The 72,089-nt window shown below is 45.6% G+C and overlaps 2 protein-coding genes across 3 annotated transcripts; one reads left to right on the top strand and one right to left on the bottom strand.

Moving 5' to 3' along the window:
- Positions 1-46,990: 46,990 nt before the first annotated feature.
- Positions 46,991-48,754, bottom strand: LOC147970324 (uncharacterized). Of its 2 annotated transcripts, XM_087522628.1 has the most exons (2): positions 48,636-48,753; positions 46,991-48,312 (listed from the first exon to the last, which is right to left on the bottom strand). In XM_087522628.1, exons 1-2 carry the CDS (start codon positions 48,743-48,745, stop codon positions 47,067-47,069), a joined length of 1,356 nt encoding a protein of 451 aa, XP_087378754.1. In that variant the 5' UTR covers positions 48,746-48,753; the 3' UTR covers positions 46,991-47,066. The 2 variants fall into 2 exon arrangements, with proteins under 2 accessions (XP_087378754.1, XP_087378755.1); XM_087522629.1 differs by having other exon boundaries at positions 46,991-48,754.
- Positions 48,755-49,366: 612 nt separating this feature from the next.
- Positions 49,367-50,581, top strand: LOC147970323 (uncharacterized). The gene has a single exon (XM_087523399.1). It carries the CDS (start codon positions 49,367-49,369, stop codon positions 50,555-50,557), a length of 1,191 nt encoding a protein of 396 aa, XP_087379525.1. The 3' UTR covers positions 50,558-50,581.
- Positions 50,582-72,089: the final 21,508 nt, after the last annotated feature.

Here is a 72,089-nt window from a genome sequence, read left to right as displayed (position 1 = left end):
AGCGAGCACGGATCCCACCGCCGTCTGCCCGTCTCCCTCTTCCCCTTCACTCTCTACCTTGCGGGTTCCTGGCCGTGGAGATTGGCGGTGTCCTGCTGCTCGCCAGATAGATCCAGAAGAGGTGGGGCTCGACAGCTCAACAGCTATGTACTGCGGTGAGGACGGTGCTCGGCAGTGTCACACTGGTCCGTGGTCGCCGTCATGGGCCTCATCCCTTGCTCGGACGGACGCCAGCAATGGTTGTCGCCCGGAGGCAACCTCGAGCATTCCATCCATCCTCCCACACGTCGCCGTTGTTGGCCTCATCGCTTGCCTGGACGGACGCGAGCAGAGGACACACATTGTCTGCCCGTCGTGCTTCGGCACTCCTGGCGGCAACAAGGATGCGCGGCCGAAAGGCTCATAACAGGTTTGTGTGCGACCGCGACTCCCATGGCCTCCCGGCGCTGCTATGTAATGCCCACCATCCAAACAAGAATTAGCATTGGTCAATATCCATGAATTCCATGCGGCAAATGCATAAACATCCAAACAGCAAAATTCAGGATGTATCTCAATATCAATGTCTGGTGATTTGATATTGAAGCCAATTCTTTCCAAGGCCTTGAATGTCTACATCCAAACGGAGCACAAGAGAGTTTTCTGGTCAAAAAGAACTATAGATACCCATCAATGAATAAAAATTAGTCAAATTTGGCCTATTGAAGACTTTGAGCTTGCATATTGTGAGACTACTTCAATTACTCTATCGGAGAGTATGAGTTTGCGTATTGAGAGACCACTTCAATTACTCGATTTTCTTTGTGAGAAGACTGAGTTTTCTTGTCCATAAGAACTGGAATTACCCATCAATCAATAGAGAATGGTCAAATTTGGCCTATTGGACTATGGGTTGGCATATTGTGAGACTCCTTCAAATACTCTATTTTCTTTGTGTGCGTGTTTTTGATTGAGTACTGATGTGTATCAGAGTGCCAGACATCAAGTGATTTGGCCGTGGGCATATAAACCTGGTACTGCTAGCTGAAGATACCACCCAATAACCATTCCTATTCAAGTAGTAGTATTAGTACCAAAAATAGTATACACAAAATTATTTCAACAACATACGTCTCGTAGGAACTATATTAGACAGACAGGTTGGGCCACCTAGCTTGGCCCGGACAAGATGAGTAAAAGGAAGCAAACGGCTCTAGTGTGTACTCTATAGGGTGAAAACAATTCAGAAAACAAAGATGGTGGTAGTTGGGCCACTCCAGCACTTTGGTGCGGAGAATCTAATGTAGAGGCTTCCTAATTTGCGTCAAAACCCAACCATCTATGATATTGATGTATCCATTACAAACAATCAAGCAAACAGACTGGGAACAAATTAAAAAATGCTATCACAAAGAATCAAAGCAAACCGTGCAGGAAGGAATTCAACAATGCTATCACAAACAATCAAAGCAAACCATGGGGAAAGGAATTCAGCAATGAGACTGAGCATACCTCATCTAGTTGCACATATTTGAGGTGAAGGAGGAAACGCCAACACACCTCATGCTGGCCTGCATATAATAAAACTCTGTGAGGCTCATCGCATAACTAAAGATTTCAATACAATATGATAAAATAATTAAGCTACCCTCCTAATTATACATCTGTATTGTTAATATGAACTTCGAAGTACTAGTCAGATTCAATGCGCCGCGTTAGCTTTGAGGGCAAATAATGTCACAGAAATTGGAAATTTTCGAACATGCTTTAACGGAGAGAAAAGCAAATATTACAACCACAGCTACACCTCCTGTTTATATAAGGTCAGGTTACAGCAGGGCAATAGAAATGTTTAACAGACACAACTATATTTCCAATGATGAACAACAATGGTTCCTGTTTTTATAACAGACACAACAATATGCAATATGTTACAACAACAACACAAAATACAAGACTAATACAGAACTGCACATTTTATTAACACGGAAGCCATAAATACTTAAACATGAGTGATAAGAACGTGCATCACTCCCAAACGAGTTCAGAAATCATGAGATAAAAATATGGGTACTCCCTTCGATCCTATTACTTGTCGCGACAAGTAATATGGATCGGAGGGAGTAGTTTATTTTGCAATGATGGAGAATATTTTTTTTTCGAAACGGCTGATGGAGAATAATAGGCATGCAGAACTAAAACAACTAAGTTTCTATCATGATCTACCACGCGCATTCAGCCATGTAAAAAATCCCCGCAAAAAATACATGTCCAACATATACAACTATGAGCTCTTTGGTTCAAAGAAGATGTTGGTAGGGGAATTTCCTTTGGTGCCACTATTCATCCATTTGGTTCAAATGAATAGAGAGCAGGGGGGAATGGAGGAATTTCTTTGGATACCAGTTTCAAAGAAAAATTGCAGGAACCATCTGGACCTCATTTTTCAAACTCCTACTGCCGAAATCTTGAACAACATACGTCTCGTAGAAACTATATTAGACAGGCATAGGCTGGGCCACCCAGCTTGGCCCGGACAAGATGAGTAAAAGGAAGCAAACAGCTCTAGTGTGTACACTGGGGTGAAAACAATACAGAAAACAAAGATGGTGGTAGTTGGGCCTCTCCATCACTTTGGTCTGGAGAATCTAAGGTAGAGGCTTCCTAATTTGTGTCAAAACCCAACCATCTATGATATTGATGGATCCATTGCAAACAATCAAGCAAACAAAGTGGGAAGGAATTCGACAATGCTATCATAAACAATCAAAGCAAACCGTGCGGAAAGGAATTCAACAATGAGACTGAGCATACCTCATCTAGTTGCACATATTTGAGGTGAAGGAGGAAACACCATCACGCCTCGTGCTAGCTTGCATATAATAACATTCTGTGAGGCTCATCGCATAAATAAAGATTTCAACACAACATGATAAAATAATTAAGCTACCCTCCTATACTTCTATATAGTTAATATGAACTTCAAACTGCTAGTCAGATTCGATGCACCTCATTTGCTTTTGAGGCAAAATAATGTCACAGAAATTGGAAAAATTTAACCATGCTTTAACAGAGAGAAAAAAGCAAATATTCACAGCTAGACCACCTGTTTATATAAGGTCAGGTTATACAAAAGGGCCATAGAGATGTTTAACAGACAACTATATTTCCAATGATGAACGTGGAAGTTGTATAACAGATACAACTATACGCAACATGTAATAACAAGAAAAAATGGTGACTGTCAACTCATGAAACGATGGAAACATACATCTGCTATGCTAATACCTACAGCATATTGCTCCTAACTTTTCTATCTACCAAGTGGTACGGCTACATCTATATAAACAAAAAAATAACTGAAGACACGGCCCTTCTTACACTTTTAGGGTAAAAGTAACACAAAATAAAATACTAACACAGAACTGCACATTTCATTAGCACCGAAGCCATAAATACTTGAACATGAGTGGTAAGAATGTGCATCGCTCCCAAACCAGTTCATAAATCAAGAGATAAAAATATGAGTGGTTTATTTTGCAATGATGGAAAATAATAGGCACGTAGAACTAAAATGACCAAGTTCCTACAACTGTCACACTTACTCTGCAATGTAGAACATCCCCGCAAAAACCATCTGGACCTCATTTTCCAAACTCCTACTACCGAGGTCTTTAATTGCATAATAGCGTCCTAGATTTGACCACATTTTTATTAATAATCCCGAGTTTTGTGAACCAAATATCGTTGACAAAATTCCTATGTTTTCTTATCACACGCATTTCTACCTTATTCTTGTGTCTATTCCTACATATCATCAGAACAAAACATGCCCTTACATTTTAAAGAATTAACACTACAATAAATATTTTTTTTAATGAGGAACATTAGAAGTATGATATTCAAAACTTATTTTCCCATGATGTAGAATCATATCGTAATATATATAAAGCTTGTACAATTATGTCTTAATAAACTTATTATTTTCTCATAATGTAAAATCATAAGACATCTACAGCATAGAGTCAAGTTTCAATTGTACAATATCAACACAGTTATGTACTCCCTCGGTTCATAATTATAAGATGTTTTGGATATTCCAATATAGACTACATACAGACAGAAATGAATGAACAAACACACTAAAATGTGTCTCTATCCATCCTATTTACAAAAAAGTTAGAACATCTTATATTTGTGAAGGGAGGGAGTAGTATATTATACTAGTCGCCGTGATAACATACATGTACAAACATCATCTTGTTCAACGATGTGTAGTTTCTCACTGATGTACAATCATAAAACATCTACAACACATATACCTAAATTTTAATAAATATTATAGTTCTATAATAATAATTGTACAATGCTAACATAGTTATATGGTTAATTTAGCTAGTTACTTGTAACACCCCGGATATGATTTTCCTAATATGTAATCCAACTCTTGCCGTTTCCGGCCTTAAGTTATTTTATTTTCTCGGGTTCGGGTTCTTTGTCTCCATGTGTTGTTATCATTGTCATGCATCTCATATCATGTCATCATGTGCATTGCATTTGCATACGTGTTCATCTCATGCATTCGAGCATTTTCCCTGTTGTCCGTTTTGCATTCCGGCGCTCCGTTCTCCTCTGGTGGTCATTTCTAACTTTCTTTCGTGTGTGGGGATTAAACATTTCCGGATTGGACCGAGACTTGCCAAGCGGCCTTGGTTTACTACCGGTAGACCGCCTGTCAAGTTTCGTACCATTTGGACTTCGTTTGATGCTCCAACGGTTAACCGATGGACCGAAAAGGCCTTGTGTGTGTTGCAGCCCAACACCCCTCCAAGTTGGCCCAAAACCCACTAAAACCTTCTCCATCATCTAGAGCGTTCGATCACGATCGCGTGGCTGAAAACCGCACCTCATTTGGACACTCCTAGCTACCTCTATGCCTATATAAAGTCACCCCCGAAAATCTCCTTCTCCTTCCCCCGTCCAAACCCTAAATCCATCTCCACCCGCCGCCGCCGGACAAAACCCGCCGGGCCGGACATTGTCCGACCCGCGCCGCCACCGCCACGTGTCGGATCCCGATTGGGTCGCGCCGCCACCCCACTTCACCGTTGCCGCCGGCCCGGGAGGCCCAGGAGGGGCCCCCGAGGGCCGTTGTCTCCCGCCGCCGCCCGGGGCCATCTTCCCCGCGGCCGGCCGCCTCACTAGACGTCCCTCCGCCGCCCGCCGCCCTCACCAGTGCGCGCTGCCCCGGCTACCGGTGCCCGCCGCCTCGGCCGCTGTGCCCGCGCCGCCTCGCCTCTCCGGCGCCGCCACCCCGCCGCCTCGGCAAGCTCCGGGGAGCGCCGCCCGCCGCCTCCACCGCCCGCAGCTCCGACCTCGCCCGTCGCCGCCGTCGTCTACAGTAATTTCGGCGGGATCCGCCGCCGCCTCAGGAAGCATGCCGGCCGGATCTGGATCTGAGATTCGTCTCGGGTTGACTTTTTGCCCGAAACCCTAATTATTTGGCTATATTCATCGTATCGTAACTTTGCATCCATAGCTCCGTTTTGGACATATAGCATATCAAAATGTTCGCCTCAAAGAGCACATCATTTCATATCATTGCATTATTTTCATTTGAGTTCATCTTGATGCCCGAAATGTTGTTAGAAGAATGCTATTTGAGATAATTGTCAGATCTGCTGCTCCAATTAGAGATTTGTCATTTTTGTCATGATTAATGTGTGCATGATATGCCCTTGAGCTCTACGTGTGTTTTGTTATATGTTTTGTCATCTATCCAGAGGTGCAAGCCATGTATTTTTGTGATGTGTGTGGTGACTAGCACAAGCTTGCAAAGTGGAGCATTCGTTAATGCTGATTTCAGGGACTTAGCATTTCCACTAAGTCATTGGACTGTTTATCTCATTATGCCATATGTTCATGTTGTTTCCTAGTGATCCGTGCCTCTTTTGAGGATGATCAGTAAGTATGTTTTGCTAATCTTGTAGTGCTCTATCCATCCATATATTTGTTTGCAATTATGGAGCACCCTAGCTTGAGTCAATCGAGCTCTACTTTTGTCATTTCGTGAATCTGGGCAGATTGTCTACTTGTTAGCAATTTTGCCGAGGATGTTGTAGTTGATCCGTGCATGCTATGTTATTGTTCTTGCCATGTCTAGCTTGTATTTTGTGTATTCTTGATGGGTGTATGCTTAGATTGTCATGACTTGCTCTGTAGTTAGTGCATCGAGCTCGTAAACATGCCTACTTGATATCTATTTCAGCATGCTCCAGTTTTCACTAAGTCTGTGATCTGATTATGTTTTTGCCATGTTCACATGCTTGCAAATGTATTTTCTGATCCCTTTTGGCTCAAGGTCACTAAGGGACTTTTGTTAAGCTCTTTGAGTAGCTCCATGCCATGCTTTACTTTGCCATGTTCAGGTCCTGTAGCATATTATTTTCATGCTCCAAAGTGTGCTATCTGATCTGAAATTCCAGACAAGTGTTAATTTCACTAAGTCTGAAATCTGTTTACCAAATGCATTTTTGCCATGCTTGTTTGAACCTGTTAATAGATGAATTGGCCGTAGCTCAGTGCTAGTTTTTTGTTAAGCATCATGAATAGATCCCTTCCATTTATTTTGTTGCCATGTTTGAGTGCTGTAACATGTTCATCTTGTTGCATTTAGATGGCTACTTGCTGTAAATCGCAGACCGGTGTCATATTTGAATTGCTTGCCATTCCCAAACCGTAACTCCGATTCCGGTGTTCTTTATATCGTTTTCAAGCGATTTCATTTCACCTTTACAGTGGCACACTTGGATTTCCATGTTGAGGCCAGGTTCATGCATTCCTTGTCAAATCTTGCATATGTATCGCATATCGCATCCCGCATAGCATACCATCTTTGCATCATGTTGTTTGAATTTCCACGTGGTTGATTGTGTCCTTGTTGCTTGTTTGTCTTGTTTGGGTAGAGCCGGGAGACGAGTTCGCTAATGAGGAGCCCGTTGAGTTTGCTTTCGAGGATCCAGTCAATTCTGACAACTTTCAGGCAAGATGATCATACCCTCGAAATCACTACTATCTTTGCTTTGCTAGATGCTCGCTCTTTTGCTATGCCTATGCTACGATGCCTACCACTTGCTTATCATGCCCCCCAAATTGCCATGTCAAACCTCTAACCCACCATGTCCTAGCAAACCGTTGATTGGCTATGTTACCACTTTGCTCAGCTCCTCTTATAGCGTTGCTAGTTGCAGGTGAAGATTGGAGACCGTTCCTTGTTGGAACTTTATTTACTTGTTGGGATATCATTATATTGCCTTGTTATCTTAATGCATCTATATACTTGGTAAAGGGTGGAAGTCTCGGCCTCTCGCCTAGTGTTTTGTTCCACTCTTGCCGCCCTACTTTCCGTCATACCAGTGTTATGTTCCCGGATTTTGCGTTCCTTACGCGGTTGGGTGATAATGGGAACCACTTGATAGTTCGCCTTGATTAAAGTTTTTCCAGCAATGCCCAACCTTGGTTTTACCATTTGCCACCTAGCCCCTTTTTCCCTTGGGTTTCCGGAGCCCGAGGGTCATCTTATTTTAAACCCCCCCGGGCTAGTGCTCCTCTGAGTGTTGGTCCACCTCGTCAGCCGCCGGTGGCCACCAGGGGCAACTCTGGGCTGGCCTACCGGAAGTTTGGACAATCTGAGTGTGCTCTGAGAACGAGATATGTGCAGCTCCTATCGGGATTTGTCGGCACATTCGGGCGGTGTTGATGGATTTGTTTTAACTTGTCGAAGTGTCTTGTAGAACCGGGATACCGAGTCTGATCGGAATGTCTCGGGAGGAGGTCTATTCCTTCGTTGACCGTGAGAGCTTGTCATGGGCTAAGTTGGGACTCCCCTGCGAGGATTTGAACTTTCGAAAGCCGTGCCCGCGGTTATGGGCAGATGGAAATTTGTTAATGTCCGGTTGTAGACAACTTGAACCTTAACTTAATTAAAATGAATCAATAGTGTGAGTTACCGTGATGGTCTCTTCTCGGCGGAGTCCGGGAAGTGAACACGGTGTTGGAGTAATGCTTGCCGCAGGATGTTCTCTAGTTACTCGTTCGCGCTTTGCCTCCTCTTCTCGCTCTCTTTTGCGAACATGATAGCCACCATATATGCTAGTCGCTTGCTGCAGCTCCACATATTTACCTTGCCTTACCTATAAGCTTAAATAGTCTTGATCGCGAGGGTGCGAGATTGCTGAGTCCCTGTGGCTCACAGATTACTTCCAAACCAGATGCAGGACCTAATGACTCCATTCCAGGTGACGCGCTTGAGCTCAAGTGGGAGTTCAACGAGGACTCACGCCGTTACTACGTGTCTTTCCCTGATGATCAGTAGTGGTGCCCAGTTGGGGTGATTGGGACCGTGTCGCATGTTGGGTTATCTTTTATTTTGGCGCCGTAGTCGGGCCATGAGTGTTTGATTGATGTAATGCTATTTATGTACTTTGATTGACGTGGCGAGTGTAAGCCAACTATGTATTTCCCCTTTTATTATCTATATTACATGGGATGTTGTGAAGATTGCCTAACTTGCGACATTGCTTTCAATGCGGTTGTGCCTCTAAGTCGTGCCTCGACACGTGGGAGCTATAGCCGCATCGAGGGCGTTACAAGTTGGTATCAGAGCCTTCCCCGAGCTTAGGAGCCCCCATTGCTTGATCGTTTTTAGCGGCCGAGTTGAGTCTAGAAAAATGTTTTGAGTCATTTAGGAATTATATATCGGAGAGTTTAGGAATTCTTTTTACTCACCAGTCTCCTCATCGCTCTGGTAAGGCATCCCGACGTAGAGTTTTGACTCTTCTCTTCTCAAATTTCACAAAAAAAAAATTAGGATCACGCGGGTATCTTGGAATCGTTCCGATGGTTTTGTGACGAGAACATTGTTCTTGGTGCCTCCTGTCTTTAGGGGTTGTGGCAGTGTCCCGGGGAGTTGAGCTCCGAGGTGTTGTCGTCACAATTTTATCGTTGCAGTTCTGGAATACCTGAGTTTAGTTCGCCGACATCGAAAATCTCTTTTATGCAGTTCGTTGGTGAGATAACCTTGACGCCACCCAGTACTGGGGCGGGAGTTCAGGAGTATCGCCATAACTTGTATAACGGATGGTTTTCGAAGGTTGAGGTAGATGGTTTCCGAAGTTTTCTCGCTTATGTGTTGAAGGATGGATACAGCTGGATGTAGGATTTGCTAGATTTGGGTGAGATATTATGCTTTCCCTGTATCCCCAACACCTGATTGCATAACCGGAAAGGTTCGGGAGTTTCATAGGTGGGAATTCTTGTAGCTCTAGTTCTTCTTCCACGGATATTTGGTTTGAGACTAGGATTTCTTATCGAGTATTCGTTCTTGATCCGTGCCTTGTTGATTTATTTCTCTACCTAAATTCTAAGTGGCTTCTCAATTTATGGATATGTGACCATTTCAAGTGGAATGCATTCGTTCATTTTGTTTGGATGTGAAGACTATATGTTGCAATTTTCATTCCGTTGGATTCAGCTTCAATATTTGTCTAGCAATGTGCTAACGGATATCACCCTCTTCAGGATGGCTCCCGCTAAGAGCACCAATCAGAATCAGAATCAGGATCCGTCACCACCTCCACCTCCTCCGGAGGCATGGCAAGCTGTGATGGCCGCAACCAATGCAAACACACAGTTGATCATGCAAATTCTTCAAGAGCGCAATCAAGCGAACCAAGGCAACCAAGGCAACAATCAGAATCACTTTGCTACACTCAACCAGTTCCTTGCTAACGGGCCAAAGACTTTCAACAATTGTGTTGAGGCAACTGATGCTGACAATTGGCTCATGGATCTGTGCAAGCATTTCGAGTGCAGTAACGTCAGGCCTGAGGACTTTGTCAAGTTCGCTTCCTTCCAACTCAAAGATCAAGCTGCAGAATGGTTCCAGCAGTACAAGGATTCCAGAGGAGGCCGTGTGATTACCTGGGATGAATTCCGTCAAGACTTCAGAGCTCATCATATTCCTCAGAGCGTGGTTGAGAGCAAGCATGAGGAATTCCGCAACCTGAAGCAAGGCTCTTTGTCTGTCTATGACTACAACAAGTTGTTTCGGAAGCTCGCCCGCTTTGCTAAGCAGGACGTCCCCGACGAGAAGAGCATGATATACCAGTTCAGGGGTGGTCTCAGGGAAGAAATCCAGCTAGCTCTTGTTCTCTTTGAGCCCTTGAGGTACGATGAGTTCTACAACATGGCATTGAAGCAAGAGCCTGCTCAACTGAGGTGTGATGCTTACAAGAAGCGAGTCAGAGATGCTACTCCTTCTTCCTCTACTCAAGTGGCCAAGCAGCAGAAGTATTGGCTTCCTCCTCCTCCGTTTCGTCAGCCGTATCAGCAGAAGAGCAAAGGTGGCAGTGGATCTTCCCACCCACCCAACCCTGGCTTTCAGAATAAGACTTCGTCTCAAGCTCCAAGATCGAGTCCTCCGTATCACCGTCCGCTTTCAGAGGTCACGTGCAACAAGTGCCAACAGAAGGGTCACTATTCCAACAAATGCTTCAAACAGAGGCGTCTCCCTCCTCCTCCTCCTGTGAGATCGGCAAGTACAGCTGTGGTCAAGCATAACCCCAAGCACGCCAAGGTCAACTTGATGAACGCAACTCAGGCAGAGGACTCGTCAGATGTCATCATGGGTAACCTTCCTGTTAACGATGTTCCTGCAAAAGTTCTTTTTGACACTGGTGCATCGCATTGTTTCATCTTGAAACCTTTTGCATCTAAGCATGAGTTGATTTCCCAAGTTATGCATACACCGTTAGCAGTTGTCTCTCCGGGTAGATGTTTGCTCGCTAACCACGAGATCCTGGATATTTCTATCATGTTGGGTGACTTCAAGTTTCTGGCTTCTCCAATGGTTCTTGGTAACTCGGATATTGATCTTATTCTCGGGATGGATTGGCTTTCTAAGCACAAGGCTCAGCTTGATTGTGCAGCCGGGCAGATTCAATTGACTCATTCGTCTGAGGATGTAATTGTCTTTGCCGCTCGTGATGATACCATCCGTCTGTTTTCTCTCAATGAGAAGGGTGAACTCGATGCCATCTCGCAAATTCCATTCGGTTGCGAATATCAAGACGTCTTTCCAGAAGAGCTTCCAGGAATGCCTCCGCACCGGCCAGTTGAATTCGTCATTGATCTTGAGCCCGGCACGGAACCTGTGTGCAAGCATCCTTACAAGCTCGGACCTGAAGAGTTGAAGGAGCTAAAGAAGCAACTCGATGTTCAAGAGAGAATGGGCCTCATCTGACCTAGTTCTTCTCCTTGGGGTTGTGGTGTTCTTTTTGTGAAGAAGAAGGATGGAACGGACCGACTTTGTGTTGACTACCGTCCATTGAACAAGAAGACCATCAAGAACAAATACCCACTTCCCAACATCAACGAGCTGTTCGAACAACTCAAAGGTGCCCAAGTATTCTCCAAGCTTGATCTCCATATGGGTTATCATCAGATTCGAATCCGCGAGCAAGATATTCCCAAGACGGCTTTCAGGACAAGCTTTGGTTCATATGAATACACTGTCATGTCTTTTGGCCTCGTCAATGCTCCTCCGACGTTCTCTCGCATGATGAACTTCATCTTCAACGCCTACACCAATGACTTCGTTTTGGTCTATCTCGACGACATTCTGGTATTTTCGAAGAACAAGGAAGATCATGCCAAGCACTTGCGTTTGGTACTCGATAAGCTCAGGGAACACAAGTTCTACGCCAAGTTCTCCAAGTGCGAATTTTGGCTCAATGAGGTTCTTTATCTTGGTCATATCATCTCTGCCAAGGGTATTGCGGTGAATCCTAAGAAGGTGTCTGCAATTGTGAATTGGGAACCACCTCAGAACGTGAAGCAACTCCGTAGCTTCCTCGGTCTCGCAAGCTACTGTCGAAGATTCGTTGAAAACTTTTCTAAGATTGTGAAGCCTCTCCCAATTCTTCTCCAGAAGCACGTCAAGTACGTTTGGTCTCCGGAGTGTGACATTGCTTTCAACACTTTGAAAGAGAAATTGGTCACTGCTCCAGTTCTGACTCCGCCTGATGAATCCAAACCGTACGAGGTCTTTTGCGATGCCTCTCTCCAAGGTCTCGGTGCAGTGTTGATGCAAGAGAAGAAAGTTGTGGCTTATACTTCTCGCCAGTTGAAGCCCAACGAGAAGAACTACCCCACTCATGACCTCGAGTTGGCGGCAGTTGTGCATGCTCTTTTGACTTGGAGACATCTCTTATTGGGAAGAAAAGTGGACGTTTTCACTGACCACAAGAGTCTCAAGTACATCTTCACTCAGCCTAATCTCAACCTCAGGAAAACTCGATGGGTCGAAATGATTCAAGAGTATAATCCGAGTATCGAGTATACTCCAGGCAAGGCCAATGTGATTGCTGACGCATTGAGCAGAAAGGCTTATTGCAACAGTCTGATTATCAAGCCTTATCAACCCGAGCTTTGTGAAGCTTTCCGCAAACTTAATCTGCAAGTTGTTCCTCAAGGTTTCCTCGCCAACCTTCAAGTCTCTCCTACCTTGGAAGACCAGATTCGCCAAGCCCAACTTCTTGATGCTATGGTGAAAAGGTGAAGATTGGGATTGCCAAGAGTCAACCCAAGTATAAGTGCTACCGCCTTGATGACAAGGATACTCTCTTCTTCGAGGATCGTATTGTTGTGCCCAAAGGTGACCTTCGTAAAGTGATCATGAACGAGGCTCACAATTCTCTCCTCTCCATCCACCCTGGGAGCACGAAGATGTATCAGGACCTCAAACAGGCTTATTGGTGGACTCGAATGAAGCGCGAGATTGCTCAGTTCGTGAATGAGTGTGATGTCTGCAGAAGAGTGAAGGCAGAACACCAAAGGCCAGCTGGTCTCCTCCAACCTCTTGCCATTCCAGAATGGAAGTTTGACCACATTGAGATGGACTTCGTGACTGGGTTCCCAAAGTCCAAACGTGGCAATGATGCTATATTCGTTGTCATCGACAAACTCACTAAAGTGGCTCATTTTCTGCCTATCAAAGAGTCTATCACTGCAGCTCAATTGGCGGAACTCTATACCTCTCGAATTGTCTCTCTGCATGGTATTCCACAAGTGATCTCTTCAGACCGTGGCAGCATCTTTATCTCCAAGTTTTGGGATTCTTTTCAGAAGGCCATGGGCACCAACATCTGCTTCAGCACAGCTTTTCATCCTTAAACTAGCGGTCAAGTCGAGCGTGTCAACCAGATTCTTGAAGATATACTCAGGGCTTGTGTGATCTCCTTCGGCATGAAGTGGGAGGATTGTCTTCCTTATGCTGAATTCTCCTACAACAATAGTTTTCAAGCAAGTTCGGGCAATGCCCCATTTGAAATTCTGTATGGCAGGAAGTGTCGTACCCCTCTCAACTGGTCTGAAATCGGTGAACATCAGCTTTTGGGAAATGACTTAATCACAGAGGCAGAGGAAATATGTAAAGTCATTCGAGATAACCTCAAAGCAGCCCAATCCCGCCAGAAGAGCTACTATGATAGTAAGCACCGTGATTTGGCTTTCGAGATCGGAGATCATGTTTACCTCCGCGTCTCTCCTATGAAAGGTACTCGTCGCTTCGGTATCAAAGGGAAGCTTGCCCCCAGATACATGGGACCTTTCAAGATCGTCAGCAAGAGAGGCGATCTCGCCTATCAACTCGAGATTCCTTCAAACTTTGCAAATGTGCATGACGTGTTCCATGTCTCTCAGCTCCGAAAGTGCTTCAAGACTCCTGACCGCACCGTCAACTTCGAGGACATTGAGCTCCAAGAAGATCTCTCTTATTGTGAGCACCCCGTTGCTATTCTTGAAGAGATCGAACACAAGACTCGCAACAAGTCAATCAAATTCCTCAAAGTCAAGTGGTCACACCATTCCGACCATGAAGCTACTTGGGAACGCGAGGATCACCTCCGTTCTGAATACCCGGCGTTCTTTCAGTCCTAGATCTCGGGACGAGATCCTTTCGTAGTGGTGGAGTGTTGTAACACCCCGGATATGATTTTCCTAATATGTAATCCAACTCTTGTCGTTTCCGGCCTTGAGTTATTTTATTTTCTCGGGTTTGGGTTCTTTGTCTCCGTGTGTTGTTATCGTTGTCATGCATCTCATATCATGTCATCATGTGCATTGCATTTGCATACGTGTTCATCTCATGCATTCGAGCATTTTCCCCGTTGTCCGTTTTGCATTCCGGCGCTCCGTTCTCCTCCGGTGGTCATTTCTACCTTTCTTTCGTGTGTGGGGATTAAACATTTCCGGATTGGACCGAGACTTGCCAAGCGGCCTTGGTTTACTACCGGTAGACCGCCTGTCAAGTTTCGTACCATTTGGATTTCGTTTGATGCTCCAACGGTTAACCGAGGGACCGAAAAGGCCTCGTGTGTTGCAGCCCAACACCCCTCCAAGTTGGCCCAAAACCCACCAAAACCCTCAGCATCATCTAGAGCGTTCGATCACGATCGCGTGGCCGAAAACCGCACCTCATTTGGACACTCCTAGCTCCCTCTATGCCTATATAAAGTCACTCCCGAAAATCTCCTTCTCCTTCCCCCGTCCAAACCCTAGATCCATCTCCACCCGCCGCCGCCGGACAAAACCCGCCGGGCCGGACATTGTCCGACCCGCGCCGCCACCGCCACGTGTCGGATCCCGATTGGGTCGCGCCGCCGCCCCACTTCGCCATTGCCGCCGACCCGGGAGGCCCAGGAGGGGCCCCCGAGGGCCGTTGTCTCCCGCCGCCGCCCGGGGCCATCTTCCCCGCGGCCGGCCGCCTCACCGGACGTCCCTCCGCCGCCCGCCGCCCTCACCGGCGCGCGCCGCTCCGGCTACCGGTGCCCGCCGCCTCGGCCGCCGCGCCCGCGCCGCCTCGCCTCTCCGGCGCCGCCACCCCGCCGCCTCGGCAAGCTCCGGCGAGCGCCGCCCGCCGCCTCCACCGCCCGCAGCTCCGACCTCGCCCGCCGCCACCATCATCTACAGTAATTCCGGCGGGATCCGCTTCCGCCTCGGGAAGCGTGCCGGCCGGATCTGGATCTGAGATTCGTCTCGGGTTGACTTTTTTGCCCGAAACCCTAATTATTTGGCTATGTTCATCGCATCGTAACTTTGCATCCGTAGCTCCGTTTTGGACATATAGCATATCAAAATGTTCGTCTCAGAGAGCACATCATTTCATATAATTGCATCATTTTTCATTTGAGTTCATCTTGATGCCCGAAATGCTGTTAGAAGAATGCTATTTGAGAAAATTGTCAGATCTGCTGCTCCAATTAGAGATTTGTTATTTTTGCCATGATTAATGTGTGCATGATATGCCCTTGAGCTCTACATGTGTTTTGTTATATGTTTTGTCATCTATCCAGAGGTGCATCCCATATATTTTTGTGATGTGTGTGGTGACTAGCACAAGCTTGCAAAGTGGAGCATTCGTTAATGCTGATTTCAGGGACTTAGCATTTCCACTAAGTCATTGGACTGTTTATCTCATTATGCCATATGTTCATGTTGTTTCCTAGTGATCCGTGCCTCTTTTGAGGATGATCAGTAAGTATGTTTTGCTAATCTTGTAGTGCTCTATCCATCCATATCTTTGTTTGCAATTATGGAGCACCCTAGCTTGAGTCAATCGAGCTCTACTTTTGTCATTTCGTGAATCTGGGCAGATTGTCTACTTGTTAGCAATTTTGCCGAGGATGTTGTAGTTGATCCGTGCATGCTATGTTATTGTTCTTGCCATGTCTAGCTTGTATTTTGTGTATTCTTGATGGGTGTATGCTTAGATTGTCATGACTTGCTCTGTAGTTAGTGCATCGAGCTCGTAAACATGCCTACTTGATATCTATTTCAGCATGCTCCAGTTTTCACTAAGTCTGTGATCTGATTATGTTTTTGCCATGTTCACATGCTTGCAAATGTATTTTCTGATTCCTTTTGGCTCAAGGTCACTAAGGGACTTTTGTTAAGCTCTTTGAGTAGCTCCATGCCATGCTTTACTTTGCCATGTTCAGGTCCTGTAGCATATTATTTTCATGCTCCAAAGTGTGCTATCTGATCTGAAATTCTAGACAAGTGTTAATTTCACTAAGTCTGAAATCTGTTTACCAAATGCATTTTTGCCATGCTTGTTTGAACCTGTTAATGGATGAATTGGTCGTAGCTCAGTGCTAGTTTTTTTAAGCATCATGAATGGATCCCTTCCATGTATTTTGTTGCCATGTTTGCGTGCTGTAACATGTTCATCTTGTTGCATTTAGATGGCTACTTGCTGTAAATCGCAGACCGGTGTCATATTTGAATTGCTTGCCATTCCCAAACCGTAACTCCGATTCCGGTGTTCTTATATCGTTTTCAAGCGATTTCATCTCACCTTTCCAGTGGCACACTTGGATTTCCATGTTGAGGCCAGGTTCATGCATTCCTTGTCAAATCTTGCATATGCATCGCATATCGCATCCCGCATAGCATACCATCTTTGCATCATGTTGTTTGAGTTTGCACGTGGTTGATTGTGTCCTTGTTGCTTGTTTGTCTTGTTTGGGTAGAGCCGGGAGACGAGTTCGCTAACGAGGTGCCCATTGAGTTTGCTTTCGAGGATTCAATCAACTCTGACAACTTTGCAGGCAAGATGATCATACCCTCGAAATCACTACTATCTTTGCTTTGCTAGATGCTCGCTCTTTTGCTATGCCTATGCTACGATGCCTACCACTTGCTTATCATGCACCCCAAATTGCCATGTCAAACCTCTAACCCACCATGTCCTAGCAAACCGTTGATTGGCTATGTTACCACTTTGCTCAGCCCCTCTTATAGCGTTGCTAGTTGCAAGTGAAGATTGGAGACCGTTCCTTGTTGGAACTTTATTTACTTGTTGGGATATCATTATATTGCCTTGTTATCTTAATGCATCTATATACTTGGTAAAGGGTGGAAGTCTCGGCCTCTCGCCTAGTGTTTTGTTCCACTCTTGCCGCCCTACTTTCCGTCATACCAGTGTTATGTTCCCGGATTTTGCGTTCCTTACGCGGTTGGGTGATAATGGGAACCACTTGATAGTTCGCCTTGATTAAAGTTTTTCCAGCAATGCCCAACCTTGGTTTTACCATTTGCCACCTAGCCCCTTTTTCCCTTGGGTTTCCGGAGCCCGAGGGTCATCTTATTTTAAACCCCCCCGGGCCAGTGCTCCTCTGAGTGTTGGTCCACCTCGTCAGCCGCCGGTGGCCACCAGGGGCAACTCTGGGCTGGCCTACCGGAAGTTTGGACAATCTGAGTGTGCCCTGAGAACGAGATATGTGCAGCTCCTATCGGGATTTGTCGGCACATTTGGGCGGTGTTGCTGGATTTGTTTTAACTTGTCGAAGTGTCTTGTAGAACCGGGATACCGAGTCTGATCGGAATGTCTCGGGAGGAGGTCTATTCCTTCGTTGACCGTGAGAGCTTGTCATGGGCTAAGTTGGGACTCCCCTGCAAGGATTTGAACTTTCGAAAGCCGTGCCCGCGGTTATGGGCAGATGGAAATTTGTTAATGTCCGGTTGTAGACAACTTGAACCTTAACTTAATTAAAATGAATCAACAGTGTGAGTTACCGTGATGGTCTCTTCTCGGCGGAGTCCGGGAAGTGAACACGGTGTTGGAGTAATGCTTGCCGCAGGATGTTCTCTAGTTACTCGTTCGCGCTTTGCCTCCTCTTCTCGCTCTCTTTTGCGAACAAGATAGCCACCATATATGCTAGTCGCTTGCTGCAGCTCCACATATTTACCTTGCCTTACCTATAAGCTTAAATAGTCTTGATCGCGAGGGTGCGAGATTGCTGAGTCCCTGTGGCTCACAGATTACTTCCAAACCAGATGCAGGACCTGATGACTCCATTCCAGATGACGCGCTTGAGCTCAAGTGGGAGTTCGACGAGGACTCACGCCGTTACTACGTGTCTTTCCCTGATGATCAGTAGTGGTGCCCAGTTGGGGTGATCGGGACCGTGTCGCATGTTGGGTTATCTTCTATTTTTGGCGCCGTAGTCGGGCCATGAGTGTTTGATTGATGTAATGATATTTATGTATTTTGATTGACGTGGCGAGTGTAAGCCAACTATGTATCTCCCCTTTTATTATCTATATTACATAGAATATTGTGAAGATTGCTTAACTTACGACATTGCTTTTAATGCGGTTATGCCTCTAAGTCGTGCCTCGACACGTGGGAGCTATAGCTACATCGAAGATGTTACATTACTTGATTAAGAAATAACATGTGTAGGCTACTATCTTGTTTAAAAATGTATACCGAGGCTTAGTTTGTGGATTGCTGAACTATGATTAGTGTTAACTACTCTGCAATAATCACTGCAGTAAGGAAAAGGATGAGCAGACAATAAAACAGGCAAAAGCTGGAATGTAATAATCCACATCAATGCCAAACACAGCCTAAATTTACAATAATGTGTACTAATCTTTTTCAAAAGTCAATTTCTCTAAGTTTCATTTGTAGAAAATGATAATAAAATATCGACAACCAAAATACCACATGGATCATTGACTAACGTGCTAAAAGGCCCCACAAGAGGTAGGGGGTCTGAGGAAGGATTATACAAGGCAACCCTTACCCCTACACAGTGCAATGCAGGGAGGCCACGTCAAACCCAAGACCTCTTGCACAAGTTGGGGCCCGTCCTTCACATCAATTGCTATATCCATAATATATTTTCGTATTTATTTATTTATTAGTATCATTGAAATTGATATTCCTTTTTCTATAAACTTGTTAAAAAATTAGAAAAAAATATATTTCTATAAATTATATACACCTTTTAAAAAGAAACAGAGTGAGTAAAATTTTGAGTGATAAACATGGAATCACATATCACCATCTGTAAGACTTAATTTGCACTAATCTAAAATCATAGACATGTAGAACAAATACAAAAATAATCAATAAAAGTGAATAATAATTATTATTATTATAAAAACTAGCCACAAAATAACACGGTCACACTTAATTACCTTGGTACCACTAAAAACATTTAAGCCATATAATTTTATCAAACTATACAAAAACCAGTAAGTCTGTTCCTTGTAGTATTTTATCGATTATCATGGCTAGCCTCCAAGCAAAATATCAATCTCCTCAGGCAACCATTGCACCTCACTGGCCTGCTCCAAACCACTACTACCTCGCATGCGGATGTCATCATCCTGCATCAGAGATCTGAAGCTGATTATGGCTTATCTTCAGCCAAGGCTACCGTAGACCATAGCAGATCAAACAGATCTAGGCTTCTGCTACAGCCATCAAACAGTAGCCGCATCATAAGGCTAGGGAGCTCGCCTGGGGTAGGTAGACAAGAAAGCTAGATCCAAATTTCTCAGTGGGAGAACTCGATCGACCCACCGTGCCACCACAGCCACCGGATTATAGCAAAATTACCTCTGGTTAATCACATCGCCGGTAGCATGTATCAGCCACTAGCCAAGGCTCTAGCAGTGGAGACCGGCACGTCTCTCCTTGCAGATCTGAGTCACCCACCGGTACCTTCAGATCTGTCGCGGTCAACGCCATAGAGGGATGCGCCTCCGGTAGATATGCGACAATTATATTGCCGTCCTGGAGTCTATAGAGAACAGTCACCGGCGCAGGGCGGCGACGGACCGCCCCTCCCATCAGTCAGATCAACTCACCAGTTCGTCATCAGACCTCGACAGAGGCCGGCCATGGAAGTCAGCTACCATCGCACCGTCTCTGCATCGGGAAATTCGGAAGGATGACCGGGCCTCCGCGCCTCCAACTCCTTCATTCACAGGAGGCGCAGAAACCGGGAAAACTTGCCCCGAGCACCAGAAGCTCGCCCGAGCGCGTCAAACGCACCGCTGAAGGTATGGCGGCGGCGTCGCGTACGAGGGAAGGAAGGGGCCTGCGGCGGCGACCAGGTGGTGATGCGGCGTCGGACAGGGGATGAGGCAGGCGGCGTATAGGGTTTGAGAGGCGTGCAGAGGAACGAGAGAGATGGGGATTCCGGCTCTGTTCGATGCCAAAACAACTAGTATACTGCCCGTTGCCACGGGCCAACAAATAAATTTACTGAAAACGCCCACCCGCTTATTATACATAATAAAACAACAATAAACATACACGAAACCGCATACAACAACCTAATTGATTAAAATGCCTTCTTTCTTTAATGTCACATCTGCAATACATGGCAGCAATACATGGCAGCATGCCTCCTCAAGTAGCTCTCGCCGGGTCTAGATTGTCTATATTTCTTTACTAATTTATTTGTAAGACAATTGTTCAATCCAAATGTAGGATGTACTCACTCTCTAAAGAAATATAAGACTTTTTATTGATAATATATTACAATATTAAAGTGGCCTCGTACATGTAGAGCCAGGAGTTTACCATACATGCTATGAATTTATATGTGTATCCTTTCTTCTACCTATTATTGAACAGGCGATACAACAAGTCCTCATAGAGCAAGTTATGGTGATAATTATTCTCAACAGAGGAAGTATCTACAAAACATACTGCCTTTTTATGTAAGGCGTCTATTACATAGCACAAGTAGAAATTACAAAGTGATTATAGGCAGCCGAATCACGAACGAAAGGAGGGACATGTCCCATCCAAACATTACTACCCCGGAAAAAAAAGTCTGGGCAACCCCCGCAGGATCATGTTTCTTTTTTTTACAAACTCTGTTGACTTCTGAAAAAACTGAGGCAAAGTAGATGCAAAGTGACCTTATTTCTCCGTTAACTGTTGGGTTTCTGCAAGCAGAATCATGTGTAGTGTGTTAACTGTGGTGATTGATGATCACGACAGAACAGTCAAATTCAAACATCATAGCAAGTAGGGTAAAGTATATTTTTCGTCCCTAAACTCTCTCGAAAGTATAGAAACGGTCCCTTAACTTCAAAACCAGCAAAACTTAGTCCCTCAATTCTTTAAACCGGATAACTCGAGTCCTTTGATTTAACAAAAGTGGTTTTCACGCTGACTTGCATGGTTTGACCAGTCATCGCCCGTGTGTGGCCGAGCAACAACGGCACACCGGGAGAGCCGCCGAAGCGGGTGCGGCTGACGGCGCTGGAGCGGCGACAAGCGTGCGCCCCGCCGTTGCGCCACTGTCCGCGCCATGTCCACGACCCGCAGCACGCAAGTGATGAATTTGAACGAGAACTGGATGACGCGAGCACATCAACGACGCGGTCGCCGGCAATTGCAGAGGCATACCATGAGCACGAGACGGCAACACGAGCAACAGTTAGCTGTGTCTGTGTTACGAGTTCGCCGTGAAGGCCAAGCCGCCGCGTGCCTCCGTGCTGCTAGCCGTGATAGCCCCGCTCGTCCAACAAAACTCACTATAGCGCAGCTCCCTGGCCTCATGCACCCTTTGCATGCGCCGCCGACAGCCACGCAAGCTCCATGCCTACCTCTTTCTTTTGTTGCCCGGTGGTACTAACTGCTCGATGAAATGCCCAGCCGAGTTAAAATGGAAAAGAAGAAGAAGATTGCCACGTGGATGCTGACTGGTCAAAACCATGGCAAGTAAGCATGAAAACAGCTTTTGTTGAGTCAAGGAACTAAAATAATCCGGTTTGAGAAGTTGAGGGACTAACATTTGCCGGTTTTAAAGTTGAAGGACCATTTCTATACTTTTGAGAGAGTCCAGGGACGAAAAATATACTTTTCCCAAGCAAGTATGCACAAAACAATGTGTATCAACAATAACAGTACAAGTTGAAAAACTGGAATTATTGAGTGCACCCTTGGGTGCTATTTTAAAGATGTACTAACCTAATTCCCGTTGATTGCTCCCTGAGCATCGTCGAAGATTGAACGTTTAACCATCTATGAACCAGCCAGTTCCCCTGGTTTGAAGCAACCTGCTATTCAGCATCTCTGATAATATATGTACAAAACAATCAAAAGATTTCCCTAGATATTTGTAATACATATTAGTTATTATCTTGTAACCAAGCAATATGCAAGATAAAGTTTCTTTAGGATGACCAAGTTATATGTACATTGTACCAGATACCAACCTTATTTCTAAACACACATAGAATTGCACGATATCATAGATTTTGTTTGTGCAAAAAAAATCATATTGTATCTGATGTCTGATCTCAGTATTGATCTCAGATTACCAGTTGTACTTCTGAATGAAGTCCCAAGTAAATTATTTGAAGCTCATGCAGCAACCACATGAAAAAAAGCACTCAAGATGATGCTTTATCTTTAAATCATACCACCTCTAATCCCCTAGATATCTTATGGACCTTGCTTTCTCACACATGAACATTGCCAACAAATACACATACCTAAGCCATATGCACTCTAGCATAAAAATGTATGTTTTGCTAGCTCAACCATGGTACTTACACATGCAGTTAACACTTCAATGTTCTTTGCAACCTAGTTAAATGTGGATGACTGGATAAAAATATAAGAAAGTATTTATATTTCTAAAACGTTGTTGAAAGAAAAGAAATCCCACAAATTAAAGACAAAAGCAAAATGTTGATGATAGATACTTACTAATATCATCTTATCCTATGCGTTCAATGCAGCAACATCTTTGTGGCATCGGTGAAAACTCCCTGCAGCATAAGATCTTCATAACACCAAAACAAAGGAAAGCTTCCAAACGTTTCCAAATAATAAAAAAATTAACAATCTTCAAATCAATTAAAGGAGTAATCATTTCAAGCCCAGGAGGCCAGAATGAGGACCCCTTCCTTGTTGAACTCATTTTTCACAAGAAGAAAAAAAGAAAAGGAACATATATAAGATAACAAGAAAATCTACATCTCCTGAAATTAAGTATACATACAACAAAAATACATGTTATTTTACCAACACAGTGAGAACAATTACTTCCTTGGGATTTCTAAGAAAAATATTCCTGTTAGTTTTTCCTCAAGCAATTAACAAGAAATGGTTAGAAAAGTCACAATATATTCAGTCTTAATGTGACATGTGCATGTATGATCATTAAAAGTACAGATCGACTTGATCATGCAGATACTAAAGAAAGAGAACAACCCTGCTTATTCACCAATCCTAGAACCCTACAATGAAGTTTCACGAAATAATTACAAAAACCAACAGCTCTTACTTGGAATTTACACCTGACATCTACTATGGTTTTATAAGTATTTCATTAGGTAAAAGGTAGAGGATGTATGCATATCTTTTGAGCTACTCTCATCCTCTTAATGTGACATGTGCATGTTTGATCATTAAAAATACACATTGGTCATGTATATATTAAGGAAAGAAGAAAAAAAACTATAACATTAGCAGATCATTAATGTTGCTACTACACAATATCTACGTCGGCTTGTTGTTGCTCTTTGTCTCTCCTATAACATTGAAAGTTGTTTTTCGAATCAAAGCTTAAACCATGAACGTTGCTAGACGAGCAAAATTTTGAATGGACAAAGCGAAAAATATTCAAGACCTTGCTGGATTAAGAACCACTAATATCTAGATAAGGTCAAATGATATAAGAAGACATGAGGTCAAAATGATCGCAGTAATAGCTCCAAAAGTAGAAGAATGATACAAGAACACATCAGTCAAATGATATAAGAAGACATGAACATTGTAGCTTACTGAAGATTGTCCCACTTTCCTGCCTAAAGCTTGGTCCAGACCTCCTGATTAAAAGATGCAATTAGGAAATGAGTATATATTTTCTTTGCAGATTCAATACCATCATCGCTGGTATGTTAAATTAGACTATATCAAACACTGGATGTGTTTCAAAAATTCACCTTAAAATTATCCTAGCTTCCAGACGAACATGAAGAATCGTGAAAAAACCACATTAAAATTATGCTAGCTTCCAGACGAACATGAAGAATCAAATTAGTCATTGGGTTAAATAGGATTGTCCTACCTACCTGGCAGTTGGAATATAATTTATTTTCTTACCCACTGTTATAGCAAAACTTACAACATAAGAATCGACTGTTTGTGCAAATAAATAAATAAATTCTCTATTCTGATAGTTTCTATTCATTTTCACTTATCCAAATTCAATGATAAATCAATTGGCCAGATGTCCATTGATTATTATCGTGGACGATAAATGAAATGCAACATCATCTCTTACACAGTATACCAAAAAATGTAACTTATAGCATACTATCGAAGATGTCAAATAAGAAAGCAATTGGCTCACAGTTGATGAAAACTCAATTGGATAGACCTTAATTTAGGCTATGCATCCACCACTTATGAGAGACTACAGTTACAATTGCTTGTGCTGATATCACAAGCAATGTGATTTATGTGTAAACATAAGGATTAAAAAAGTACATTGGAGCGCACATATTGTTGGAACCATAGTAAGCATGCACGTGCAACGCACGTCTCAACTGAAAGCATGCTATACTATGAAAATATTTCTATCATAACATAGAATAAATCTCTTAGGGAATTTCAAATTTTGATGCAAAGTGGATAGAATTCCTAATTCCCAAGTCATAAAGACGTGTTGATTGTTCCACGAAACAGCTTGCTCCATACCCAAGTAGGGCAACACCAGAAGTCAGCCGGGCGATCACTTTTGGCGATCGGTACCCTCCTAAGTTGTATGATCAGAACATGTGCACCGTTGGATTTGCCCGACTACCATGGCCCCCGTACCCCCTCAGCATCACTCCCTGTGTGACTCCCCAGCAGACGCCAGTCCAGCCGATGCCGGCCACCCCGTGGCACCACTCACAACAATGAAACACGGTGTTTGTCAGCGCCACCTCACCCGACTCGAGCCAGCGCTTCTCTCCTCCCTCACAGAACGGTGTCGCTCCGCTCACAGCAGCGAACCATCAGGTTGCATCTATATCACATCTTTATCACCAAAATAAGACATGAGTCATGCTATTCATTACCTACGACCAATGTGGTTCAGTGGCCAGCCCTCCCCCCTGCGACTATATGAAGCGACGACCCATACATAACCATTCAGGAACCTGTCGAGTGAGAATAGCACTTATTATGTGGAGATCCTGACCAATATAGTTCGTTTGACATCATTTAGTGTTCATTCTTCCATGGTCAGGTCCTGACCAATGGAGGTATAACAAAATTTACAATCTATCCATTTTAAATAGCATGTGCCTCCTGTAACTTTCACAAAACGTACAGTCGTGTCCTATCCCCAAATAAGGTCGGGTCAGCAAACAAATTGAAAAATACAGGTAGTCGTGCGAGATTGTTAGATGACAAGTAACAAAATCTAATAGTGATCATAATGGATATCCATCATGTCTCTAATTTGAGGCTCTACTTAGCCTTTGTTTGTTTGGTATGAATTTAGGTGGTCCACTCAATTTTTTGCCTAAGCTCAATAAAACCGAGCCATGCATTGCCAGTCTTTCCATGGCCAATAGCAACTGTACACAAAATAGCTCAACCTGAACTGACAAAAGCATTAACTACCATCAGTGATGCATGTCAAATCACATCCTAAGTCCTAAAAATATATGGCTACTAAATATAAGGAAACAAGAAAGCAGCAAGGTAAAAAATGGATTGGTTCCATGGCAGCATGTTCTCTCTGCCCTCCTATCCTTCTCAATGTTGATTATTGGCAGGGAGCAACTTCTGAGTTTCCTTCCTTGGTTCCCGGGTATAGACCCCTGCAGTATACAACTTTCTGTAGAAAAATGTAAAATGTTAACACTGTTCTAAATGGATTAATAAAACTCTAAATTCAAGTAGGTCCGAGTGTGCAAGCTATGCAGAACAATTATTTCAGTCAATCAACATCGTTTTAAAGCAAAAGAAATTGAGAAATGAAAGAACACATCAACCGCAGAACCATGGCAGGTTGTCTCTGCATAATAATATTGGCAAACTTTGCAAACACGTATGGAAAAAGTATAGTCATGAACCATGGTGCATACATATAACAATATGATGATGAGCATTGCAATTGTGTGGGTTAATTGACCTTATAAATCACTTGCATATGAATATGTATTCTCTAAATGTGGGCCCTAGCTGAGAAGCAAGCAGATCTGGGCATTCAGTAACTAAAGCCACAAACTTATCCACCTCTTCATCCTTGAACAACGTATTCTATAAGATGCAACCTGTGAGTTTATCCATCCCTTCACCTGGTGACTAATTGGACTTAAGTAGAGATGATTTCTGAAGAAAAAAGTGAGATGTTTAATCTTGGCCTCACCCAAACAACTTAGGTACTTTCTCTTGCAAAATATATATTCAAATAGCTTGCATAGAGAATGGTGTCAATAAAGAGCCAACTTAATCAAATGGCCTTGCTGCATATAATCAATAACTTTCAAGGTATTTGGAAGTACATATTTATTTTATGAAAAACCATAATAAAGTTCTTTATTTGCATCTCTTGTTATAACCCAGCTGAAATTTAATAAACTCTCTGAGGTGAAAAACATATATAAAATAATGGACCAAAAAAAGCAGGATAGAGCACATCCCATGTGTTGTGTCAAGGGTAATTGTCAAGATTTTAAGGTCGACCCATCATGAACCAACACCTGCACAATGGTCTAGTTCAGTAAAGAAAATCAAAGTCCAGAAGCATGTTAACTAACATCTCAGAAAGCATCTTGAAGCAGAGGAAATATCATGAGAGCTTGATTAATATTGTTCTCCACAATACAAAATCCATCCAAAACAGAATTTACCAACACCCAGATTTCTATGGATGCAAGTGCAGAAACCTTACATCCTTGTGTATCACCCAGATTTATATAATTTGAAGTCGTCAACTATGGAAAACAAGAGAAATGTGGTAAGCAAACCTGTTGATTAGTGAAGATGTCCATCATCTAACTTTGTTTTGCAATCTATATGGTTTAGGGATTCTGAACAGGAACCAAAACACGCCGTAGTGAAAACTTACTTGATGGTAACGGATAACGACATTGTGACCGTATATATTGTCCATAGGATCCAGGCAACAACCTAATTCGGAATATATCATCAGGAATTGTTCTTCCAGACCATGGAGAAACTATGCAGGGGAATGCTTGTGCAAATTATAAGTTGTCAAGCAGATCAAGATAGAAGGTGCAGTCAAGTGCAGTTGAGATTCAAAGTCATATTCACCAATGTGACGGCAGAAGCAAAAGAAACCCGTTTCGTCGTACCTGAGTTTGCCTACACAATGAAAGAACTATAGTGGATTATCAACTTTTGAACCTAGATAAAAAATTATTCACCAATCACTTATTCAGAGTTTTGATCCTTTCCAATGTAGACATTAATAATATTTTTATTTTTCAACGATCCTGTGCATATAGGATAATAATTAAAATGCAAAATGTGAAGATTAGGAAGTAAAAAGAATCTAGTTAGAGTTCTCTGCGAGAGGACAGTACCAATCAAACAATCAGGAGTATATTGATTTAGGTGAATCTCTTTTAGCAAGTGCAGACTCAAGATCGAGTGTTGCAGAAATGATTTCTTTAGTAGTAACTATTTCCCATGTTATATAGAGCCTTCTCAAATTAAAGCAATACCCCTGCAAGAACTTTAGCAGTAAGCATGTTGGTTTCTAGTCACACTGAACATATAGAAACACAGCAACATACTGATTCCTCTGGAGTTGTTACCTGGATAGGATTTGAACAAATGTCAGTGTTAAATCTCGCAAAAAACTGAAACAAAATAAGAGTAGAGAGAGACTGAAAAAGAGAGGGCTAGCTATATAGAAAGATCAATTAGGGTAACTCATCAAACATTTCGTGGGAATCCACACGCTACATGGTGCATCCCCTACCAGTGTGCCTCCCTGGGGCGTTCACATGGTCGTGTGTCTCACCGTCGCGTAGAGGAGCAGCGGCTTCCGCGTCCTCAGCTGTGTGAGGAACGGCAGCGGCGGCATCTGCATCACTGACCATGAGGAGGTATGGCCGCTGGTGCACATGCGTCCCTAACGCGAGGTCGAGGAACAGAGGTGAGGAGTCGAATGCCCCGCCAGAGAAATCCATCTTCGCGGCCGAGCCTGCATCACTGACCATGAGGAGGTACGGCTGCAGGTGCACATGCGTCCCTGACATTAGGAGTAGAGATATCGCGACCTAAAACTCGCTACGTGTTATAGTATACGGAAAGCGACTGCATGTGGAAAAGCGAGCGCCGTACACCGGTGCACCGGGTGTAGGCCCATTTGTCCGTCTCACTTTTCTCGTGACGCATAACTTTGCTGCTTACGTCCTACTTTTTGCCTGGCTCTTTTTTGAGGTTAGCGCATTCACCCGATTTTGTTAGATCCCTATTCTCTCTTGACTTTTCTCCTTGTACCTTTGTTTTCTCTTTTTTCTTTAGAGTTGGTATTTTTCTGTTTCTAACATCACACACTCTGCTAACTTTAATGAGGAAACACATGCTCAACTGCTAGAGCTAACGCGGCCGCAAATCGGACTCTATTAGGCTGGTCATAGTAGGGAATAACTTATAATAGTGTCATGCATAAGATACTAGCCTAAGTTACTACTTTCATAGTGTAAAGTAATATAGTAGTAGTGTCATAGGGAACTTCATTTATTAGCTTGTAGACTCATCTTGTCTTAGGAAGCGCTTTGTTACAGTAACATATTATGTTACAGTAACATATTATATTACCACTTCTCATTAACTACGTGCCACATAAGCAAAATCTTCTTAGAGTGCGCTATGTTACTAGCTAAGTTACTCCCACTATGACTAGCCTTAAGGAAAAACATGCTCAACTGCTAGAGCTAACACAGCCGCAAATCGGACTCTATCCCTTCGCGGACACAGGGACCGACATTTCAAAAGAAAATTGAATAAATCAGACGAAATTTATGCAAACGGGACCTAATTCATGCAAAGTTTAACATACTCCATCTGTTTCATAATACCCCCTTGGTTCCATAATTTAAGACCTTTTAGCTTTTTTTATTCGTATGTATCTAGACACATTTTAGTATGCACATGTTCACTCACTTTGTTATGTATGTAGTCGACATTTTAAAATAGCTAAAAGGTCTTATATTAGGGAACGGAGGGAGTATATTGTTTCGTCCGATGGGCTGCTTGAAGGCAGGAGGTTCCCACCGAGCTATCTGGGCCTTCCAGGCGCTTTCCATTGCGCAGTACTTCTGTACGATGTGTGTCAAATCTGCAAAGTGGCAAAGTGTAGTATGCAGCGGCGGTTGAGGGCGTTAAGGATTCCCTCGTCCGTACAGTTGCGGCAAAATACTGAAACCAGGTCGTTGTTGCATCAATCTTTGATCTTGTTTTTAACAAGGAGGAATCTAGTCCAAAAGTGATGGACCGTTTCCTCAGGTTGCTGCCGTACGTACATTAGGTCGCATACATCTGGAGGACCTGAATTGCTTGGGAAATATTGCTTGTGGTGGGTGGGCGAGTTAAAATTCGAACCCTGACCCACTATTGCATCCGGAGTTTGAAGAATTTCTGAGGTCACCAGCCCAGGATCCGGAGTGTCATGGTGACTTTTGGGCTCAACACCCGGCCTTATGTTTGGAGGACATGAGGTCTCTTCCCGAAGATGGGTATCCGGCTCGTAGGACTCGGAAATCCGAACATAGCTTGTTCTTAACTTAGGGGGGAGAAGTATTCTCGACTTGTTCCTCCACGACCGCTACCAGATGGATGATCGGCGGGGGCCTGATTTCCCTCTGACCGGGTTTAAGCCCAATCCGATCGTAGTCTGTTGCAACTCCCAGGGCGACGATGCGATCTAGTAGCTCGTTTAAGGACGAGACATCTGCTGGATCCATCTTTTCGGGGTGTTCAAGGCCGATGCGAAGATGATGTTTAGCGATTTCGAGGGTTGCCTTTGGCTTAACGGCCGCGCGGGCGCCCATGGTGAAACCACCGAGCTGGAGGATCTGTCCCGGAGCTAGGGCCCTTCCAGAGGTAATGTTGTCGTTAATGACAAGGCGAGCCATCGATCCCGCCATCGACGACACAGTGGAACTCTCAATGAAAGCACCAATGTTGGGGTCCCGAACTATGTGACTGAGGATCGAAGGTAACAGGAGACAAGGGGACACGATATTTACCCAGGTTCGGGCCCTCTTAATGGAGGTAATACCCTACTTTCTACTTGATTGACTTTGATGAGTATAGGGGGTACAAGAGTTGATCCACCTCGAGACTGTAATGGCTAAACCCTAGCTGTCTAGCCTATGCAAATTCTGATAGCCTCTACGAACTAAACCCTCCGGTTTATATAGACACCGGAGGGGCCTAGGGTTGTACATAGTCAGTTTATAGAGAAAGGAAACTACACATCCGGACGTCAAGCTTGCCATCCACGCAAAGGAGAGTCCCATCCGGACATGGGGGAAGGCCTTCTATCTTGTATCTTCATGGCCCATCAGTCCGGCCCACGCTACACAGCCCGGACACCCGAGGACCCCATAATCCAGAACTCCCTCAGGGAGCTCGCTGAATAGAAGATCCCTTCACTGGATGTCTTAGGACAAGCTCGCCACGCCTAAAGTTAAGGGTAGGTATGGGCTTCCGCGACCTTAGACCATTCAACCTGGCACTATTAAGGAAACATGGATGAAGACCAATGACAGAATCAAATTCCTTGTGCACTAGAGTTCTGAAAGGCATGTATTTCCACAATTCAGATTTCATGCATGCCACTATACCGAAGTATGCTTCGGCCACATGGAGGGCGATCATAGCTAGTCATGATGCACTCAGTGTGGGATTATTGAAAGAGTTGGTGATGGATCTTCCATTTTGGTATGGGATGACAAAGGTTGAGGTGAGGATTTTCTTGCCTGGGCACATGAGAATTCAGGCACGTATTCTGAAAATCAGCTTATCGAGCTCTAGTGAGTCAAAAAGAGCGGGCAACTCAAGATGAAGGGCAAATAATGGGACCATCAATGAACGAACAACAGATGATGGAGTGCTCTCTAGAAACTCAAGGTAGTGCCTAAGGTGAGGGTCTTTTGGTGGTGAGTGATTAGGGGCATCATCCCTGATGGATGCACCCTAAAACGAAGACACATAAAAGACGTAAGTACTTGCAAACTTTGTCTGGCTATTGATGAAGATCTCATGCATGCACTCATTCATTGTTCTCATGCTCGTCAATTCTGGGAGGAAGCACGTCATTTGTTCGATATATTCCTACCCCGGCTTCACCCAAACACTTGGGCCAGGGACATTTTATGCGAGCAGCGGTTCTCGGAGAAAGACCGTGCAATAATCATCACAATTATGTGGTCCACTAGATGTCTCGCAATAGGTGGACGCATGATCAGGTGCAGATCGACCCAGCGAGCTCGGTAAGACGCACTCGAGAAGATCTAGCGCTGCTGGAACTTCCTAAACAGCAGACCACCATACTGTCAGGCTATGGCTGGCGCTCTACGGGTGTAAATAACATAAAAGTCATCACGGATGCCTCGATCAACTTCGGAGACGACATTGCGGGTGTAGGAGTGGCCTGATTGACTTCAACCTTCTTAGGAGCCTGGTGCAAGCCATACATGGGGGTCTCTGACTCACTGATCCCCGAGGTTCAAGCCATGGAGGGTGTGCTTTTCGCCAGGTTGAGGGGCTTCACCGAGGTGACCCTGGAGACTGACTGTCTAGAGGCAGTAAACCTCTGAAACAATCGCTACAATGATCGTTCGATCGTAGCACCGATTTTCACAGAAATTAGAGAGCTCATTATTAGCTTTTCATCATTTGTAATTCAACATGTAATAAGAGCGGCAAATGGTCCTACACATCTATGTGCTAAGCGTGCTAGTATGCTTAATGTGACTGAAAACTGGCTCGAAACTACCCATGGCTTCCTGATCAATAGCCTTTTGGCTGACTACTCGCGAATGCATTCGTTGAATAAAGATCTCTGAAGTTCCCTGCAAAAAGAAAATCGAAATGTGGAATACCCAGAAGTCCATCCTGAATCACCTCGCAGGATCAGGCGGCACCAACTTACCCGGTAGAAACTGACACCGCTAGAAATTTCACTCTCGACCTTTTGTAAGTTACTCTGTTTTGGAGTGTCCAGAAGCTACATGGTGCAGTGAGCATAACAATGGTTTCTGCCTGTTACCGTTTCCAATAATCATCTATCATGATCGTTGTATGCCGCAGATGCACAACACATGTAGACAGAAATTACATATATCCGGGTCAGATTTTTGGAGCATTTGGTATGATCTAACTTAAGTATATTTCTTTCTTACTTTCAGTTTTTACTTTTCTTCTAATATTATACCGTGTTGCTTCACAACTTTATCTCATCCTATCTTATATTTCTGGTATAGTGGAATTCTTTTTTGATACTGTTGTAGCTCTGAGCAAAATTATAGCTTTTTTATATACTTGGACTAGTTGGTTTGTTTTACTTTTAAACTCACTTATATTCTTATACCTTCCACCTTCCAGCCATGGACAAACCACTTAGTTCACCTAGCAATTGATATTAGATCGCCCTGAATGGAATATACACACATTAATAGCATTTTAAGTTGTTAAAGCTTGTTTGGAGTTTTCAGGTACTGACGGCGGTGGCTACAATGGCCACGGCGATGAGCCGCGGAAACAATGGCTACAAAAGCATCTCGGCATCCACAAAGGCGGACTTGGTGAGCTCTCCTTTTTACTCTTGTTAATTTCCATTGTCCGCGATTTGCATTGATTCCTTTCTGAACTGAAAAATTCATTTTGGATTAGTTTGCAAAGTTTTCATTGTATAGGTGTAGGCAAATTGGAAAGGTTGCATAATGCCATTGCCTGATCCAAAACTTTGATTCTGTACTGTAAGAGCTCATAGCCATGGTAAATTGAAAATATAAGAATATGCCATTGAACTGACACGTGCACCATCTATAAACACAACCTGCTTTGTTCTGTTAGCAATACAAAACCGTGAAACCGTAAGGGAGGAGAGCAATGCCAATTGACCTGTAACCATAAACGAGAAGAACACATTCTCAGTTACATGTCTTCCTGTTGGCTCTGCACCCTTTGGTCACTTGCTGGCATCTCTCCTTGTCTTTATGATTGATAGGGCTGGGGGGACATGGACACGAGCAACCATGTGTGGCTGTCCTGATGATGATAATAGTATTTGATTCTGGGCAACTGTGACGCCCCGAGACCGATGCTCGAGAAGAGTTTCATATGTTCTGGGTTTTTCCGTGTGTTTCTTTTGTGTCTGCCTTTTTATTTTTGCATTGCATCATGTCATCATGCCATCATCTCATAAATCTTTTGCAACTCAACTAAATAAATGGCATGGATTTTTGATCCATTTAAACTGAGGGAATTCACATGGTGTTTCTCTTTACAACATATCCTCTCGATATTTAGAGAGCTATAGTAAATATTCCAACTATTTGGGTTTACCGCAAACACACTTGCAAATTTTCCCCATGCCTTTGTTATCTCGCTTCTTGACCTCGAACCTTCTCCGTAAATTCTTTCGTCGTTTTTCGGAGCTCCACCAAAAATCCGAACATTCTGGACCTTCCCAACCCTCACTTCCTATTCAAATCATTTGAATTTAAATCAAATGAGTTTGAATTTAAACTTTCGGTCTTGACCACTTCTATTTTTCCTAGTTCAAACTCATTTTTGTGAGACCGGGAAAATAGCCCCCTTGCACAAATCCTTTCCTTAACTCTCCTTTTCTTTTTATCTCTATTTCTTTTCTCTTAAAAGAAGATTAGAGAGGAGTGAGAGGGAGCAGCAGGCCCATTCTCCTTCTAGGCCCAGCCGGCGCCCTCCCCCTAGGCGCAGCCCCTCTACTGGGCCGGCCTCTAAGGCCCGACCTGCCTACCTAACCCTAGGCCCGAGCGAAGCTACATCCCGATCGATCCCTCTCCCTTTCCTCGTTCCCTCGCGCCGCCACACAGGGGCGAGGAGCCCCGATCCCATCCTCATCCTCCCTTCGACTCTCCTCCTGGCGCCGCCACTCACAGGGAGAGCGAGTGCAGCGCCACACCCTCATCCCGTTTCCCCTTTGCACCCCTCCTCGTCGCCGGAGTCCAGCCACTGGACGAGCCGCAGGCCGCCGTCGCCATGAACGCCCGCGCTCCTCTCCTCCACCTCGCGCCACCCACCTCCCTCCGTGGTCAAGCACCAGCTCCAGGAGCCAACGGATGCGTCGTCGCCGCCCTGGAGCTCCATCGCCGCCAAGCGCCGCCTCCAGCAGCCTCCTCCCCTCGCGTTCCTGCCTTGCCCCGCCATGGACGCCGCAAGACCTCGCCGCTGCCTCCCCGTCTTCGGCCATGGCGCCCGCACCGGCGACCCGACCTGCCAGTGCCGCCGCCCTCCCTCATCGCGTCCTTGCCTCCCTCTTCCTCCGTTCGGGCCAACGCCGCCGCCACCGGATCAGGCTGCGCTTCGCCGGGGTCCTCCCCTGCCGCCGGGCCGGCCCTGCAGGAGCTTCTTGTCCCTCGCCTTCCGATGCTGCTCCGCCCTGCCGCCTCTTGCCGAGCTACCTGTCACCTGCGTCGTCTACGTGCTGCTTCCCTGCTGCCCTTTTGTTGTCATTGCCAAGGCCACTGAATCCAGGGATGCAAGACCGCCTCCGTGGAATTTCGCCAAGTACACCACCAACAAGACCAAACGGATGTTCGAACGAGTACCAAACGAAACGCCAAGACCTACGAGAACGACTTCGTGGACCGGCGAGTACCACGACGACCGTTGTTCGCCAAGTACACCTTCGGATGGCCAAGTTCCTCTTCAAATGTACGACTACACGGTGTTGCGCCAAGTACCACGATGCCCGGAGCCCTCGGACCGTCAAGTTTCACTACCGCCGACTAGCATGACTACCGTCGCAAAAACGAGACCGTCAAGACCCGACCGACAAGTACCCCGATGACCCTGAACATCTACGATTGTGTACGACTACCGCCGCCGTGGTTTTCGACAAGACGTCATGAGCCTCTACTTCCACTACCGCTCCGATGATCGCCGATGAACGATAGGACGACTACTTCGACTACCGTTGCGTGAACTGTTGGGGAACGTTGCAGAAAACAAAAATTTTCCTACGGTTTCACCAAGATCCATCTAGGAGTTCATCTAGCAACGAGTGATTAGATGCATCTACATACCTTTGTAGATCGCGAGCGGAAGCGTTCAAAAAACGGGGATGAGGTAGTCGTACACGACGTGATCCAAATCACCGGAGATCCTAGCACCGAACGGACGGCACCTCCGCGTTCAACACACGTACGGAACAGCCACGTCTCCTCCTTCTTGATCCAGCAAGGGGAGAGGAGAGGTTGAGGGAGATGGCACCAGCAGCAGCACGACGGCGTGGTGTTGATGGAGCTGCAGTACTCCGGCAGGGCTTCGCCAAGCGCTATGGAGGACGAGGAGGTGTTGGAGAGGGAGAAGGAGGCAACCAAAGGCGTGTCTCAAAAGCCCTCCATCCCCCACTATATATAGGAGGGCCAAGGGGGGGGGGCGCCGGCCCTAGGAGATCCAATCTCCTAGGGTGGGGCGGCGGCCAAGGGGGGTTTCCCTCCCCCCAAAGGCACCTAGGAGGTGCCTTCCCCTCCTAGGACTCTTTCCCCTTGTAACCCTAGGCGCATGGGCCTCTTGGGGCTGGTGCCCTTGGCCCATGTAGGCCAAGGCGCAGCCCCTACAGCCCATGTGGCCCCCCCGGGACAGGTGGTCCCACCCGGTGGACCCCCGGGACCCTTCCGGTGGTCCCGGTACAATACCGATAACCCCGAAACTTGTCCCGATGCCCGAAACAGGACTTCCCATATATAAATCTTTACCTCCGGACCATTCCGGAACTCCTCGTGACGTCCAGGATCTCATCCGGGACTCCGAAAAACATTCGGGTTACCGCATATACATATCCCTACAACCCTAGCGTCACTGAACCTTAAGTGTGTAGACCCTACGGGTTCGGGAGACATGTAGACATGACCGAGATCGCTCTCCGGTCAATAACCAACAGCGGGATCTGGATACCCATGTTGGCTCCCACATGCTCCACGATGATCTCATCGGATGAACCACGATATCGAGGATTCAAGCAACCCCGTATACAATTCCCTTTGTCAATCGGTATGTTACTTGCCCGAGATCCGATCGTCGGTATCCCAATACCTCGTTCAACCTCGTTACCGGCAAGTCACCTTACTCGTTCCGTAATGCATGATCCCGTGACCAGACACTTGGTCACTTTGAGCTCATTATGATGATGCATTACCGAGTGGGCCCAGTGATACCTCTCCGTCATACGGAGTGACAAATCCCAGTCTCGATCCGTGTCAACCCAACAGACACTTTCGGAGATACCTGTAGTGCACCTTTATAGTCACCCAGTTACGTTGTGACGTTTGGTACACCCAAAGCACTCCTACGGTATCCGGGAGTTACACGATCTCATGGTCAAAGGAAAAGATACTTGACATTGGAAAAGCTCTAGCAAACGAACTACACGATCTTGCGCTATGCTTAGGATTGGGTCTTGTCCATCACATCATTCTCCTAATGATGTGATCCCGTTATCAATGACATCCAATGTCCATAGCCAGGAAACCATGACTATCTGTTGATCAACGAGCTAGTCAACTAGAGGCTTACTAGGGACATGTTGGTGTCTGTTATTCACACATGTATTACGATTTCCGGATAATACAATTATAGCATGAATAAAGACAATTATCATGAACAAAGAAATATAATAATAATGCTTTTATTATTGCCTCTAGGGCATATTTCCAACAGTCTCCCACTTGCACTAGAGTCAATAATCTAGTTACATTGTGATGAATCGTACACCCATGGAATTCTGGTGTTGATCATGTTTTGCCCTAGGGAGAGGTTTAGTCAACGGATCTTCTACATTCAGGTCTGTATGTACTTTACAAATCTCTATGTCTCCATCTTGAACATTTTCACGAATGGAGTTAAAGCGACGCTTGATGTGCCTTGTCTTCTTGTGAAACCTGGGCTCCTTGGCAAGTGCAATAGCTCCAGTGTTGTCACAAAAGAGTTTGATTGGCCCCGACGCATTGGGTATGACTCCTAGGTCGGTGATGAACTCCTTCACCCATATTGCTTCATGTGCTGCCTCCGAGGCTGCCATGTACTCCGCTTCACATGTAGATCCCGCCACGACGCTCTGCTTGCAGCTGCACCAGCTCACTGCTCCACCATTCAACATATACACGTATCCGGTTTGTGACTTAGAGTCATCCAGATCTGTGTCGAAGCTAGCGTCGACGTAACCCTTTACGATGAGCTCTTCGTCACCTCCATAAACGAGAAACATGTCCTTTGTCCTTTTCAGGTACTTCAGGATATTCTTGACCGCTGTCTAGTGTTCCTTGCCCGGATTACTTTGGTACCTTCCTACCAAACTTACGGCAAGGTTTACATCAGGTCTGGTACACAGCATGGCATACATAATAGATCCTATGGCTGAAGCATAGGGGATGACACTCATCTCTTCTTTATCTTTTGCCGTGGTCGGGCATTGAGCCGAGCTCAATCTCACACCTTGCAAAACAGGCAAGAACCCTTTCTTGGACTGATCCATTTTGAACTTCTTCAAAATCTTATCAAGGTACATGCTTTGTGAAAGACCTATGAGGCGTCTTGATCTATCTCTATAGATCTTGATGCCTAATATATAAGCAGCTTCTCCAAGGTCCTTCATTGAAAAACTCTTATTCAAGTAGGCCTTGATGCTGTCCAAGAGTTCTATATCATTTCCCATCAAAAGTATGTCATCCACATATAGTATGAGAAATGCTACAGAGCTCCCACTCACTTTCTTGTAAACGCAGGCTTCTCCATAAGTCTGCGTAAACCCAAACGCTTTGATCATCTCATCAAAGCGAATGTTCCAACTCCGAGATGCTTGCACCAGCCCATAAATCGAGCCTTGGAGCTTGCACACCTTGTTAGCATTCTTAGGATCGACAAAACCTTCCTGCTGCATCATATACAACTCTTCCTTAAGGAAACCATTAAGGAATGCCGTTTTGACGTCCATTTGCCATATCTCATAATCGTAGAATGCGGCAATTGCTAACATGATTCGGACGGACTTTAGCTTCGCTACCGGTGAGAAAGTCTCATCGTAGTCAACTCCTTGAACTTGTCGATAACCCTTAGCGACAAGCCGAGCTTTATAGATGGTCACATTACCATCCGCGTCTGTCTTCTTCTTAAAGACCCATTTATTTTCTATGGCTCGCCGCTCAACGGGCAAGTCAGTCAAAGTCCATACTTCGTTTTCATACATGGATCCTATCTCGGATTTCATGGCTTCTAGCCATTTGTCGGAATCCAGGCCCGCTATCGCTTCTTCATAGTTCGAAGGTTCACCTGTCTAACAACATGATTTCCAAGACAGGGTTGCCGTACCACTCTGGTGCGGAACGTGTCCTTGTGGACCTTCAAATTTCAGTAGGAGCTTGATCAGAAGTATCTTGATCATTATTATCAACTTCCTCTCTAGTCGGTGCAGGTACCTCAGGAACATTTTCTTGAGTTGTGCCATTTTCCGGTTCATGAGGTAATACTTCATCAAGTTCTACTTCCCTCCCACTTACTTCTTTCGAGAGAAACTCCTTCTCTAGAAAGGATCCATTTCTGGCAACAAAGATCTTGCCTTCGGATCTGAGGTAGAAGGTATACCCAACAGTTTCTTTAGGGTATCCTATGAAGACGCATTTTTCTGACTTGGGTTCGAGCTTTTCAGGTTGAAGTTTCTTGACATAAGCATCGCATCCCCAAACTTTTAGAAACGACAACTTAGGTTTCTTCCCAAACCATAATTCAAACGGTGTCGTCTCAACGGATTTCGACGGAGCCCTATTTAAAGTGAATGCGGCAGTCTCTAAAGCATAGCCCCAAAAAGATAACGGTAAATCGGTAAGAGACATCATAGATCGCACCATATCTAATAGAGTGCGATTACGACGTTCGGACACACCATTATGCTGAGGTGTTCCAGGCGGCATGAGTTGTGAAACTATTCCACATTTTCTTAGGTGTGTGCCAAATTTGTGACTCAAGTATTCTCCTCCACGATCTGATCGCAGAAACTTGATTTTCCTGTCACGTTGATTCTCAACCTCACTCTGAAATTCCTTGAACTTTTCAAAGGTTTCAGACTTGTGTTTCATTAAGTAGACATACCCATATCTACTCAAGTCATCAGTGAGGGTGAGAACATAACGATAGCCACCGCGAGCCTCAACACTCATTGGACCGCACACATCAGTATGTATGATTTCCAATAAGTTGGTTGCTCGCTCCATTGTTCCTGAGAATGGAGTCTTGGTCATTTTACCCATGAGGCATGGTTCGCACGTGTCAAATGATTCATAATCAAGAGACTCTAAAAGTCCATCTGCATGGAGCTTCTTCATGCGTTTGACACCTATGTGACCAAGACGGCAGTGCCACAAGTATGTGGGACTATCATTATCAACCTTAAATCTTTTGGTATTCACACTATGAATATGTGTAATATTACGTTCGAGATTCATTAAGAATAAACCATTAACCATCGGAGCATGACCATAAAACATATCTCTCATATAAATAGAACAACCATTATTCTCGGATTCAAATGAGTAGCCATCTCGTATTAAACGAGATCCTGATACAATGTTCATGCTCAAACTTGGCACTAAATAACAATTATTGAGGTTTATAACTAATCTCGTAGGTAAATGTAGAGGTAGCGTGCCGACGGTGATCACATCGACCTTGGAACCATTTCCGACGCGCATCGTCACCTCGTCCTTCGCCAGTCTCCGTTTATTCCGCAGCTCCTGCTGTGAGTTACAAATATGAGCAACGGCACCGGTATCAAATACCCAGGAGTTACTACGAGTACTGGTAAGGTACACATCAATTACATGTATATCAAATATACCTTTGGTTTTGCCGGCCTTCTTGTCCGCTAAGTATTTGGGGCAGTTCCGTTTCCAGTGACCCTTCCCTTTGCAATAAAAGCACTCAGTCTCGGGCTTGGGTCCATTCTTTGGCTTCTTCCCAGCAACTTTCTTGCTAGGCGCCGCAACTTCCTTGCCGTCCTTCTTGGAGTTCTTTTTACCCTTGCCCTTCTTGAACTTAGTGGTTTTATTTACCATCAACACTTGATGTTCCTTCTTGACTTCTGCCTCTGCTGATTTTAGCATTGCAAATACCTCAGGAATGGTCTTTTGCATCCCCTGCATATTGAAGTTCATCACAAAGCTCTTGTAGCTTGGTGGAAGCGACTGGAGGATTCTGTCAATGACCGCGTCATCCGGGAGATTAACTCCCAGCTGAGTCAAGCGGTTATGTAACCCAGACATAGTGAGTATGTGCTCACTGACAGAACTATTTTCCTCCATCTTACAGCTGAAGAATTTGTCGGAGACTTCATATCTCTCGACCCGGGCATGAGCTTGAAAAACCATTTTCAGCTCTTCGAACATCTCATATGCTCCATGTCTCTCAAAACGCTTTTGGAGCCCCGGCTCTAAACTGTAAAGCATGCCGCACTGAACGAGGGAGTAGTCATCAGCACGTGTCTGCCAAGCGTTCATAACGTCTTGGTTTTGTGGGACGGGTGGATCACCGAGCGGTGCTTGCAGGACATAATCTTTCTTGGCGGCTATGAGGATGATCCTCAGGTTTCGGACCCAGTCCATATAGTTGCTGCCATCGTCTTTCAGCTTGGTTTTCTCTAGGAACGCGTTGAAATTGAAGACAACGTTGGCCATTTGATCTACAAGACATATTGTAAAGATTTTAGACTAAGTTCATGATAATTAAGTTCATCCAATCAAATTATTCAATGAACTCCCACTTAGATAGACATCCCTCTTCTAGTCATCTAAGTATAACATGATCCGAGTCAACTAGGCCGTGTCCGATCATCACGTGAGACGGACTAGTCAACATCGGTGAACATCTTCATGTTGATCGTATCTTCTATACGACTCATGCTCGACCTTTCGGTCTTCTGTGTTCCGAGGCCATGTCTATACACATGCTAGGCTCGTCAAGTTAACCCTAAGTGTTTTTGCATGTGTAAAACTGTCTTACACCCGTTGTATGTGAACGTAAGGATCTATCACACCCTATCATCACATGGTGCTTCGAAACGACGAACTTTAGCAACGGTGCATAGTTAGGGGAGAACACTTCTTGAAATTGTTGTGAGGGATCATCTTATTTACTACCGTCGTTCTAAGCAAACAAGATGAAAAACATGATAAACATCAAATGCAATCAAATAATAATAGTGACATGATATGGCCAATATCACATAGCTCCTTTGATCTCCATCTTGGGGCTCCATGATCATCTTGTCACCGGCATGACACCATGATCTCCATCATCATGATCTCCATCATTGTGTCTCCATGAAGTTGCTCGCCAACTATTACTTCTACTACTATGGCTAACGCGTTTAGCAATAAAGTAAAGTAATTTACATGGCATTTCTTAATGACACGCAGGTCATACAAAAATAAAGACAACTCCTATGGCTCCTGCCGGTTGTCATACTCATTGACATGCAAGTCGTGATTCCTATTACAATAGCATGAACACCTCATACATCACATATAGATCATTCATCATTCATCACAACTTTGTCCATATCATATCACAAAGCACTTGCTGCAAAAACAAGTTAGACGTCCTCTAATTGTTGTTGCATGTTTTACGTGGCTGAAGTAGGGTTCTAGCAAGAACGTTTTCTTACCTACGTGAAAGCCACAATGTGATTTGTCAACTTCTATTTACCCTTCATAAGGACCCTGTTCATCGAATCCGCTCCAACTAAAGTAGGAGAGACAGACACCCGCCAGCCACCTTATGCAACTTGTGCATGTTAGTCGGTGGAACCGGTCTCACGTAAGCATACGTGTAAGGTTGGTCCGGGCCGCTTCATCCCACAATACCGTTGAAGCAAGATAAGACTAGTAACGGCAAGAAAGTTGACAACATCTACGCCCACAACAAATTGTGTTCTACTCGCGCAAGAAGAACTACGCATAGACCTAGCTCTGATACCACTGTTGGGGAACGTTGCAGAAAACAAAAAATTTTCTACGGTTTCACCAAGATCCATCTAGGAGTTCATCTAGCAACGAGTGATTAGATGCATCTACATACCTTTGTAGATCGCGAGCGGAAGCGTTCAAAAAACGGGGATGAGGTAGTCGTACACGACGTGATCCAAATCACCGGAGATCCTAGCACTGAACGGACGGCACCTCCGCGTTCAACACACGTACGGAACAGCCACGTCTCCTCCTTCTTGATCCAGCAAGGGGAGAGGAGAGGTGGAGGGAGATGGCACCAGCAGCAGCACGACGGCGTGGTGTTGATGGAGCTGCAGTACTCCGGCAGGGCTTCGCCAAGCGCTATGGAGGAGGAGGAGGTGTTGGAGAGGGAGAAGGAGGCAACCAAAGGCGTGTCTCAAAAGCCCTCCATCCCCCACTATATATAGGAGGGCCAAGGGGGGGGCGCCGGCCCTAGGAGATCCAATCTCCTAGGGTGGGGCGGCGGCCAAGGGGGGTTTCCCTCCCCCCAAAGGCACCTAGGAGGTGCCTTCCCCTCCTAGGACTCTTTCCCCTTGTAACCCTAGGCGCATGGGCCTCTTGGGGCTGGTGCCCTTGGCCCATGTAGGCCAAGGCGCATCCCCTACAGCCCATGTGGCCCCCCCGGGACAGGTGGCCCCACCCGGTGGACCCCCGGGACCCTTCCGGTGGTCCCGGTACAATACCGATAACCCCGAAACTTGTCCCGATGCCCGAAACAGGACTTCCCATATATAAATCTTTACCTCCGGACCATTACGGAACTCCTCGTGACGTCCGGGATCTCATCCGGGACTCCAAACAACATTCGGGTTACCGCATATACATATCCCTACAACCCTAGCGTCACTGAACCTTAAGTGTGTAGACCCTACGGGTTCGGGAGACATGTAGACATGACCGAGATCGCTCTCCGGTCAATAACCAACAGCGGGATCTGGATACCCATGTTGGCTCCCACATGCTCCACGATGATCTCATCGGATGAACCACGATGTCGAGGATTCAAGCAACCCCGTATACAATTCCCTTTGTCAATCGGTATGTTACTTACCCGAGATCCGATCGTCGGTATCCCAATACCTCGTTCAACCTCGTTACTGGCAAGTCACTTTACTCGTTCCGTAATGCATGATCTCGTGACCAGACACTTGGTCACTTTGAGCTCATTATGATGATGCATTACCGAGTGGGTCCAGTGATACCTCTCCGTCATACGGAGTGACAAATCCCAGTCTCGATCCGTGTCAACCCAACAGACACTTTCGGAGATACCTGTAGTGCACCTTTATAGTCACCCAGTTACGTTGTGACGTTTGGTACACCCAAAGCACTCCTACGGTATCCGGGAGTTACACGATCTCATGGTCAAAGGAAAAGATACTTGACATTGGAAAAGCTCTAGCAAACGAACTACACGATCTTGCGCTATGCTTAGGATTGGGTCTTGTCCATCACATCATTCTCCTAATGATGTGATCCCGTTATCAATGACATCCAATGTCCATAGCCAGGAAACCATGACTATCTGTTGATCAACGAGCTAGTCAACTAGAGGCTTACTAGGGACATGTTGGTGTCTGTTATTCACACATGTATTACGATTTCCGGATAATACAATTATAGCATGAATAAAGACAATTATCATGAACAAAGAAATATAATAATAATGCTTTTATTATTGCCTCTAGGGCATATTTCCAACATGAACCACTACTTCCCTCTATGTCCGGAGAACGTCTACTTCCACTACACCGCATCGAACATGAACCACTTCGATAACGCACGCTTCAAAGGTATAACCCCGAGACGATCGTCTGAGAACGAATGCTTGTGGCATATGAGATGCACCCTTTGTCTGCACCGTGTCCGGAGTGTCTCTCGCTTCCATGCCATTGACTCGTGGGACACCCGGAATCCGGGATCGCCCCACCATCTTTTGCACGCATCCGCACACTTCTCCTTTGCATCGGTATCTCAATCGAGTTACCGGAACCGGAACGTTGCCGTGGCACCGTTTTCGTTATCGTTGTCGTGGCACCCCTTTTTCCTTTCCACCACGGTGACAAATGTTTCATGATGCTCTTGTCAACTTTTAATAAAAATTGCATAAACTTGCACATGTCATCCGCATCATGATAAAACTTCAAGATTGGTTAAAATTGTTGTTGCACCAAATTGATAATTGCATATGGGGATTTACAGGTTTTGTTGTTTATTATACCCGGCCCCATTTAAATTGTTTAGATGGTATAGTTTGTTATGCTACACCTCTTGCCATGTTAACTAACATTTAATATTGTTGAGTACCTAACCGAGATCGAACTAAATAACTTGAATGTGGTGTTTCGTCAATATGCAACGGAGTTGCATATTGAGCTCCACTTAATTTGTAGTTTTGTTTGTGCACTTTGCCATGCCATGCCTCATTAAACCGGACATGCATCATACTTGTTTGCGCACCGTGCCATGCTTATGTGGTGGTTGTTTACCATGATTGTTTGCTCCTTTCCGGTGTTGCTTCTTCGGATTGGTTCCGATAACGTCGCGTTTGTGAGGAACCGTTCGACTACGTCCGTTTGTCTTCTTCATGGACTCGTTCTTCTTCCTTGCGGGATCTCAGGCAAGATGATCATACCCTCGAAATCACTTCTATCTTTGCTTGCTTAGTTGCTCGCTCTTTTGCTATGCCCATGCTACGATACCTACCACTTGCTTATCATGCCTCCCATATTGTTGAACCAAGCCTCTAACCCACCTTGTCCTAGCAAACCGTTGTTTGGCTATGTTACCGCTTTGCTCAGCCCCTCTTATAGCGTTGTTAGTTGCAGGTGAAGATTGAAGTTTGTTCCTTATTGGAACATGGAGATGCTGTTCCTTGTTGGAACATGTTTACTTGTTGGGATATCACAATATATCTTATTTAATTAATGCATCTATATACTTGGTAAAGGGTGGAAGGCTCGGCATTATGCCTGGTGTTTTGTTCCACTCTTGCCGCCCTAGTTTCCGTCATATCGGTGTTATGTTCCCGGATTTTGCATTCCTTACGCGGTTGGGTATAATGGGAACCCCTTGACAGTTCGCTTTGAATAAAACTCCTCCAGCAAGGCCCAACCTTGGTTTTACCATTCGCCACCTAGCCTCTTTTTCCCTTGGGTTAGGCCAGCCCAAGGGTCATCTTTATTTTAACCCCCCGGGCCAGTGCTTGTCTAAGTGTTGGTCCGAAATGGGCAGCCTGCGGGGCCACCTCGGGGAAACTTGAGGGCTGGTTTTTACTCGTAGCTTGACCTATCCGGTGTTGCCCTGAGAACGAGATATGTGCAGCTCCCATCAGGACGTCGGCACATCGGGCGGCTTTGCTGGACTTATTTTACCATTGTCGAGGATGTCTTGTAGAACCGGGATACCGAGTCTGATCGGAATGTCTCGGGAGGAGGTCTATTCCTTCGTTGACCGTGAGAGCTTGTCATGGGCTAAGTTGGGACTCCCCTGCAGGGATTTGAACTTTCGAAAGCCGTGCCCGCGGTTATGGGCAGATGGGAATTTGTTAATGTCCGGTTGTAGATAACTTGAACCTTAACTCATTTAAAATGCATCAACCGCGTGTGTAACCGTGATGGTCTCTTTATGGCGGAGTCCGGGAAGTGAACACGGTGTTAGAGTTATGCTTGACGTAGGTTGTTTTAGGATCACTTCTTGATCATACTTTCTCGACCGTGCTTTGCCTTCTCTTCTCGCTCTCATTTGTGTATTTTAGCCACCATATATGCTAGTCGCTTGCTGCAGCTCCACCTCATACCTTTACCTTACCCATAAGCTTAAATAGTCTTGATCGCGAGGGTGCGAGATTGTTGAGTCCCCGTGACTCACAGATACTTCCAAAACCAGTTTGCAGGTGCCGTTGAACCGAGCAGGTGACGCAACCAAGCTCAGGAGGAGCTCGATGAAGATCTTGTCCTTTGTGTTGTTTCGTTCTAGCTGATCAGTAGTGGAGCCCAGTTGGGGTCGATCGGGGACCTTTGTCGCATTTGGGGTTCTTCTTTTATTTTGGTTCCGTAGTCGGACCTTGATTGTATCTGTTTGATGTAATGCTTTATTCATGTAATTGTGTGAAGTGGCGATTGTAAGCCAACTATGTATCCCTTTTCCCTTATTGTATTACATGGGTTGTTTGTGAAGATTACCTCACTTGCAACATTGCTTTCAATGCGGTTATGCCTCTAAGTCGTGCTTCGACACGTGGGAGATATAGCCGCATCGAGGGCGTTACAGCAACTTCCAAGTGGTGCTACATAGAAGAGTATGTGTGGATGGAAGGGTGCCATTTTTATTGATTCATCTTAGAGAAAATTGGTTGATAGATTGTTGATGAATATATGTGTTTTCCAAAACTTTATAAAGCTCATCATTGTTGTGGTGCTGCTGAGTGAACAAAAACAACAACCTAATTAGCAACGCACCTGACCGCCTCAAGAGGTGCGCCTAGGGCACTCCCCAGCCACTAGTGTAGGCATCAAATATAAGTATCAAATCCGGGCAACGAGATGTGCCATGTGGACCTAGAGGAAAAAGCACATGGGGTGTGGAGAGATATAATCCAAATAACAAGTGGTCCTGGCGGATGTTCCGGACTCCCCTATAGCTCTCCAGGTTTGATGTCAGTTTAGGGAAATTCAGATACCCAGTACACGGCATGGACGTTTGATGCACGGTGTTGGATGTCAAAAAAATGTCCGGACCGCACGGTCCGGATATTTAGTGGCGTTTGGGTCCGCGATATTGGAGTTGGTTGCCCTTACATCATTCCCCACATCATGACTAATGATAGCAAGAGATACAGTTCTAAAAATACATACAAAAAGAAGAAGATGCTACGATAAAGTTATCTGGCGATAGTGTTTCATGTACAATTTCATTAGGAATGCATGTCACAATATTGCGAACGACATTGTACAAATTTAATAACTACTGAAATCAACCCAAATACTATAATTCACTTTCTCCATTTCCCAAAATTCCTTTGCTTCCTCACCTTGTCCCAATTCGTAAGTCCATATGTCTGTGCCATAGTTATCCTCTATCGTGGTATCTGAAAATCTTGAGTTTGGCACAAAGGCCAATTCATCATCTTGTTGTACAAGGTCAACGAGGACGGTCTGAGGCCAATCATAGAACCTAGGGAGAAATATCTTGTTCTGCATCCACTTGATGCTAGTCTCCTTCATTGTCGTCGACAACGTTCCGGTGAATAGGGATCTCCTCTCTAGGTTTTCTATCTTCTCCCACTCCATTGTATGCTCATTGAGCTTGACAATGTTTACCGGCGTCCCACGGTGCCCAATAAGGACAACCATCAGCTCGTGTTGGTCCGACTCAACCAAGTAGCTGTCTTCGCATTCGAATCCAAAGCTGTTGGGCTTGTCCAGGATTTCAAAATTTCCATCATGGCTACTCACATCATAGACTGCTAGCCCTCCATCTTCTCCCAATAGGTACATCAAGCCGTTGTGGAGAACTGGGTTACAATCTGGCGACGTGGGAAACAATGGACCGTCTGGATCAAACCACCTGTATTCCCATTCCGCCCACTCGCTCATATTGTTTTTGATGCAACGGGCAATCCGCAGCACACCGAACGACTTTTCGACACCAAACATCCTACGATCGCCGTCATAAACGACCGCGTCGAACCTTCCAGGTATGATCGGTGGCAACTTGCAGACGTCGCCTGTCAGGAGTTGTACCGTGAGGACCAGGTGCTTCATGCATAGCGTCAAGTGTTGTCCGGTGGCGCAACAGATCTTGGCGCCTGGCGTGTTCAGCTTGTAGGCGATCTCAAAATTCTTGTGGTAAAAGGGGCTGTAGTACCGCACGTTGCTGCTGCCCACATCGGCGACATTGAGGAGGAGAGGAGTGATCCACACCGGGTAGAAGGGCGATAGAGCGCGTGCAGATTGCCATCTTCGACACACCAAGCCGAAACTCGGGTGGCTCGACCATCGCAAATACTCCAGAATCTCCACCAGTATGTCCGCCGGAAGAGACGACCAATCTTGTTCACGCGACGACGTCGTCGCCGTCGCCGTCTCGCTCTCGCTCATCAGTATGAGGCGATTCCAGTTGAACTTTTCGTCCCAGCAGAACGTCGCGAGCAACCCACGATGTAATAAGTCTCGATCTCGTGCGTAACTTCTTAGAGCATCCCTAGTGGCTTGTCTAAATTTAATAGTCTATATCTACATATACACAATGGTGTAAAAAGATTTTCTTTTAGACAACCTAAGTTTTTCAGCGGATTGTCTATATACATGATGTCTATATTCTCTTTCATATATTTTAATAGTATCTTATAGCAGCTATATTTTCTAAAAATCTTATGTTGGTCATTTCTGAGTTGTTCTCATTTATTTTTTTCATCCGCAAGACATATAAAGGAGAAAATAAATCAGCCGCGAAATTATTTTAGGTTCAACACTAGCAACACCCTATATAATTTATGAGAAATAAACAATAGCAACAGGTTCAACCCTGATGAGGCGGCGGTCCAGGCGCAACGACCTCCGTGTCCAGCGCCGGCGCGGCCGCTTCCCTGCCGACGTCCTCCAATTGCTCCGAATTGGTGAATGGCTGAGCTCATGAGCCAACATTTTTGATTTAGACATTGTGGCTTGGTTGTCCAAATGTGGACGACGGGTAGCTAGTTTGGACATTGTCTAATTTTAGACGACGCAATAAACAAGCCACTAAAGACGTTTTTTGGCATGTGATAGTCTAAATTTGGTATAGACCACCATTTGCACAAGCCACTAGAGATGCTCTTATGAGCTCTCGTGCGGGCCGGACGCTAGTTACGGCGAGAGTCCCAGCCCAGCACGACATGTCACCGGATTATAATTACAATGCCAATACCGACCACGATTCGTTTTCCTTTTTCTATACACAAGTACCGACTAAGTTCGAGCTTATATAGAGCAGGAGGCCGAAGCCTATAGTTTCTTTTATCGGATGTCCCCGAAGGGACAAGCTTATAGTTTCTTTGAGGGGTGAAAGCCTGGAGTAGAAGCAGAAAAAAGCCCACGAGGTGACGAGGGGAGGACGGACGTCAACGTAAGCAGTGATTCTCTTTTTTGGATATACATATATACTACTCCTATATACGATTAGATATAGATACTCTAAATTATAATGGATTCGTTTGAGCTCTTAGAAATCGGCATAAGTATCCCATACCCGAGTTCTTCCATTGCTTCTGACTTGTATGTCGATCAAAATTTACAAAACTATCATATTCCATGACATCGTCAGTAAAGGACCCTTCAGTTTGTTGCAGGACAGAGACGTAGAGATAGCGATGGAACAAACCCAAGACGCAGATCTGCTGGACGGAAACTCCCCGTTGTTACTGTTTCATTACAACTACAATGAGCCTCGAGGGGAAACCGACACTGATTCGGATGCAAGCGATGGGGAGGATGAACAGGAGGATGGTGGATGCCAAGAGAGCTATGGCACTGGCAAAGGTGACGATGAGGGTGAGGATGACGTTGCTGACAAGACAAATGATGCATTGTTGTTTTACAGTATAACCAGAAGAAATTTGCAAAGCAGGAGAGTAGATAATTTGGAAAGCCATTTTTACTGGATAACACCACAAGGCTGGCTGCTCATGCTGCACCGTGCTTCACATGCGACCTGTCTATGGAATCCGTTCACATGCCAGAGAATTGGCCTGCCTTCAGACCAAGAGGAATTCCTCACAAAGAGCACCACCAGATGTTTGCTATCGCATACGCCCACCGACCCAAACTGCACCGTGCTAGTGGTGAATTGCAGAGACACGGTGTTCTGGTATTGCCACCCTAAAGGAGACCGCTGGAAGAAGCACACGTACGAATCAGGGGCACTCGGGGAAAGACGTGGTGACGTCATTGGAGGGATGAAGGCTCTGACGGCAGTTGGGGGCAAATTCCATACATATTTCAGAACACATTCCACTTGTTACAGTGTTGTGATACTCAAGTTCTTGCCGGATCCGACGTTCACGCAAATTCCGGTTGGTAATACATGCGATCGTGAGTACCCCTGGCCCTGGGAGGGCAGTTCCTTGTTAGAATCATGCGGGCAGTTGTTCAGCTTAGATTTCGGTCAGCCGTGTCAAACAGATAAAGTTGTGCATGTCCGTGTTCGCAGGCTGGACATGGCAAAAAGGGCCTGGCTGAAGGTGGAAACGCTCGGCGATAGGGTGTTTTTTGTCAATTATAGATATGTTGGGGCATCGCTAAGCGCACAAGACGTCGGTTTGAAGGGAAACAGCATTTACTTCTTGAGAGGAGGTGACAAGGGATTGTATGTGTACAACATGGAACGGGGAACTACTACTTTGCACAATCCGGGTCATGGCTTGCAAGATGATGTGGCGCCTGAAATGTTGATGCCTGCGTCATCTTGATCTTTCTTTGTTTAATTATGCACTTTTTAGGATTAATTACACACTTTTCACTTTTATACAATAATATAGTGTTTTTTTTGCAAAATTTGTATTATAGTGGACTAGCAAACATGCTCGTGCGTTGCAACGGTAGACAAAAGAATTATACGTTAGCCAAAGAAGTATGACTCAATACCTCGATATATGAGTGTCCTCTATTTTAACATGGTGGCTCACTATGTTGCCACTTATCTTTCTTCCGAGTTCCGACCCTCGCTGATGATGGGCGCGACCTCCACATGATCGCAATGCATTCGACGTGATAAATCTCAAGGCAATGAGCTTGCCACCGCACGACACACCTGTCATTGTGTCGCATAAGGGAATACTTAAAACTTTATTAAATACAAATCTCATCGACCAACTACTTCCAACGCCTAGACATACAAAGACTTTCCAAAAAATAATCAAAACCTAGACATAAAAGATTTTTGAATCGGGGAACAATTTGTTGAATCGACAAACATCTTTTTAAAAATTTAGGTATTTTCTTTTAAATTCAAACACAATTTTTTGTTTAGATGAACATTTTTTGAAATGCATGAATAGTTTTCGAATTCATGAACATTTTTTACTCAGCAAGCATTTTTTGAATCAATGAACTTTTTCTAAATTGGGGGGAATTTTTGAAATTTGAAATAAGACTTGCACTTTTGAGTATTTTCTAAAATTTCATGGATATTTTTTTTCAGATTCACGAATACATTTTGAATGCATGATAATTTTTTCATAATCAAAAAAATGATTTTATTTCCCAACATTTTTTCTCAAATTGTGATTTTTTTAATTTGCAAACAGTTTTGTAAAATCACCAACATTTTTTGAAACTGCGAAAATTTTGTCATTTCCCAAACATTTTTTGAATTCACTTTTTATGATTTCTAAAACATTTTTTTTTCAAAATTCGCAACTTTTTGAAATTTAGAAATACCGAATTAATTTAAAGAATTAAACAAAAATAGAAATGAGAAAAAAAAGAAAAAAAGAAAATAAAAAAAGGGCGCCACGCCCCGTGGGCCGGCCCATGAACACGTATGTGGGGGGAGGAGGTGCGTGAGAAAAAGGAGTGGGAAAAGGTGGAACCAAGGGTTCAAACCCTCGTCTCCAGGGTGGGAGAGAAAGGCTTTAGGTATTACGCCACTGGTGGGTTTATGATATATATTGGGCATCGTCTCTATAAAACAACCGAGCACGATCGCGACTTTGGAAAGAAAACCGAATCGTTTTCTTCACTTATGAATGGCATAGTGGGTAATTTATAGCAACTTCAGGGGTTCAACATTTGATCAGATTGTAAATTATTTAGATTGTTCACATGCTTCCGAGAGCAAACATTATCTTTCTTAGGTACACCTCTGATGCGGAGCATCCCAAGGTCATCTCCATGGACCTACCATCGTCTCACCAAGTGCCTAGTGGACCCATGACTCGATCACGTGCAAGAGCTCTCGAGACTGAGGTGACATCTCTCCTCTCACAATTCCACTTCGATGAACATGAGACATGGCTACTACCTCAAATAGAGACATTGTGCATACTCAGGTATCAAGGAGTTAGCCATGGAGACGTCAAGGAGCAAGGAGAATCTGAAGACGAAGATGGACATGAAGACGGAGAAGGAAAATGGCTAAGTCAGCAGAAGCCCGGACGATCCGGACCGCCGTCTGGACGATCCGGCCCCAGCCCGGACGATCCGGACCCCGGACCGGACGATCTGGCTACAAGGCCCAACGACACCCGAAGCTTCAACCTGAAGCCGGATCATCTGGACCCAGACCCGGATCATCCGGCCACACCCGGATGTCCGGACCAGGACCCGGACATCCGGCCCTCCCGCAACTGCTCCAACGCAGCCGGATCATCCGGACGCCGACCCGGATCGTCCGGACTCCCAAAGCCCGGATCATCCGGACCAACTCTCGGCTCATCCGGCCACCGCCTGCGTGCGTGACTTGGGCCGGGGCCCGTGTACCCGTTTCGTCCCCTCACTTACCCCTTCGCCCCTTGGGCTATAAATAGACCTCCTCCTCCCCATTTTTAGGGTTAGCAAAGTAGTAGCTCATCTGTGAGGATAGCTTTTGCTCATCCATACGGATCGTCTCCTCGAGAGTGACCGCGACCCCTCTACGGAGAAGATCCCCTTGGATTCAAGACCCCCTCTTGGGTGGCCCCATCAAGACCTCCTCACGGAGAAGAACCGGTTACCTTTGTATCGTCCTTTGTTGGACTTGGATCTTGTATCTCACCTTTGTGTTCATCGATCTAGCGCATGTGTGATCTATTCTTGTTGGTTGAGTGATTCTCTCGTGTTTCCTTTTGTGATTCCCCTCGTTTTCCTCTCGTGTTCTTCGTTTCCTTAGTTGGGATCCGATCCTTTCGTGAAAGATCGGCCGTACGTAGTTCCACTCCATATCATCTTGGTATCATGAGCCACGTTGATCACAATTTCGGAGCCTCCCCTCTTCGTTTTCTAGCTTGATTTTGTTGTTTTTCGTCCTAATCCGAAAATCCCCACAAAATAGCCCCCCCCCCCAATTTTTTTTTGTGATTTGTGAGTTTTGATGATATTTTGTTGGTTTTGATCCGTGAGTTTTTTGTGTTGCAAGTGGATCTAGCCTTCCCCCACCATCTCCACCTCGCAATCCCTCCAAAATCCGCGAAATCCTCGCATTTGTGGTTGTTTTCGTGTTCATCCCGAGCCATCCCCAAGCGCACTGTTCACCCGGATCATCCGGCTAACCCTGACGAAACTGCATTTCCTGCAGTTTTTGACACCACCGCCGCCTACGCCTCCGCATACCCACTTCGACCACCACCACCTAACTTCCGCAAACCCTACCACAAACCCAAACACTACCACCACTTGACCGCTACCAACTCCGCTACATTTTGTCACATTTGGTTTTGAGAATTTGAGTTGTGGCTCACCGTTTCCTATCGTGTTTCAGCTACTTAGGAACGGTTCGACATCAACATCACCACCGCTCATCTTCGCCAAGGACTACTACGAACGACTACACCTTTGTGGTATCAACCTCACCTTGGTATCATCTTGGTATCGTGATATCATCATACTCTCTTGCATTTGCATTGATAACCCCATAGCCTTACTTTTGCGTCACTTACCCATCGAGACTAGCCGTTGAGTATTGTCGGCAACGTGATGTGTGCATATTAGAGATCATACTACCCATAGCATACATACTATCATCGTGTTGCATATCTCGGATTCATCTCTTGTGTCACAAAGTTGTCATCACATACACAATTGCTATCTTGGTTCGTGAAGCATTGCATGAGAAAAGAGCTCAAACAACAAAGAGCCAAACAAGCTTTTAAGCAAAAGGGAAAGATAAGCAAAGAGTTTATAAGCAAGAACCATAGCATCATACAACATTAAGATTGTCATACTCGATCATCTTGGATCATATCTCGGGAACATCATACATAAAGCATACTTGGGATAGAAGTCGTTGCATTTTTGCTTAGTAGGTTGTGCACAAGTTCGTATCCGCTTATTGTGCAATCGTGCTAGCGTCTCTCTAGTGTTGTGCAACAAGAGCATTTTCGTGGATTCCACATTTTGGCTCATCCTTGATTGCACGGCCCCATTTATCTTTCCGTGTGTTGTGTTTCCATGTACCCATTTCTCTATTGGTCTACTTGTTGCATTTACAACTTGTGAATCTTTTCCAACATTATTGAATCTTGCTTACTATCACATCAAAAATTGTGCCACCATCCTAACCAAGCTCCACCATAAGCTTTTACTTGTGTAGGTGTGAGAAACCGACAAGAATTGGTACCAATTGTGCTATTTCCTTGTTACACATTGGAGTGATCATTGATCCATCTTCAACATCGGTCAAGGTACATTTGGTATTGGTTCTTCTCTTTCTCCCACTCACATATCTTTGTTTGGAATGACAGATAGGCCAAGTACTTCTACCAACCCACTCTTATTGGAGCAAGATGACGACATGTCTTCCTTCGTCACCAAAACGCAACTATTTGGCGCACACCGAGCTTTGCATCAAGAACAACTTGCTTTGGGCGACCGCATCAACAACCTCGCCACCGACCTACGACAATCCGAGCAACGTACAAGAGACTACTTCGACACATCTATGAGTTCCCTCAAAGAAGATATACGAACCATGATGGTCAACCGCTCTTCTACAACTTCATCCTCTTCAAGACGGAGCCGCTCAAGTCGACACTCCGACGACACCATCTCCGGCTCAAGTACACCGACATCGAACACTCTTCGTCATGCCGCGCGTCAAGATCGTCAAGCAAACCGCAATCCTCTACACGACACCGACTCTCAAGAGCATCAGCAACGACAAGCCCAAGATGCATTCGCACAAGCACAAGAACGGCAACGCCTACGACAACAAGAACAAGAGGAGCATGCGCGACAACATCAAGATGCACAAGATGCCGAGGCTCAACGTCAAGAACAACAACTTCGTGAAGCTCAAGCAATGAGGCGCAACGTGCCCTTCGAGATTCTAGTCGAGCCGTAGCGAACTGAGACCGACAAGCTCGTCTACATCAAGAAGCACTTCGCGACGAAGCTCAAGAAAGGATTTACCAAGCGCGTGTGCATCGACAAGCTCCACCTCAAGATCGTCAAGCTCGACAAGCTCCTCCTCTAGCGAGACAAGAACATCAAGTCCATCGAGAGGATGGAGACAATGGACCTCCTCCAAGACAAGCGCAACATGAGGTCGACAACCCTCCTTGCCAAGAGCAACATGAGGTCGACAACCCTCCTCGCCAAGAGCAACATGAGATTGCCAATCCTCACCGACATGGGCGTCATCATCCCCGACCCCAACACAATGAAGAGCAAAGATACGGCAAGCTAAAGTTCACCATGCCCAAGTTCACCGGTAGCAACAACCCCGAAGAGTACATCTCATGGGCATTGAAGGTTGACAAAATCTTCCGCTTGCACAACTACGAAGAAGAGAAGAAGGTCGCAATGGCATCCCTTGAATTCCAAGACTACATCCTCATTTGGTGGGAACAAGTCATTGAGCACCGAGCGGCAAGAGGTGAACCACCCATCACTACTTGGGCGCAAATGAAGGATGTCATGAGAGCACGATCCGTGCCAAACTACTACAACCACGACCTCTTCAAGAAACTCCAACAACTCAAGCAAGGAACCAAGAGCGTTGAAGAGTACTACAAGGAAATGGAGATTGGCATGATACGAGCCAACGTCAAAGAATATGATGAGCAAACTATGGAACGATTCTTGAATGGACTCAATCATCCTATCAAGAAGATCGTCGACTTCCAACCATACTCGAACCTCATTGAGCTAGTGCACCAAGCTACTAAAGCGGAATGCCAAGTGCAAGACGACTTCAAGTATGCCAAGTTCTCATCCAAGTCCTATGGCTTCTCTAACACCCAAGCTTCAACGACGCCAACACTTTCTACCTCAACCAAGCCATCTACAAGCAACGGCGACAAGTCAAGTTACAAGAAAACTCCGACAAGCTCAAGTCGTCCTCCTACTACAAGCAACTTCAAGAAAGCTTCATCATCATCTACCCCAACCGATGAGACCATCAAGACAAGTTCCTTCAAATGCTTCACATGCGGCGGTCGAGGCCACAAGTCTTTCGAGTGCACCAACAAGCGCACCATGATCCTCAACGACGACAGAACCTATGACTCAATGAGTGAAGGAGAAATGGAAGCCCTTGAGCAAGTGGCCATGCACCGCCAAGTGAACAACGAAGACGAAGAAGATCAAGTCTTTTGTGATGAAGATTCAAGTCCCGCTCTTGTTGTCTCCAAGGTCTTGACTCTTCAACATCAACAAGAAGAAGACCAAAGATGTCATATCTTCCACACAAAGGCCGTCATCAATGGAAGGTCCGTCAAGGTCATCATCGATGGAGGGAGTTGCCATAACTTAGCAAGTGAAGAACTATGCTCCAAGCTCCAATTGGTCAAGATGAAGCACCCGCACCCATACAAGGTTCAATGGCTAAGCGACACCGGCACTGTCGTGGAATTTTCACGACAGATGTCGTAGTGTGAGGACTTAGTCGTGAGGCCAACGCATCTATGTGGTAGCTTGAGAGGGGTTGAGCGGAATCGAGAGACGCAACGCAAGACAAGGGTTTAGACAGCTTCGGGCCCCGGGAAACATCATCCGGTAACAACCCTACATGCTGTTTGAGGCTAGGTCTCATTATCATCACGAGGGAGTCGCCGGCAAACTGACTCTTTGTGTCTAGCCCTAGAGATAGTTTCTTCTTGCTTGTAGCTTGTCCCTTTTTGGGGAGCCCTGCCCCTCCTTATATAAGTTAGAGGGGCGGGTTACATGTGGAGTCCTATTAGGATTAGGACTAGTCAATCTCTAATACAAACCGGATACAAGTCCAGGTCTTAACTCCTTGTAAGACAAATATTCCTCACGCCTTTCCTCTTAAACCGGCCCACCATAGTATGGACCAACCTTCTGGGCCTTGGGCCTTTTCATCCGTCTAACCCGCCCACTGGGTCACCAGTGAGTGACTAATCTTCGGGCGGCTTTACAAATGAAATGCCAAATATCTGCCGGGTCTCAAGTAAACCGCCAAGTTCGGCCGGTTTATACTTCCGTCCGGTTTACGCCGTGGGGTATATCCCCGACATTAGCCCCCAGTTTAATTTGGATTTATCCATGTTAAACTAATCTGCAACATAAACACAAGAACAAATTTGTCGGGTTGTGCTCCGGCTTAAATATTCCTGTAAGCCGACACCTGATCATCCTTAAGTCCCTGACATTTTCTCCTGAAAAATCTGGGTCAATAGGTCAGCTTCATAATCCATTTGCTGACATTGGCTCTTGTAAAGAAATATTATAAGAAATAATCCCTTTGAGTCGGCCTTCAATGCTCTGACTTGACAAAAATATTGGTCTTTGAAATATTCGACTGATATCCAGCCGTCTTGAAGATGTAGGACTTGCCGGTTTATGATTACCACCATTGTCGGGTTATAAAAACTGATAATTCCGGGTCATGATTGTTGCCAACGCCAGTTCATGATTATTGATGACACCAGGTTGCAGTCACAGGGTCATAATGATTGGTGACGCCGGGTCAATCTGGTTTGCTCAAAACAGAGAATTTGAAAATATTTCTTTGATAATAATATAATACATGTAGCCCCCAAGTCTTGAGCAGAACAAAATGATGGCTTAAGACTTGCTTCAATATAAATACTGCCACTTTTGAAGAAATCCATGTTGTTCATCCCAGTCACTAGTAAAAATGGAATACTCCATATTATGTAGCCCCCAAGTGCCAGGTTGTCATGCTTGCAGCAACCTAGGACTTGTAATTGCCTTATGCTCATAAAAACTTCAACCAGTGTAGCCCCCAGGGGTCGGGTCATTATGCAATAATGAGCAGGGACTTTGTAAATATAATCATGTAGATTTGAGCAGTGATGTGTAGCCCCCAAGGGCCGGCTCATTTAGAATGTGATGAGTTGGGTCTTGAATAAGTTGAGCAAAAAATGACTTTGTATTAGCCCCCAAGTGTCATGTTGCATGCTTGCAGCGACATGAGACTTGCACATTTGATGAAATCTCAACGTCAATAATGTAGCCCCCAAGTGTCGGGTCGTAAGCCTGCAGCGACTCGGGACTATTCCTTCAATTGTAGAATAAATCATATCCATTGATAATATAATAGCCATTGCGCTAAAGCGACTTTGAAGACCTTAATCATAACACTGGTTACTGATAACCATAATAAAATCCAGCCATGTTGGCTATTTGAAGATTTGAATAATATAATCCAATGATTTATGAGCGCGTGATTCCAATGGCGCAATCCAAATATATACTGGTGACTTATAATCCCAAGCCAGTCTGGGTTAATAAACACTGGATAATTTATCATCATACTGGTGACTTATAGTTGAAAACCAGGCCGGGTTAATAAATGCCGGTGATTTATAATCATGCTTTATTCAACCTGTTTCTGCATACAAGGAGTTTAAAGTGTCCTGGCGGTTTACCGCCGGACAGGTCATAATGCCCAACATATAACCCGGGTTTATAACCAAGACTGCACTTAAGAATAATCAAATATGAAATATATCATACCTGTGACATTGAATCACATCGTTGGTTTACCAACTTTTTGTAGTAAAGGTGATAACCCAAATCTTGAGTACTGATAACTCCTTCCATATTGTGTTGGTTTATGATAAAACCGTACCGGGTTATGATAAACACCGGGTTATCCATATATAATACTGGCGACTTATAGTCGGAACCAGACCGGGTTAAGAAGCACCGGATTATAACTGATCATGTATTGACAACTTGTAGTTGAAAGCCAAGCCAGGTTAATGAACACCGGTTTATCAAAAACATTATAAATCTCACCAAAGGAGAAAAAAGTTAGCAGATAAAATACTTGTAGTCGAGGCTTTTCACGGGCTGCCAGGCCCCAAATTCGAGGCTTTTCATGGGCTGCCAGGCCACTGAGTTAAACCATTTTACAAAGCCTTTTAAGATGGCCCTCAATCCTTAACCAATCGTCGTTTTAACTTGACAAGTTCAGGGTCTTATTAGAGTAACCTGTCAAAGTTCGACGGGTCATACCATGTTTACCTGGGCGGAGTGACTTACTTAAAAAGGTAGGCTAACCCGGGGTTTTAGGTGTATACACCAGGCTTCCGAGCCGTGACTTGATAGCCTATTACAAGTGTAGATTCTTTGTTCATTTCGACAGCAAAGAATCCCCAAGTAACATTTTGAGCTGTGCTCAGTGGGTGCCTATGTTTGAGTTGTTGTTTTGCAACACTCTCTTTGGCCCCGGAGTAATTTGGCTTTGATCCGATCAAGAGGTGTGACTATGGTTTGAATACGACCAAGCCCCCAAGTGATACTGTGGCATTGCGCCGATCAAGAGGTGTAGCTACGGTTCAAATGAAACCAAGCCCCCAAGTGATTTTTATATAAATCTTTGATAAGCTGAATCAAGGGGTAAACCGAACGCCGCTTTATGAACAGAAGCCCCCATGTAACCACACATGATAAGCCAATAAGGCAGGATACCCATGTTTGAACCGCGTATCATGGCTGCAGGTCCTCTTCGGCAACCTTTAACTTTTTGCAAGAGATAAGTTCTTCTTGAACCGGGATTTTGAACCGGATATTGAGAGCTTCAAAGCTTCGTGGGAGACATCTTTCCCTTGAACCGGATTTTAAACCGGAAACTTCATTTCAGCCGGAAATTTTCTGACGGCCTTTAAACTTGAACTTGCGAGAAGTTAATTTCTTTTTAAACCAGACATTTTTAAACCGGATTTGAGAGCTTTGTGGGAGGACAAATTTCCCTTGAACCGGATTGTAAACCGGAATTCTTCATTTTGAACCGGAAATTTTCTGATGGCCTTCAAACTTTCATCAATATGGTAGTAGTCTCTGGGACCGGGTTATCTTTCCCTCCAACGTCCTGGGGTTCTTGACTTTACTGAAAACTGGTAACATTTGCTGAGTCATATCACTGTAGCCCCCGAGTCTCAAGTTGACTCGAGGAGTTGGCTTGAGATTCTCCATATTTGACCGTGATATAAACCGGCATAAGTTGTATATCATTGGTGTTGATCACGATGTGAATCCATAGAAGGTTGAGGTGACTGTGGCGGTTTACAAATGATCCCGTATGAGCCGTGCCAGCAACTCGGCCAATGGTTCCTTCCAACTGGCGATTTGAAGTTAACCAAACTGTAGTGGCGGCGACTTGTGCGCTTGCCCATTGAGCCACCCAGTGCAGACGGCGGTTGATAGTATATGATAATTTGCCTTCATTTTGTTGAAAGAAAACTGGGCTACCCAAGTTGTGACTTGCTCATACTCAATGAATAGTTCATGTAGACAGGTGCGGCCCGGTATGTTGATGTAGACCAGGCCAAGAGAGACGGACAACAAAGACGACCGCAACATCAGAAGCGGCACAGACAGATGAGTCAGCCGCGGTGTTGTAAGCCGGCGCGGGTGGGAGAGTTAATGTAGACCGGGTCCGCAGAGGCGGCGGCTTTGTGCACGTTCATTGATCAGCGAGCAAACGCGATCCCGACAAGTCGATGTAGACCGGGTCCGCAGAGGCGGCGACTTGTGCGCGTCCATTGAACAGCGAGCAAACGCGATCCCGGCAAGTCGATATAGACCGGGCCGCAAGGACGACGACTTCTGCGCGTCCATTCAACGGGTAATATGTCACGGACCATCGCCGGGCGGAACATTATCAGCCCATGCTCCATACCCGTAGTATAAACCACATTTGTAGTGAACAACTATCCTATATACAAAAATATACAGATCAAAGTAATTTTGTTCTTTGATAGAAACAATATATGTTGATAAAATAAGTTTAGAGAGATATCACCTGACATATTCGGATAAATGATGACCCGACAGCGGCTCAAGGCGGAGCAATTCACAGCCGCGTGGCTCGGGCGCAGCTGGCGAAGCGGCCAGGGCAGGTTGCCGCGATGGAAGCAGGCCAGTTTAATAATGTGGTGATGGTAGCAGGCCGGTTTGACGCCACGGTTGTCACAGACGATGGTTTAACGCGGCCGTGGCTGTAGTTGTTTGGCGCAAGACAGCCGGCCTTCATGGAGGAGTCCGGGTTGTGGGGGAGGCGACTTGAGGTTGGAGTCGAGACCGGGGCGGCTCAAGGCCGGTCGACGGAGGCACGTCAGCGAGCAGTTGACCCGGCAAGGGGCGACGGAGGTTTACGGTGACTTGCGGCAGAAACTGAAGGCGGGTTGCCGCGATGGAAAGTGAAACCATGGCCCACGGTCATCATTGCTGGATGCGCCGGTTCGACGTACATCGGTTCGGCGGCGAGGTCGCGAGAGCGACATGACGGCGTGGAAGACTCGAAAGGTGGGCGGCTTGAAACAGCGCGGCTGAGCCTCGGCGGGCGTGATTGAGGCGGCGCGGGTAAAGTCGCAGGAACCTGCTCCAACAGGGTCGTGGCCGCGTCAAACGACAGCTGATACGGGTTGAGACAACCAGGGAGTCGAGGCTGCACCAGCGGTCCTAAACCGGCGAGGCGGAAGGCAACCCGGAGTAGTGAGACGCGCGGGGTGGTTTAGGATTCAAGCGGTCCGACACCGCGGCGGTTCAAGGAGAGGCACTGGCGGGTCACGCCCTCAGTGGTCTTCAAGGAAAGGGCACCGGTAGAGCAGAACCGGTCACTCGGCAGTCTGTAGAGGCGAGACGGAGGCGTCGTCTTGAGACCGCAGAGATAGCAGAAGCAGCTGTGTTGGCGGCAACTTGGTTTACTGATCGGTCGGGCCTCTTGCCCACTGATTTGCTAGCTTCACATGTGTGTATGTGATAGTGCTAGTTGAACTCCAGATCAATTGGACTTTGATCCTTTGACGTGATGGAAAAAGCAGCACTTTCGCTCCATGTAGTATGTACGCAGTGCAAGAGCATGCCAGCATTTTTTTTGCTCCATCCAAAACCGCCAACGCATATGTACTGACGGTGTAGTTAACTCTTGTTCTGTTCCTCCCGGCACGTTGAAGTTGACAGGGACCACTAGGGCGGCGAGCAACAGCGCGCAACCGTCGAGCGACGACTTGTAGCCGAACACTTAGGCTGCTTTCAACATGTTGATATAAACCGGACATAGGGACGGCGGGCTGCACGTTCGTCCCGGGTCTTCCGTTGCAGACATATGTTGGTGCGCGCCTTGGCGGGCCGGCATAGACCATGATGCCCAGATAGCAGGGTGGATTCGCCGGCTTGATATGTGGCAAGCTTCAAACTTTTGTCATGACCAGACGACGGAAGTTATCACTCAATCGATCTATGTACAGAAAACAGTACAATCCAGGTGGTTTTCCTCATGTGTACGTAGCAACTGTAGATGAAAAATCTTATCTTATACTCCCTTCGTTCCTAAATATAAGTTTATATAAAGATTTCATTAGATGGATTACATACGGAGCAAAATGAATGAATCTAAACTTAAAATGCATTTATATATATCTATATGTGGTTTATAGTGAAATCTCTACAAATACTTATATTTAAAAATGGAGTGAGTACTAATGACTTTACGAGCCAGCGTACTAATTGGAGTAGTACGTGCTGATTACTATGAATTCCTTCATACGTACAGTGGTACTTGTGGATTGATTTGCAGGCTTCGATCTTCACGCCTTAGCGGCAGATTGGACTTGATCCTTCGGTCAACAACAGCTGATGTAGATGTCAAAAGGAAGCCGCAATCGGACTCGACCGTAGAAATTGAGGCGGCGGTTTCGACGGAATATTGCAATATAGTATATTTGATCCGACGGAAACTCTTGTCGGTCTCGACCACGACGAACGTGACCTGTGTTGTCGCCCAAGCTTTTTCCAATTTTTGAGCGACGAACTTCAGAGTTAGCTTTTTCCAATTTTTTAGCGACGAACTTCAGAGTTGATGTAGATCCTCGGCACTGTCTTTCGTCATTCGGCTGTTTGCAAGATTCTTGATCCCTGAGAGAGATCCCTCCAAGAACTCAACACTACTATGCGCCTGGCCCCATAATGGACGCCAACTGTCGTGGAATTGTCACGACAGATGTTCTAGTGTGAGGACTTGGTCGTGAGGCCAATGCATCTATGTGGTAGCTTGAGAAGGGTTGAGCAAAATCGAAAGACGCAAGCAAGACAAGGGTTTAGACAGCTTCGGGCCCCGGGAAATATCATCCGGTAACAACACTACATGCTGTTTGAGGCTAGGTCTTATTATCATCACGAGGGAGTCGCCGGCAAACCGGCTCTTTGTGTCTAGCCCTAGAGATAGTTTCTACTTGCTTGTAGCTTGTCCCTTTTTGGGAGCCCTGCCCCTCCTTATATAAGTTAGAGGGGTGGGTTACATGTGGAGTCCTATTAGGATTAGGACTAGTCCATCTCTAATACAAACCGGATACAAGTCCAGGTCTTAACTCCTTGTAAGACAAATATTCCTCACGCCTTTCCTCTTAAATCGGCCCACCATAGTATGAACCGGCCTTCTGGGCCTTGTCATCCGTCTAACCCGCCCGCCGGGTCACCAGTGAGTGACTAATCTTCCGGCGGCTTTACAAATGAAACGCCAAGTATCAGCCAGGTCTCAAGTAAACCGTCAAGTTCGGCCAGTTTATACTTCCGGCCGGTTTACGCCGCGGGGTATATCCCCGACAGGCACCATCCAAGTCGAGCATAGGGTACAAGTCTCCTTCAAGATCGGACCTTGCGAAGACACTTTGGAGTGTGATGTCCTTCCGATGACCGTGTGCCACCTCCTTCTTGGACGGCCATGGCAATTTGACCGAGGTGTCATCCACAACGGGCGTACAAACCACTATAGCTTCAAGATGAAAGGAAAGGAGTTTGTGCTACGACCTATGTCTCAAAGCCAAGTGCTCGTTGACAAGCAAAACACCCATTGTGGAGAGAATAGTGAGAGAGTGCACCATCAAAAAGAGAGTGAGCACCACAAGCCCAAATTGAGTGCCTCCGCGATGAGCGACAAGAAAAACTTAGTCCTCTTTGCCACCAAACGAGAGATGAGAGAAGTGTGTGAGAACCCATCGAGTGTCCTACACTATGTCCTCTTGTGCAAGGACGAGGCACCAACAACTAACATCTCTCACAATCTACCTTTGGTGTTATCTTCTCTATTGCAGGAATTCCAAGATATTTTTCCCGATGAGCTACCTCCGGGTCTACCTCCACTACGAGGCATTGAGCACCGAATAGACCTCATCCCCGGAGCGCCACTTCCAAATAAGGCCCCATACCGCGTCAACCCCGAAGAAACCAAAGAAATACAAAGGCAAGTAAAGCATCTCATAGACCATGGACATGTGCGCGAAAGCTTGAGTCCTTGTGCCGTACCGGTCATCCTTGTGCCAAAAAGAGATGGTAGGTTTCGCATGTGTTCTGATTGTAGATCCATCAATGCTATCATCGTTCGCTACAGGTACCCCATTCCACGCTTTGAAGATATGCTAGATGAACTTAGCGGTGCCACTATCTTTTCCAAAGTTGATCTTAAAAGTGGTTACTATCAAATACAAGGGTATTATATTGATTCACTTGAGATATGTTTTGACACTCAACTCGCGGATTCCCGAGGTGACATTGGGGTGATCTACGCATAGGGGTTGATTCACGTTCTTGTCTTTGTTTCTCTGGTAGAAATCTTGGGGCACTCTTTGAGGTTCTTTGTGTTGGATTGAGTATTATGAATCTGAAATTATTTGGTGTTATTTTAGTACGAACTCTTGGATAAATCGATCGAAAAGAATAGCTTCGAGGTGGTTTCGTACCCTACAAACAATTTTTTCTTATATTCTCTGCTAGATACAAACTTTGGAGTGATTCTTCATCACACTTTGAGGGATGGTTATACGATCCAATTATATTAGCATTGTTGAGAGATTGCACTAGCGAAAGTACAGACTCTAGGTCTCATTTTCAAGCATTGCAATACCGTTTGTGCTCCTTTTTATCAATTGCTACATTTGTCGTGGATTTGTCACGGCAGATGTCCTTAGTGTCAGGACTTTAGTTGCGAGGCCAACGCATCTATGTGGTAGCTTGAGAGGGGTTGAGTGGGACGAGAGACGCGATGTTTTACCCAGGTTCGGCCCCTCACGGTGGAGGTAAAAGCCTACATCCTACTTCATTGATATTGATGATGATGATCACGGTTACAAGATTGCTCTATCTCGAGAGCTATTGTCTAAACCTAACTTGTCCAACTCGTGGAACTTGTCAATCTTGTCCCTCTTGAGGTGCCCTGCCCCTCCTTATATATGTTGAAGGGGCGGGTTACATGTGGAGTCCAACTTGGACTTTAACTTAAACTATTTTGACTTCCCTTCCTGGGCTTCTTAACGTCTGCCGGTTTAACATTGTTCTGCCGGTTTAACATTGTCTGCCAGTTTAACACCAGCCGGTTTACCGTCTGTCTTAGCAATCTGTCTTGACTCTCTGTCTTAACTCTCCGCCGTTTTACCATCCGCCGGTTTACCAAATCCTAGCCGGTTTAACATTCCAGCCGGGTCATACCGTGGGGTATATCCCCGACAGATGTTAAACGGTTTCGGATTGGACCGAGACTTGTCATACGGCCTTGGTTTACTACCAGTAGACCGCCTGTCAAGTTTCGTACCATTTGGACTTCGTTTGATACTCCAACGGTTAACCGAGGGACCGAAAAGGCCTCGTGTGTGTTGCAGCCCAACACCCCTCCAAACTGGCCCAAAACCCACCTAAACCTCTCCCATCATCTAGAGCGTTCGATCACGACCGCGTGGCCGCAAACCGCACCTCATTTGGAGCTTCCTAGCTCCCTCTACCTCTATAAATAGACCCCTCCTTTTTCAATCTCGGGTCTCCTTCCCCGAAACCCTAAAAACCTACCCCGCCGCCGGACAATGTCCGTTTTTCGCCGGACGAGACGCGCCGCCGCCCCGAGCCAATAGGGGGCCGCCACGTGTCCTGGCCGGCCTCCCCACCGCCGCGGCCCACGAGGCCCAGGGAGAGCCCCCGAGGGCCCGAAGCCGCGCGCCGCCTCCTTCGCTCCCCACCGCCCGCGCCGGCGTCCGCCGGCCGCCGCTCCGCCGGCGCCGCCCGCCAGCTGACCACCGCCACCGCGCCGCTGTCTGGCGACAGCGCCCCGCGACTGCCGTCCTCCTCCTCAACCCGGACGGCCACCGCGTCCCCGAACTCCGGCGCGCCCCCGCGGCCACTCCGACCAAGTCCGGCGACCCCCCTCCGACGATCTCCGACAGCTCCGGCGAACATCGGACTCCGTGCATCTACAGTGTTTCCGGCCGGATCCAGATCTGAGATTTCCCCCTCGGTTGACTTTTCCCCCCTAAACCCTAGTTATTTTGCATACTTTGACATGCCATAACTCTGCAACCGTTGCTCCGATTCGTGCGTGTAGCATATCAAAATGTTCGTCTCGACGAGTACATCATTTCTTCTCATTGCATCATCTTCATTTGAGCTCATCTTGATGCCCGAAATGCTGTTGGAATAGGGCTACGTGATGATTATGTCAGATCTGTTTCAGCAAATGGCATTTTGTCATTTTTTCCATGATTAATGTGTGCATGCTATGATCCTGAGCTCTACATGTGTTTTGATGAATGCCATACCATCTTTACAGGGGTGTATGCCATGTATTTTTGTGATCTTCATGGTGACTAGCACAAGCATGCAAAGTAGCTTACTCAATGATGCTGATTTCAGGGACTTAGAATTTTCCCCAAGTCCTTGTCCTGTTATTGTCTTTATGTCATATGTTCATGTTGTTTCCTAGTGATCCGTGCCTCTTTTGAGGATGATCAGTAAGGATGTTTTGTAGATATTGTGGTGCCCTATCCATCCATGTCTTTGTTTGCTATTATGGAGCATCCTAGCTTGAGTCAATCGAGCTCTACTTTTGCTATAAAATGTTCCTGGCAGATTGTTAACATGTTTAGCAATTTTGCCATACTTGTTGTTATTGATCCGTGCATGCTATGTTGTTGTTGTTGCCATGTCTAGCTTCTATGCCATGTATATTTGCTGGGTGTATGCTTAGTTTGTCATGCAATTCCTCGTAGTGAGTGCATCGAGCTCGTAAACATGCCTACTTGTTAATCTGTTTTGCATGCTCTAGTTTTTCACCAAGTCTGAATCTGTTTATATTTTTGCTATGTTCACATGCTTGCAATTGTATTTTCTGGTCCCTTTTGGCTCATGGTCACTAAGGGACTTTTGTTATATGCTTAGAGTAGCTTCATGCCATGCCTTGCTTTGCCATGATAAGTTCCTGTAGCATGTAGTTTTCATACTCTAAAGATTGCTTCCTGATGATAAATTCCTGACATGCTGTTAATTTCACCAAGTCTGAAACCTGTTATCTTTTGCATTTTTGCCATGCTTGTTTGAACCTGTTAATGAGTGAATTAGCCGTAGCTCAGTGTTCATATTTTGTCAAGCATCATGAGTGAATCTCTGCCATGTATTTTGTTGCTATGTTTGAGTGCTGTAGCATGTTGTTCTTGATGCATTTAGGAGGCTACTTGCTGTTTATCGCAGACCGGTGCCATATTTGTTTTACTTGCCATTTCCAAACCGTGCATCCGATTCCGGTGATCTTTATATTGATTTCGACCAAAATCATCTCACCTTTCCAGTGGTACTCTTGGTTTTCCAAGTTGAGGTCAGGTTCAATCATTCCTTTCCAAATCTTGCATATGCATCACATACCGCATCCCGCATATCATACCATGTTTGCATCATGTTGCTTGAGCATTGCATGTGGTTGATTGTGTTCCTTTTGCTTGTTGTTCTTGCTTGGGTAGAGCCGGGAGATGAGTACGTGATCGAGGAGCCCGTTGAGTTACTTACGAGGATCAAGGCAACTCTGAGAACTTTGCAGGCAAGATGACCATACCCTCGAAATCACTTCTATCTTTGCTTGCTAGATGCTCGCTCTTTTGCTATGCCTATGCTACGATACCTACCACTTGCTTATCATGCCCCCCATTTGCCATGTCAAATATCTAACCCACCATGTCCTAGCAAACCGTTGTTTGGCTATGTTACCGCTTTGCTCAGCCCCTCTTATAGCGTTGCTAGTTGCAGGTGAAGATTGGAGATCGTTCCTTGTTGGAACTTGTTTATTGTTGGGATATTACCATATTATCTTGTTTATCTTAATGCACCTATATACTTGGTAAAGGGTGGAAGGCTCGGCCTTATGCCTAGTGTTTTGTTCCACTCTTGCCGCCCTAGTTTCCGTCATATCGGTGTTATGTTTCCGGATTTTGCGTTCCTTACACGGCTGGGTTATAATGGGAAGCCCTTGACAGTTCGCCTTGAATAAAACTCCTCCAGCAATGCCCAACATTGGTTTTACCATTCGTCACCTAGCCTATTTTTTGCTTGGGTTTCCGGAGCCCAAGGGTCATCTTTATTAAACCCCCAGGCTAGTGCTCCTCTGAGTGTTGGTCCAAACTAGAGCCCCTTGCAGTGCCACCTCGGGGAAACTCGAGGGTTGGTTTTAGTTGTACGGATTGCTTATCCGGTGTGCCCTGAGAACGAGATATGTGCAGCTACTATCGGGATTTGTCGGCACATTCGGGTGGTGTTGCTGGACTTGTTTTACCATTGTCGAGGATGTCTTGTAACCGGGATGCCGAGTCTGATCGGATTGTCTCGGGAGAAGGAATATCCTTTGTTGACTGTGAGAGCTTGTGATGGGCTAAGTTGGGACTCCCCTGCAGAGATTTGAACTTTTGAAAGCCGTGCCCGCGGTTATGGGCAGATGGGAATTTGTTAATGTCCGGTTGTAGATAACCTGAAACTTAACTTAATTAAAATGCACCAACCGCGAGTGTAACCGTGATGGTCTCTTCTCGGCGGAGTCCGGGAAGTGAACACGGTGTTGGAGTAATGCTTGACGTAGGTTGTTCTAGGATCACTTCTTGATCATAGTTGTTCGACCGTGCTTTTGCCTCCTCTTCTCGCTCTCTTTTGCGAATTTGTTAGCCACCATATATGCTAGCCGCTTGCTATAGCTCCACATCATACCTTTGCCTTACCTATAAGCTTAAATAGTCTTGATCGCGAGGGTGTGAGATTGCTGAGTCCCCGTGACTCACAGATTACTTCCTAAACCAGATGCAGGGACCGATGATGCCGCTCCAGATGATATGACCGAGCTCAAATGGGAGTTCAATGAAGACTCTCGTCGTTACTACGTGTCTTTCTCAGATGATCAGTAGTGGTGCCCAGTTGGGGCGATCGGGGACTTTGTCGCATTTGGGGGTTGATCTTTATTTTGGTTCTGTAGTCGGACCCTGAGTGTATTGGATGAATGTAATGACTTATTTATGTATTTGTGTGATGTGGCGAGTGTAAGCCAACTATGTACCTTTCCCCTTTATTTATGTACATGGGTTGTTTGCGAAGATTACCTCACTTGCGACATTGCTTTCAATGCGGTTATGCCTCTAAGTCATGCTTCGACACGTAGGAGATATAGCCGCATCGAGGGCATTACAGCGGTGGCCAAGCGGGAGAAGGCCGTCGCCAAGAGGGAGAGGGCCATCGCCGAGCGCGAGAGAAGCAAGGAGAGAGCATGGAGGCCGACGTCGGAGAGGGAATCAAGCCTCTGGGCATCGAAGACAAAGAAGAGTTCGTGGACGACGAGGAGATCCCATCCGGCCGTCGTCGACGTGTCAACAAGTGAGCACCAAGTCGTCAGGGTGCCTTTAATCTTGGACGCCGATAACTGCCACACGTGTGGTGTATCGGGTAGTTGTGCCACACGCCTCGTGTGGCATGGACAGGAACCAGCCCGCACGACCGCGTTCGGGCGCGCAAAGGCACGGCCCGCACGTTCGGTGTGTGGCAACCCCGCCCGCACGTCCAGGCCAGAGGACCCAGCAGCCCGCACGACCCAGCCGTCCAGGCCTCTGATCGATCCACAATCCCGACTACCGCCATCTTCTCCCACCTCCCGAACCCCTACCTCCATCGCCGGCCTTCTCTGGTAGCCATGGCAACCCCGCCCAGAGCAGATCCGTAGGGCCTTCCCACCGCAAACCACACCCCTTATCTCCCCCACCCCCACTCCAACAACGCCCTCCAAAGACGACCAGCTAAAAGCAGGTGAATCTCCCGACCTCCCTACTGCTTCTCATCCTTCTTCTGGGCAGAAAATTGCAAAATTACCGACGAAGGTGGCAACTAGATCCATCCTACAGGGGTAAGACACTACATAGGTTGTGTGTCTTCGCAGTTGCCAAGCAGAATGCACTAGATCTGCCATGTACTACGCTAGATATAACCGTAAGTTCTCAGTAGATTGATGCACGTAGTTGGTAAAATGAATGTATGTGTAGGAATCCATAAAAAGGGAGAGAAAATTGAGAAATTTGGAATAATGGGGGTTTGAATAATAATTGCCACTGGTGTCTAACGTGAGTTGCCACCTATCATTGGCGTCAACTGCCACCATGTCAACTTATTGCTTGCCATCCTATTGTAGAGGCCGATGGCATCGAATCAAGCGGATAACTAGGACCCAGATTTTAGAAAAAGATAGTGGATGTGCATGTCCTACTAGCCATGATATGTTGGTTGCCTACGCATGAAAATGTGATAACACTGACGTGTTAACTTCTACATGCAAGCAGCACAAGGATACATTTTTTGTGGATTGTTGATGCGTTCTTGTTCATGCAGTGATTGAGAGCACATTGGCAAAAACGAGACGCGAAAAAGAATGAATGACGAAGATGGCGCTGATACTTGGGGTTCTCAAAGACCAGAAACGCCCCCTTGGGATGCATCAGAGTACAATCAACTCATTTCGAAAGGGCCGTTGCTGCCACTACTAGAACAGTATGCAGGCTTTGGTATGATGCGTGATAACAAAAGAAAAGAACATTTGCCATGTTCGTGACGATCAAGATGACATTCTACTTATGTCCAACACTATCATTTTCGCAGGTTCTTATGACCAAACCACACTCACGGGGGCTCCGTGGCAAGTTCAGTCGCAGGGCGCTAACACTGACAAATGTACGGGTAGCCAACTTCAACTAGCTAATATGGCTAATCAAGGTAACGCTTACGAAAAAGAACACATACTGGTCTGGACATGAAAAATAAACTTGCAAAGGTTGGCAAAAGACTCACGAGTTATGTCGGGGGGAAAATGCAGAGCCTTCATGCAGCACGTGGCGGCAGGCATCACCCATGTACCTGCCATCGACGTCATACACAGGTGAGTCCATAAAAAGTGAAGTTGCGGACAGTGAATTAGCACAAGGAGCATAGTTGACAAACTGCAGTTGCCATGACTGGATAACTGCAATTGCCATGAATGAATAACTGCAGTTGTCATCCCTGGACAACTGTTGTTGCCCTCCCAAGACAACTGTAGTTGCCATGGAGGAACAACTATAGTTGCCATGCCAGGACAACTGCAGTTGCCATGCCAGCACAAACTGCAGTTTCCATGTATTGACCAACTACTACGATGCATACAGGTTATTACGGTGGTGGTACCCCGGCAAACGTCTCGTGGCAAGCTTCACAGATTGGAGATAGAGCACGTCAATTTGGTGTGACAGACCACACAAGATGGGCACATGCAGCACAACAAGGTAAGGAAAAAATTGGACCATAAAAAGAGCACTACATTTGTTTTTGTGGCAAATAGCACGTGACAAAAAAGAAGATTGTATCAGTGATGGTGGGCAAAAATCAAGCATAAAATGCTAACAAAGTGGTTGTGTGCAATGAGTCATATATTGTCTTCGGAAATTTGCCAACTGCTAGAAGCATGTGTGCAGCACTAATGGTTGATCGCATTTGCCTAGTGAGCTCAAGCCTAGAATGCAAAGTTTTGATGCTAGAACACACTGGTTGCCATGTATTGGTAGCAGT

Source organism: Triticum urartu, chromosome 5A (genome assembly GCF_056163025.1).
Source record: "Triticum urartu cultivar PI428250 chromosome 5A, HENAU_Tu73, whole genome shotgun sequence".
NCBI classification, from domain to species: Eukaryota; Viridiplantae; Streptophyta; class Magnoliopsida; order Poales; family Poaceae; genus Triticum; species Triticum urartu.
This window is presented reverse-complemented; position numbering and strand designations above follow the sequence as displayed.

Excerpts from the sequence above, each read along its gene's own strand:
- LOC147970324 (XM_087522628.1), bottom strand. The coding sequence starts at position 48,745 with ATGAGCTCAGCCATTCACCAATTCGGAGCAATTGGAGGACGTCGGCAG. Across the intron at positions 48,313-48,635 it reads TGGACCGCCGCCTCATCAGG|GGATGCTCTAAGAAGTTACG; the intron begins GTTGAACCTGTT and ends ACAAGCCACTAG.
- LOC147970323 (XM_087523399.1), top strand. The coding sequence starts at position 49,367 with ATGTCGATCAAAATTTACAAAACTATCATATTCCATGACATCGTCAGT.